Source organism: Quercus robur, chromosome 12, assembly GCF_932294415.1.
Source record: "Quercus robur chromosome 12, dhQueRobu3.1, whole genome shotgun sequence".
In the NCBI taxonomy this organism is placed as follows: Eukaryota; Viridiplantae; Streptophyta; class Magnoliopsida; order Fagales; family Fagaceae; genus Quercus; species Quercus robur.
The window spans coordinates 18,351,733-18,423,821 of NC_065545.1; the positions used below are offsets into that span (position 1 = coordinate 18,351,733).

At 35.3% G+C, this 72,089-nt stretch overlaps 4 protein-coding genes across 7 annotated transcripts in view; 3 read left to right on the top strand and 1 right to left on the bottom strand.

Annotated features, from left to right (window-relative positions):
- Positions 1–1,912, top strand: part of LOC126710250 (probable indole-3-pyruvate monooxygenase YUCCA10) — a 3,655-nt gene extending 1,743 nt beyond the window's left edge. Inside the window, exons 3-4 of one of the 2 annotated variants that reach the window (XM_050410631.1) lie at positions 130–255; positions 1,480–1,912. In XM_050410631.1, coding sequence (XP_050266588.1) covers positions 130–255; positions 1,480–1,647 — 294 coding nt within the window. In that variant the 3' untranslated portion in view covers positions 1,648–1,912. The remainder of the gene's footprint in view (positions 1–129; positions 256–1,479) is intronic. The other variant, XM_050410632.1, reaches the window with a different exon arrangement.
- Positions 1,913–17,442: 15,530 nt separating this feature from the next.
- LOC126710251 (probable indole-3-pyruvate monooxygenase YUCCA10) lies at positions 17,443–21,363 on the top strand. Its single transcript, XM_050410633.1, has 4 exons — positions 17,443–18,142; positions 18,411–18,644; positions 18,841–18,966; positions 20,410–21,363. The coding sequence occupies exons 1-4, from the start codon at positions 17,531–17,533 to the stop codon at positions 20,572–20,574; spliced, it is 1,137 nt and encodes a 378-aa protein (XP_050266590.1). The 5' UTR covers positions 17,443–17,530; the 3' UTR covers positions 20,575–21,363.
- On the bottom strand, positions 21,134–34,249 carry LOC126710248 (protease Do-like 2, chloroplastic). Of its 2 annotated transcripts, none has more exons than XM_050410629.1 (21): positions 33,975–34,249; positions 31,034–31,213; positions 30,569–30,619; positions 29,626–29,699; positions 29,391–29,454; positions 28,604–28,648; positions 27,700–27,807; positions 26,972–27,049; positions 26,803–26,869; positions 26,551–26,609; positions 26,184–26,283; positions 25,357–25,436; positions 23,807–23,863; positions 23,111–23,214; positions 22,829–22,916; positions 22,630–22,715; positions 22,464–22,488; positions 22,276–22,347; positions 21,942–21,992; positions 21,801–21,861; positions 21,134–21,719 (listed from the first exon to the last, which is right to left on the bottom strand). In XM_050410629.1, the coding sequence occupies exons 1-21, from the start codon at positions 34,173–34,175 to the stop codon at positions 21,472–21,474; spliced, it is 1,899 nt and encodes a 632-aa protein (XP_050266586.1). In that variant the 5' UTR covers positions 34,176–34,249; the 3' UTR covers positions 21,134–21,471. The 2 variants fall into 2 exon arrangements, with proteins under 2 accessions (XP_050266586.1, XP_050266587.1); XM_050410630.1 differs by having other exon boundaries at positions 21,134–21,716; positions 33,975–34,248.
- A 16,016-nt stretch (positions 34,250–50,265) lies between these two features.
- On the top strand, positions 50,266–58,660 carry LOC126709921 (auxin response factor 2-like). Of its 2 annotated transcripts, XM_050410290.1 has the most exons (14): positions 50,270–50,920; positions 51,612–51,724; positions 53,167–53,262; positions 53,424–53,480; positions 54,034–54,189; positions 54,756–54,840; positions 55,374–55,464; positions 55,640–55,804; positions 55,941–56,060; positions 56,406–56,481; positions 56,594–56,762; positions 56,940–57,577; positions 58,006–58,196; positions 58,312–58,660. In XM_050410290.1, exons 1-14 carry the CDS (start codon positions 50,848–50,850, stop codon positions 58,403–58,405), a joined length of 2,124 nt encoding a protein of 707 aa, XP_050266247.1. In that variant the 5' UTR covers positions 50,270–50,847; the 3' UTR covers positions 58,406–58,660. The 2 variants fall into 2 exon arrangements, with proteins under 2 accessions (XP_050266248.1, XP_050266247.1); XM_050410291.1 differs by lacking the exon at positions 58,006–58,196 and having other exon boundaries at positions 50,266–50,920; positions 58,312–58,488.
- Positions 58,661–72,089: the final 13,429 nt, after the last annotated feature.

The following is a 72,089-nucleotide window of genomic DNA, read 5'->3' on the forward strand; positions in this document are numbered from 1 at the left end:
GGCTCCTGTTTGTCCTTTTTCATATGCCTTTTTTTCTTTTCTTTTTTTTGTTTTGTTTGTTTTGTTTGTTTTTTTTTTTTTTATGAGAAAAACATGCTTGTTTGTTTTATTGATCCACATGTTACGCAGGTTTTGCCGGCAGAAATAATTAAAGTTCAAGGCAATGACATACTATTCAAGAATGATAAGTTACATCCATTTGACACCATTATTTTTTGTACTGGATTTAAGAGGTCGACAAACTTTTGGCTTAAGGTATTTGATAGAGTACTCTTTGTGTTAGCCCTTTATTTTATTTTGAGATTTTTTTAAATATAATATTATTTCTAATTTATCATTTACTTTTATTTGAAAGGTAATATCCTAATTTTTACTTGTTTTATTTCAGTTTAAATTAAAGTGTAGTTTTGAAAGCTTAGACCTATTTATTTGAAAGAAAATACATAAATGATATTTTTTTAAATTTGAATTTTCTAAACATCAACAATAACATGGAACTAGGAAATATCCTACCGTAATAGTAGGTGATGAAGTTGTCCAATTTTGTCTAGGAAAAAAAAAATATAATAAAGAATATTTTAGTGAAGGAAATAAATTCTCCAATCTTTTTAAAATATTGACTAAAGTACATTTTTGGTCCTTAAAGTTTAAGATTGTTTTCATTTTGACCTTTTAGGTTTCAAAATTTTCATTTTGGCCATGCATGTTTGATTAAGTTTTTTGTTTGGCCCTTTACCTTTCAAAATTTTCATTTCTATGAAGAGTCAAACAGAAAATTGAATCTAACATGAAGGGCTAAACTGAAAATTGAATTTAATATGAATGGTCAAAATGAAAATTTTGAAATGTAAATGGATATGAAAAGAAAATCAAACATGAAAGGTTAAAATGAAAATTTGAAACATAAAGGTTCAAAGTAAAAACAAATCCAAAACTTAAAGGTAAAAAATGTACTCTAATCTAAAATACTCTGTATTGTGTTTTTGGTAGGAGGACTGACTACTGAGGACTCAAGAGAAACCATCAATCAAATGTTTTTATACCTAACGCAAATATAAACATAAACATAAACGTAAATGACAGTAACATAAATTGGGGTTTATTTGGTTTAGGAAATTAGGAGTTGACTCAATTATTTAAGATTTGGTGGATCTATTTTACTGGTAAGGAGGACCATTAGGCAAGTGTGACATGGTCCTTCTAGATGTGTTAATAATTTCTCGTTTGGTGGGGTGAAAAATGTGACTTAATTTGGTTTATTTTCCTTGTTAAATACAACTTATAAAGTTTCTTTTTCCCCCTTAGATATATCTAATATCTTATTCAAATTTCACTTATTAACACAAACTTCACAAGAATTCCACTTTTAAAAATAACACTAAAAAAATTTAACTTGTACCAAATAGATACCATACTAGAACTATTTTTTTTTTTAATTTAAACAAAATGGTTCTTAATTAACTATTTTATTGTTATAAGCAGGGGGTTGAATATCTTTTGAATGAGGATGGACTTGCAAAACCTGCTTATCCTAACCATTGGAAGGGAAAGAATGGCTTATACTGTGTTGGACTATCTAGAAGAGGGTTATATGGAGCTAGTGCCGATGCCCAAAACATAGCCAATGATATCAAGTCCATTACATAATGTCTCAAAAAAGGGAAAAGAGAGAGAGAGAGAGAGAGAATAATAAAATAGGTTATTGTTGTGATATAATCTAGTTTTGTTTGTTGCTTTGGTTAAGCATGAGTATTGTGAGAATTAGAAAGTGATGCAAAGCAAGTGAAAACTGAAAAGGACTTTTTTCAAGAACTTTAGAATAAAAAAAGAGGAACAATAGAGAAGAAGTCTACTCTAAATAATATGATCATTCTATAATGTATTTAGAATTGTTAAATCATATTTACATTAATGATTGTGATAGCTATACATGCTAGAGGGCTGAGTTATCTTAGTAAAATCTACAGCCTTCTTCTTAAAAAAAAAGTCTCTCTCAAAGGATCATACGTAAGTTGCTTAAATTATAAACAACATCTTTAAATGAAACTTCAATCTCTGGCATCAATCATCAAGCTTTTATGAAACTTCAGCAGCTTATTAAAAAAAAAAAAAAAAAACCTGTACCAGAGCGTGTACTATATTACATTTATATAAAATTTAAAAATGTTAGTTACAGTTTGATTATGTACAGAATGTGTAGAAAACAACTTTCGGATTTGGCAAAGCTGAGAAATACCAAACTAATTTGGATGGATAATTAATTACAAAAAATAAAAAATTCCTTTTCAAACTGCAACAACAAAAATACTGCAAGTCATCACATAATATACCCATCTTGTAGTTAACTCCTGTGTACCTCGAGTCCTAATTTGTAATCTTTCAAGGTGATGGACCCTTGGTGATTGATGCCATAAAGGCATAAACAACCAATCCTCAAAAGAATCAGGAGAAATTAGATCTCAAGTGTTTATATTCAGTAAAGCTAGGAACACAATAAAAATTCACTAACATTTTGTAACGTTCCCGAATTTTAGTCTATCTCATCAGAAATGCACCATCATATGCAGTTTAAGTTTATTTGAATGGCCCGTTAGATGGTAGATTAATTTGAAAATATTGTGAAATTATCATACGTTTTGCCGGCACTCTGGATATTTTCTCTATATTTGTTCTCATCCCTTTAGGTTTTTTTGTTTGTAACCTAAGAGATGCTATATTGTTGCCCACAAAATTGAATCTTGGCCTGGCTCTTGTACTGAGTAAAGAACTATAGATGTACATCTCCTCTCTCCCTCCTTGGGTGTTTTTATTTGCTGGTGCAAATGTTGAGGTCCCTCTTTAGGCTGTCTCTTTCCTTCTGAATTGATAAACATATTCATTCAGAAGAAAAGGTTAAAAAGGAAATATTAAAAAAACCGTACATGTTTGGCTCATATACTATTTGTCAAGTAGTACAACAAACTTCAAGAACAATAACATTGACCTCAGCACTGCTACTGGGCATGTCATGCATTAACAAAAAAACAAAACAAAAAAAATTATTGATATGCATAAGCTTGTCATTTTTTACTACTGCTTCGGTAGTTTGGTTCCAAAATAATAGAATCACAAAATGGCACTGTGAGGCTAAAAACACCACGTCAATCTTGGCTATGTTGTTAAAGTTGTAGACTTGTGAGTGATTGAAAAAGAGAGAAGTAAAGAGAACAGAATGAGTGGAAAACCTTAACTTAAGGTCTAGGTTTATAGAATTGGGCTCATAGTTTTTGGCCCAAAATGAAAGATAAGAACATGTAGATTGCATTTACATATGACATTGGGCGTGACCCACATGCATTTATGCTGACCCAACTTTGGCATCACAGGCGAGGCACATGGTTTCGTGAATCATGATAGGATCTAAATGAAAGACTAAAACAACAAGACCCAGGTCCAGTTCTGTGTGTTCCACCCAAACCTCAACGGTCCTAACCTTAGCTTCATTTTGCTCAAAGAGTCAAAGGTTAAATGCTCTGTATGAATGGGGTCACTAAAATGTGCTGAAACATTTTCATCCCCCACTAAGCAAAAAGAACCAAAAAAAAAACCTTGGTCATTTTATAATTTCATGCAAATCCTCAATTCTTGACCTAGGGGCTAGGGCTAGTTTATGGTTGTCAAAATCCCAATCTGGATCCTACAATCCTACGATTTTATGATCTCACCTGCCCAAAACGATCCGGATCTTTCAAGGATCTTTGCGATTGTTCAGGATTTGTAAGATCGTACGATTCTGACGATTCTAAACGACCTTGGTTTCTTGTAATCTTCTTTAACTTGACAAAAGGTTCAATTGGACCTAAATGAAAAATAAAATCCCAATAGACCAAGTTTTTCCACTCTAATGTACAGAGAGTGTCAATTGGACCTAAATAAAAAATATCCCAATAGAGTGTCACATTTTGAGATTTTTGGCCTCTTTAAATGATGCTTACAAATAGATGTAGTGATGTATGATAATTATATCAATAAATGTAAAATTTCTTTGATTATTTAACATACTAAGGTGTATTTTTTGTTTTTTTCTCAAATAATGTAGGATCTTACAATCCACGATCCAATCCTATGATCTACGATCCCACCTACCTCTCACGATCCTACGTTGGATCCTGATTTTGACAACCTTGAGCTAGTTGCAGTTTATTTAAGTAAAATAAAAAGTTATTAGAAGTGTAATCTTTATATAAGTTTGGTGCTTGTCTATTGGTAAAACATACCAGTCGTTTAACTACTTTGTTAACTTGGTCCATGAAGACCAATGAGCTGGCTTTATTGTCTTAAATGGTAAAAGTTTAGAAGACCAAAGATTAGAGCCTCAGAAACCAAGTATATGAGTCACATTCATGTGTAAATCATGTAGTATGATATTATTTAATGTATCTTTTAAGCTCCTGTTTGTTTTTCTTTGAATGCCTATCTTTGATTGATCCACATGTTATGTGGGTCTTGCCGACAGTAATACTAAACGTAAGAGGCAATGACATATTATTCAAGAACGGCAAGTTACATCCATTTGATACAATTGTTTTTTGTACAGGATTCAAGAGGTCAACAAACTTGTGGCTTAAGGTAATGATTCTTCTATGGACACAAACTTCACCACACACTTTACTACAACTTGTATATTTGTCAATCTGTGATTGGATTACATCACTTTTATGCATAGCACTGCCATTGGTACTTGGTGTAAGGTAAATTCAATTACCACTTGACACATATACAAGTTGTGGCAAAGTATGTCGCATAGTTTGTGTCCCTAGACTTTTTGGTCTTTTATTGGAGTGTTTGAAATTTAAATTATTAATACTAAGTTTTTACTAGTTTTATCTCTATTTAAATTAAGGACAACAGTTTAAAAAACCTATACCATTTTATGTAAAAAACAATGTATTAAATGATATTTTTTTAAATGTTTTAAACAAAATTAAAGGAAAAATATAAGATGAATCTAGATAGAATTAACAATATAGAACAGAAAGAAGAAGTATCTTGTAACAATGAAGTTGTCTAATCATGTATTGGAAAGGAAAGAGCTCAATATATTTCCTAGGTGGGGGGGGGGGACCCATAATTTTTTTTTTTTTTTTGGTGTGTTACCTAGTGGAGAATGGAGTAGATCAGTAGACATTGTGGTTTGAAAGGACCCATAGATAGATTCCATCTATGGATGGTTTTAAACCTAAGCCCAAGTTTGAAGGCATTGAGCTTTAACCTTTGATGGTGGCTAACCTGCTTCACCAACATTTTGGGAGTTGGGATGTGCATAAATTGGTCCAGTTATTTGATGCAGAATCTATTACAGCCATTAAGAGTATCCCTATCACAAGAACTCAGAGTTTAGAAAGGAGAGCATGGATTGGTGACAAAACTTGTACCTTTTCTTTATATCTACTTATTAGATTTCAACTCTCAAAGATTTAATTTTGGTGCATAGCAATAGAATTCTTGACGAGGTCCATATACTAGAAAAAGCACTGGAAGAGTAGAATTCTTAAAAGACTAAAGGTCCAATTATGGAGAATTGCAGTAGGAGCACTTCCTCTAAAACATAGATTTGGCCTCAAGATTAAAGATTGAAGAAGAAGACATGTGTTCCCTTTGTGGTCTAGTAGACTAGAACTAGAAACTGAAGCTCGTTTATTTAAAAATTGTATAGTTGCTAAAAAGACTTGTTAGGATGGTACTTGTTGTGGACTAAAATTAAGAGATTTTCATGAACGCACTAAGCATATTGAGATCGACTGCCACATCACTCGCCAGCATCTTAAGAAAGAAAATCACCATTTGAGCTTCTCTATGGTCAAACTCCTGACTACTCCTCTCTTCGGGTTTTTGGTTGTGCTGGCTTTGTCTCTCTTCCTCCTCATGAACGAACAAAGCTCCAACCTCGTACTCGTCTCTGTTGTTTCCTTGGTTATGGTGTGTCTCAAAAAGGGTTTCGCTGCTATGATCCCATTTCTCATCGCCTTCGTGTCTCCCGTCATGTTGAGTTTTGGGAACATCGTCCTTTCACGAGTCTTCAGCAGTTTCCTACATCTTCTTCCTCAGAGTCTCCCATTTTTACTGATCTTTTTCTCCCTCTCTATCCTGAACTTGTGGAGGATTCTTCAGCATCGACTGCCTCTCCAGACGACTCATCTCCGGTTCTGTCTCCGGCATATGACCCGCCTGTCTTGGATCTTGTGGCACCACCCTCTCCTGAGTCTCCTATTGGTCCTGAACTTCGTCGTTCCACTCGGGTAAGCATTCCTCCCCCTTATCTCACTGATTATCATTGCTCTTTTGCTCTTGCCACTCTCTATGAACCTCACACCTATCGTGAGGCTCATACTGACCCTCTTTGGCAGCAAGCTATGAATGAAGAACTAGATGCCCTTCATAAGAATCACACGTGGGATATGGTTGATTTGCCTCCTGGTCAGTCTGTAGTAGGTTGTAGGTGGGTTTACAAGATCAAGACCAAGGCTGATGGATCTGTTGAACGATACAAGGCTCGCCTAGTTGCCAAGGGCTTTACTCAGGAGTATGGTATTGATTATGAGGAAACATTTGCTCCTGTTGCTCGTCTTACATCTGTTAGATGTCTCATTGCTGTGGCTGCTGTTCGCCATTGGCCTCTTTATCAAATGGATGTGAAGAATGCTTTCCTCAATGGCGACCTCCATGAAGAAGTGTACATGCAACCACCCCCTGGCTATCCACACTCAGGCAATCAAGTTTGCCGCCTTCGCTGTGCTCTTTATGGCCTCAAGCAGGCTCCTCGAGCTTGGTTTGAAAAGTTTAGCTCAGTTGTTGCTCAGCAGGGTTTCACTTCGAGTCCTCATGACACTGCTCTCTTTGTTCGGAGATCCTCTGCTGGTATCACTCTTATTCTTCTTTATGTTGATGATATGATTATTACTGGAGATGATTCTGCAGGTATCCGCTCTCTTCAGAGCTTCCTTAGTCAGCATTTTGAGATGAAAGATTTGGGCACTCTCAGCTATTTTCTTGGGCTTGAGGTTACCTCATCCTCTGGTGGATACTATCTTTCCCAGGCTAAATATGCTTCTGATCTTCTCTCCAAAGCCGGTGTCACTGATAACAAGACTGTTTCCACTCCTTTGGAATACAATGCAAAGCTCACACCCTTGGACGGTGAACCTATATCCGATGCTACTCGCTATCGTCAGTTGGTTGGCAGTTTGATCTATCTCACTGTTACTCGTCCGGATATTTCACATGCCGTGGGTATGGTTAGTAAGTTCATGGATGCACCTCGTTCTGTCCACTATGCTGCTGTTCTTCGGATTCTCCGATATGTCAAAGACACACTTTATCATGGTCTGCATTACTCCTCTCGATCTTCTCTCGAGCTTCATGCTTATTCAGATGCTGACTGGGCAGGTGATCCGACTGATCGATGCTCTATCACAGGTTTCTGTTTCCTATTAGGTACTTCTCTGGTCTCGTGGCGCAGCAAGAAGCAGGATGTGGTTTCCCGTTCTAGTACTGAGGCTGAGTATCGTGCCCTTGCCGACACCACTTGTGAGCTTGTTTGGCTTCGCTGGCTCTTGGCTGACATGGATGCTCCACAGCCCACTGCCACTCCTCTTTATTGTGACAATCGTAGTGCTATCTACATTGCTCATAATGATGTCTTCCATGAACGCACTAAGCATATTGAGATCGACTGCCACATCACTCGCCAGCATCTTAAGAAAGGAAATCTCCAGTTATTCTCCATCTCCTCTGCTGACCAGCCTGCTGATATCTTTACCAAGACTCACCCGCCTGGTCGTCTTCGAGATCTTATATCCAAACTCCAGTTGGCTTCCTCCTTGCCACCTCGAGTTTGAGGGGGGATGTTAGTGTATAGCTTAGACTAGTTTAGCCCATTGGGCTTAGCCCAGTATACTGTACTTGTAGTTTACTCCTTTTACTTGTACTGCACACATACCTAGCCTATATAAGGCTCTCTATTGTATATTATTTTTTCCCGTTCTAGTACTGAGGCTGAGTATCGTGCCCTTGCCGACACCACTTGTGAGCTTGTTTGGCTTCGCTAGCTCTTGGCTGACATGGATGCTCCACAGCCCACTGCCACTCCTCTTTATTGTGACAATCGTAGTGCTATCTACATTGCTCATAATGATGTCTTCCATGAACGCACTAAGCATATTGAGATCGACTGCCACATCACTCGCCAGCATCTTAAGAAAGGAAATCTCCAGTTATTCTCCATCTCCTCTGCTGACCAGCCTGCTGATATCTTTACCAAGACTCACCCGCCTGGTCGTCTTCGAGATCTTATATCCAAACTCCAGTTGGCTTCCTCCTTGCCACCTCGAGTTTGAGGGGGGATGTTAGTGTATAGCTTAGACTAGTTTAGCCCATTGGGCTTAGCCCAGTATACTGTACTTGTAGTTTACTCCTTTTACTTGTACTGCACACATACCTAGCCTATATAAGGCTCTCTATTGTATATTATTTCACACACATTAATATACAGACTATTCAGTCTTTCTCACACTTTATATTCTTAACAGCTACATCTAGTATGGACCTTATCAAACTAATGGTAGAACCACCAACCCAGTTGTTAGGAAATCATGTGAATAAGGAGATTGTTGAGGACATCCAATTCATGTTAAGGCACAATCCTTCATCCATGTGCAAATTCAACTGGGTCCAAATAATTGGGAATCAGGCAGCCCATAATAATTGGCTAGTTGGGGTTTTTGTTTCTCACTCAATTTTTGGTTGTTTTTTTTACCATTGAGTCTCCCTAATTCTGTGCTCAGGGTCATTGAGCTTGACTCTACTGTGTAATTTTTATTTTGTGTTTAGTCATTTTTGTTTTAATATATATATCTACATATTTTAGCCAAAAAAAAAAAAAATGTTTTTGTAAAGACTCACTTTTTAATAGAAACTAGTATGTAACCCGTGCAGTATATTATTAATCATGAGTTTATTCATGTTTAAAAGGCTCAGTTAAGTCTAAATTCATAGGATTTCAAGAAAGGGAAAAATAGACCTAACCGTACCCATTCTTCTTGGACTTTGGGTTGCCTCAAAGGCTTGGCCTTTCCACCTACAAACCCAGAAATAAATAAAGAAACATTAACATAGAGTGCAGTCAAGATCTCATAGGGAATCTATACTTGAAATAAATCAATGATAAATGATATTAAAATCAAATCAACAGAGAGTCAAAGGAACCTACCCAATAATGGCTCTGGCGGTGCGACGACAGAAGAAATAAAGTTTCACAAAAGAGGGTAGAAATAGACCTTTGCAAGAGTTCTGCTACATGTATGGAGTGCCTCGTTCTTGTCCCCTGTAGACAAATAGAAAAATAAAATAATACAATTTTACATTCCAAACAACAATCATAATTATAATAAGAAAAGGGTAATACAAATCAAATAGTTGGCGTGCAATACTCAATCCAGTTTGGAGTATTCATTAAAGTAGAAAGTTAACATTTACACCCAAACCAATAGATATGAAAATTTGAAGAAAAAAAAAAGACACCAAAATCAAAAGGAATTAAAAAACAAATGATAAAAAAAAAAAAAAAAAAAAAAAAAAAAAAACTAAATAAAATTCAGAGAATGAATTGAAATAAGAAGAAGAAGAAGAAAAGAACATCACATAGGATGACAACCAAACCACGTTTAAGCAAAGAAAATTCCTTGTTTCTCTGCAATACCTTCAATGGTTGTCAACCCTAAGCTAAATGGGTTTCAAACATCTTTGATCATGCCCTTTATTTCTTCGACATTCAAGCTTAATCAAAACCAATAACTGAAATACCTAAATTAATAAAAAGCAACCCAAAATAAAAAAATAAAAAAAATTAGATAAAAAACCTAAATCATATTTGATACCAATTTTTATTGTTTAAAGATACCTGTATCAATAGTGGTTCAAGCAATATATATTGGTGGCAAGAGGCTGGGTTGAAGGTGGGAGATGGTCTAACATGGTAGTGGTCCTTAATCTCTCCTTCACAGTGCCTTACGACTCTCTCCCTCCCCCTGTCTCTTGTGAAATCAGTGATTTCATTGGGTATAAAAATAGCCTCTTTGGTTTTCACGTTTGACTGTAAAATCAAGAAAAAACTTACTCATCTATACAACATGTGGAGCTAAGCTATGAAAAGAATTTTCAATGCCATTAATCATCAATCATCAGCATGACAACAGTAAACCTTTATTGAAACCTTTTTTTTTTTTTATTGCACCCAGTGGGTCTTGAACCCATGACCTCACCCTCCACTAAGAACTTATAACGGGGGAGGTGCAAGGTGGCTAGAGAAGAATTCAAATATGCCCTTAAAGCAGTTAAAGATTATTCTTCCTTTAAGTTTCTTCATAGCGGACCTTTAGTTGAGGAGGAATCTAGAGATATCAAATCATGACAGAAAAAGTAGGGAAATAGAGCACTCACTTGTACAACATGTGGAGCTAAACTTAGAAAAGAATTTTCTACACCATAATAAACTGCAACAAATAAACGGGGGAAAAGATGTCACATTTAGGCTTAGATGCAACTAAGCCATAAACTTGAAATTATATAATGCAAATAAGAATTTTACCAGTTAGAATATATATAACTCTTAATTCTTTTAATCGTCTAGCAAGTTTCAACCCAATGGTAACTGCTCCATATATGCAGAGAAGGAAATGCTTGCAAATCGTTAAAGAAGCATGTAAAATAAATAGAACCTGAAAAATAATCTTAAAATAAAAATCAGAGAAGAACAAACAAATACAACATATTGCCTTACATCTCAAATAAAGTTACAATAATTGATACAAAAATATAGAAGAAACATCAAGGAAACTTCTCATTGATTGACGATATTTAAAACTTGGAATGAAAGTTAAGAAAATAGTTTGGAACTTCTCCACTACTGTGCCATGAATTTCAAAAGTTTTATATAGCATAGAAAGTATGTCTTCTTTTTCCTAATCACCTCACGATCTTGGACATGAGGATTAAATGGTCAAATTTCCAAATAGAAGAAAATTAAAGCTTTGTTCAAAGGCCCATCTCATAACATTAGCTGTAGAGATAGATTTGCTACCCCTCATTATCAACATCTTCTAAGAAGGAGGCACTAACTAAAATAATGAACTATTTTATGTAGCCAGAGAAGGCTATTTACCATAGCATATATCTAGAATGTATAAACTCTGTTGCAAATTAGATATTACTCACCACAAAAGAAAAGTCATAAAGTAGCCAGTGTTTCTCTCCCCTATACAATTATTCTGCACCAATGAAGAGCTAAGTAGAAATTGAAAGTAATATTTAACAATTAAAAAACAAACCATCTCACTACAAAAGATTAAAACATAATAAACAAAATAGTTTGATATTTTACCATCCATTCACAATGATGGTCAAAGCGAGCAACACAACGATCACAAATGTTGCAGTGCTTGGACCTGCAGGTCTGAACCAAAGCAGGAAACAATCATTATTAAAAGAATTACATGAAAGTTTCCAAAGAAATCTCTACGACTCTCTCCCTCCCCCTGTCTCTTGTGAAATTAGTGATTTCATTAGGTATAAAAATAGCCTCTTTGGTTTTCACGTTTGACTGCAAAATCAAGAAAAAACTTAATTAGCACAGTAACTCATTTGACCCGATACATAGAAGTGGTTTTAATGAGAATGGGCCCACATACATTTAGCCACATGGAGCAAAATTCAACTTCAAATTCATATTCTAATTGAACAATTGGAAGGATAATTATGAACTGATCGCCACATAGATGTAGACACATGGCACAAAATTAGAGTTCTAATTTGGAATTGCAATTTGAGTTTCTCTCTACTTCACCTATTATTATATATATAGACTAGTAGCAGACCCACACAATGCATTAGAATAAATAATTATTTTGTAATGTAATATAAGGTAAAATTTTTTCTCTAAAATTTTTTGAAGATAATTTATTCTCTCTAAAAATTAAACAATTTCTATTCGGTCTAATTTGGTTCACTCGGTCAATTTCGATCCCCCTACCAGTCCATTTTAGACTAATTGGGCTTTAAATTAATTCTTTTTGTAGGTTTTATTTTCAAGTTTAGCTCAAAAATTCTTTTTTTTTTTTCTTCATTTTTGGGTTAAAAAGTATGAGATTTTATTATATTTGGGCTAAACTCTTTAGTTTTGAGTTAAAAAATACAAATAAAAATACTAAAATAGACATTAGAAATTAGAAATATGAGCCCTAAAAATGCAATAAAAATGATAAATATTCAAAAGTCTTATTCGATCCACATTGGTTCTATTCGGTCCATTCTATCCTCTTCGGTCTAATTTGGTCCTATTCAGTCCATTCGGTCCACTTTGGTTCTATTCGGTCCATTATGTCTACTTTGGTTCTATTTGGTCCTATTCAGTCCATTCAGTCCACTTTGATTCATTTCAGTCCTATTCAGGCCATTTGGTTCACTTTGGTTCTATTCAGTCCACTTTAGCCCTATTCTATCCAGTCTATCCACTTCGGTCCTATTTCGTTCAATTTGGTTCCATTCAATCCATTCTGTCTACTTCGGTCCTATTCGATCCACCTTGTTCCTATTCGGTCCATCCAGTCCCAGTCTCTCCATTTCGTCCAATTCAGTCCATTTAGATCACTTCATTTCATTTTGGTCCACTTCAATCTATTTTAAGACATATTTGGGTTGAAATCACCATAATCTAAATCCAAATTTATTAATAATAAAAAAATCTCAAACTCATAATATCTAAAATCTTGAGCATTTATTGTTACTACGCTTTTGTTAAACAACATTAATATAGCATTTCAGTCCACTTCAATATGGCTAAATTGAATTGAAAATTTTTCTAAACATAAAGGCTATGAATATACAAATGTAATATTTAGGGTAGTTATTCATTAGTTTTAATGTTGTTACTTTTTAAATGAATAGTGTGAGGTTGATTATACATTTAAACAAAATAAATAAATATATACATTTGTATGTGTGTATAACTTTTATTTAAATAATTATTCATTCTTTTAAAAGAGACTATCATAACAATGAAAACTCATATCAAACTTATATTGAATATGTATAATTTATTCTCTAAACTTTATTGTAGAGAAAGAGAGAGACTACTTATGATAGGACACTAAAAAATACAACACCAAAACATATGAATCTAAAATAGAGTTTTAAAAATCACAATGATTCATCAGTATAAAGTAGAGTTGTAAGAAAAAATAAAAAATCAAGAGAAAGAGAATAACCACTTTTTCAAGAGAGAATGTGAAAGAGAATAATAAGAAATTTATATAAAATAATATGAGAAGAAAAAAAAAGTAAAAATAAAAAATATTGTAATAAACACCAAATTATCCATGTCATGTTATGTAATAAAATAACATTATATATATATATATATATATATATATATATATCTCTATATAAACCAAATATAACGTTATATTCTTATATACTAGTTAATTTTATAATGCAATACAATGACATCTATGACATTAAAAGGAATAAAAAATATAACAACTTAAAAACACAAAACTTAATCACATCAACCCAAAGTAGAGTTCCAAATAATACAAAAATTAATCAACCTAAAGTAGAGATGCAAGAAAAATATATTAAAAAATTCACCAAAAATGAAGAAAAAAAATGAGAAAGAGAAAGAGAGAAAAATAACCTTTTGTGTGTGGAAAATAAGAGAGAGAAAGAGAGAGAAATAATATTTTGTGTGTGAAAAAACTATGAATAGAATGGAAAAGAGAATTGTAAATTTATAGTAAGAGGAGAGGAATAAGATAAAGGGATAGAAGAAAAATGATATTAAGGTAGATAGTAGTGGGGAGATAAAAAGGTAAAAGGGAGGGGAAAAATTAGAAAAAGTATAACAATAAGTTTGGAAATCAATAAGGGAAAAAAATTAAAAATAAGATAGAGAATGTTGAAAATGGGTGGATGATGTGGCTGTTGATGTGCTCAACAAAAGCGTTGTAACAATAAATGTTACGCTCCAGTTTTTAGATATACTAGTCGCGGACCCTGCGCATTGCGTGTGATAACCTTTTTAAGGTGGTTTCATTAAATTTATTTATTATTTCATTTTAGACTAATTTTTTAAATAGTAATGTAATTTGTAATCATATTTTAATTTATTATAGGGACAATCACAAATGTAATATATATATATATATATATATATATATATATTATTTTTGTCGTAGCAAATCAAAACAATACAATTTTTCTCAAGAATTCAAAAGGTAAGTTAGCGAAAATATTAATCTTTAATAAAATTTATTTATAATATTTTGTGTATCATTAAAAGTTATATAAAATCTAAAAAAATTTCTTTTAGTTTTAAACAAACTTTCTCAAATAAGATCTACCGTACAATCAAAAACAATGAAAAACTTATCTAAAAAATTAATAAAACTCTACAAAACTACAATTCAAAAAATAAAAATAAAAATAATATATTGCAACTCTTTTTCCTTTAATAAAAAAAAAATAATAAAAAAAAAAAAAAACAACAACAACAACAACCAAGAGTACAATTCCAAAGGGAAAAAAGTAAAGAATTTTTTTGAAAAAAGAAATATTGTGTTAATGTTGTCGTAATCTAATCTAACATCTAATCCAACATATGAAAAATGAATAAATAAATAAATAATTCTAAACACAAAATAGAATTTGTTTTCTTAAAAATCTCAAAGAACACACTAACGAAATAAAGAAGATGAAAAATAAAATAAAATATTCGTAAAGACTTAAAACAATTAGTTAAGCATCTAAGAACATCATATAATAAAGACATAACAATTATTCGTTAATATATTAAACATAATATTTACAAACAGTGAAAAGAAACTGCACAAAGACCATTGTTTTCAACTACACTAATTATTCTTCATTAGCTTGTCTAGATTATTTTGTTGTTTTCCAAATAAACTAAAATATAACAACAACACAAAATATGACACATTATAATATGATTTTTCCCCAATTTAGATCAACATCAAACATCATTCATTAAAAGTATTTAGTGTTATAAATAAAATGATAAAAAAAATTATAAAAAAAAAAAAAAAAACATACTTGCATCGAGGAACACATATGGATTAATTAATAATAGGACAATAAGGGAACAAACCTCTAGTAAGATATCCTCCTATGGGAAGTGAATATTTTTTTTATAGAAAATTTTTAAAAAGTAGAATTCTAAAAAACTAATATTCATCAATCTAAGGTAGAGATATAGGGAAAATAATTTTAAAAATCCAACAAAAAATGGAAAAAAAAAAAATTTTGAGAGAGAGAGAGAGAGAGAGAGAAATAACATTTTTTGTATGGGAAAAATATGCATAGAATGGGAGAGAATGACAAATTTATAGTAAGATGATGGGAGTAAGAAGAGCTAAAATAAAGGAAGATGAAGGGGCAAAATAATATGTAAAGTTAAAATTGCCCAAGATGAATATATAAAAACAAATACTTTTGTTTGATTTTCCATTGATTTATTATATAGATTATAACATCAAAATTAAAGTATATGAATCTGTAAAGTTAAAAACGCCTAAGATGAATTTGTAAAGCCAATATATTTATATATTTAATATTGTAAAAAAATTAAAGGTAAAAAATAAATATGAAAAAGACTAATTATATGGCCAATGATGTGGCAATGATCAATGTGGCTCAACAGGAGTGTAGCAATAATAAATGCTACGCTTTAGCTTTTAGATATATAGATTTAGATTATTTATTTAAACCCCACTTCTTTAAACAGATTCCAGAAGAACAATTCACTTTTAAAAAATAAAGCTACAAAATTTAAGAGGTAAAAAACACATACTAAAACCATATGAAAAAGAAAGATTTTTTAGTTCTCAATTAACTTTTTTTTTTTTTTTTTTTTGAGTAGCGGGTGAGTATCTTTTGAATGAGAATGGGCTTTCAAAGCCAAATTATCCTAACCATTAGAAGGGAAAAAATGACTTACACTGTGTTGGACTATTTAGAAGAGGGTTTTATGGCGCTAGCAATGATGCCCAAAACATGGCAATGATATCCAGTCATTGGCTATTGTGATGCAAAGAAAGTGACAAGGACTTTTACAGGCACTTACGAATAAAGAAAGAGAAACAGTGGAGAGAAGTGTAACATTCATAAGCTAGCTTATGTGATCGATCTTGGCTCCTTTATTTGTTATTGTTTTGTGTCTGTACACTCAGTATGTTTCCTGTTTTAGTCTTTTTTTTCAATGTAATTAATATGCTAACTTTTTATTAGTCATGTGATCGTTCCAAAGGAGAAAGTCTTTATCTCTTCCAATCAATTATTAGCTTGGGTCCGTAATTGAAAACCTTTAATGGTTACATTTTATCTATTAAACACTTCAAATTGAATAATAGATTTGGGATCAAGTCTCATCTACACTAAAAAGAAATACACCGGTATCTTGGCCTAATTGTTGGGTTATAAATGAGCTAAACTGAACCAAGAATTAGAAGTTTAGATTGTTTATTTAATTTTACTTCGAACACGAGTCAAGTTGGAGCTCATCACCGAACATGCTTCAACTTGGTTCATTTTCTTGTCAAACAAGCTCGAGCTTGTTCATGAGCTACTTAATTAATTTGTTATTTATTTTTCCCGTATATAGTAAAATCATGACAAAAAATTTTACCCTTTCACAAATCTATGCTAATAATTAAAAAGCAATTAAAGTTGAAATTACTTTATTTGAGCTAATTAGACAAAATTATTTTTGTTTATGAATTTATAAAAGGTAGATTCACCAAACTAGTATTGTTACAAATTATATAAAAATTTTACTACAAATAGTTTGTTTATATTATCAATAAAGTGCAGATAATGATTTGATATCTTAAAAACTTATTTGAAATTTTACACAATACAGTCTCAAGTCTATAAAAGTATATTTTTAGTCAGGTATGCATATAAACATATAATATCATATAAATTTAAATTGAGCTTCATGTTCATAAGTTGTTCATGAACATATTGTTATGTTTGAGCCTAAACTTAATCTTGAACTTAGCTTGCTTACTAAACATAAGCAAGCATTTTCCCAAATTGAGCTTGAGTTGTTCATGAACCGCTCAATTTGTTTATAGTCATACCTAACAGTAAAGAAGACAAATCAATATGAAGGAAATACTATAGTTTCAAACCAAACGTATCATATTTATAACACAAAACACAAAAACAAAGAAAAAGAAGTTATATTTGAATGGATTAGGTAAAATAGTTAAGCGGATTAGTGAACCATAACAAACCACTTGGTCCAATTATAACCCGGTTAAAATCCATTTAAAACCAATGAACCAAGCAATAATATGTGGATAAAAAAAGGCAACCCATTCCATATTATCTAAGCCTTTGCGTTGCTCTTTTTACTTCCTTAGTTATAATAACAAAAGAGAGGACACCAAGCAACCAGTGATTCAAAAGAAAAAAAAAAATGCAGGAACAAGTAGCAATAATAGTTGGAGCAGGCACCTCTGGGCTTGCCATGGCTGCTTGCCTAAGCCAGCAATCAATCCCATACATAATACTTGAGAGAGAAGACTGTATTGCTTCTATATGGAAGAAATACTCCTATGACCGTCTTCACCTCCACCTTGCAAAGGAAATTTGTGAACTCCCTTACATGTCTTTCCCTGCCTCTTATCCCAAATACGTGCCCAAAAACATGTTCACACAATACTTGGATGACTATGTCTCCCATTTCAAGATTAGTCCTATGTACCAAAGGAATGTGGAGTCTTCTGAGTACAATGAAGTTTCCAAGAGATGGTTTGTGAAGGCTAGGAATGCAAGTTCAGGTGAGGTTGAGATATATTGTGCAAAGTTTTTAGTGGTAGCCACTGGGGAAACAACCAACCCTTATATCCCAGAGGTTGAAGGATTAAACACTTTCACTGGTGAGGTTCTTCATTCTACTCAGTTTAAATCAGGGAAGGATTTCAAAAACAAGAATGTTTTGGTTGTTGGGTCTGGAAATTCTGGCATGGAGATTGCTTTAGACCTTGCAAATCATGGTGCCAAAACTTCCATTATTATTCGAAGTCCGGTATGAAATTAATCTCGTCTAACTTGGCTATAATTTTTCTTTCATGGGTCATTGTTATTAAAACAAAAATTAGTTACAGTTCTTTAGGTATTGTACACTTGTACTCCCAGTTAAATTCAATTACATGATTGAATTTAATTGAGGAATACAATTGAGGAATACACTAACTTGAATTTTACCCTTATTATTATTATATAACCAGCTTTGTTATAATATAACCATGCATAATGGTTACAAATACCAAATATTAATTGGATTATATATGCAGATTCATATTCTCTCGCGAGAGATGATGGACTTTGCCAGAATTTTAGTGAAGTATTTAAAGCCTAGTTTGTTGGACTCCTTGGTGGTCATGCTTAGCAAGCTGGTTTATGGGGACTTGACCAAGTATGGGATAAGAAGGCCTGCAGAGGGTCCTTTCTATATGAAAAGAATGTATGGCAAGTATCCTCTTATTGATGTGGGTACCTGTAAAAAGATCAAGTCCGGAGAAATTCAGGTAAAGAGTTTTGAGTGAGAGAATGGTTGGTGCTTAAAAAAGATGCATATGTAGTTCATCTTCATGTGTAAATCATGTAGTATAATATAATTTAATCTTCTATCTTTTAAGCTCCTGTTTTTTTTTTTTTTTTTTTTCTTCTTTCTTTTTTTTGCTTTGAACGCTTGTCTATTTGATTCTTCCACATATTACTCAGGTATTGCCCACAGAAATACTAAACATAAGAGGCAATGACATAATATTCAAGAACGGAAAGTCACATCCATTCGACACAATTGTTTTTTGTACTGGATTCAAGAGGTCAACAAACTTGTGGCTTAAGGTAATGATACTATACTTTCGGTCTCATATAGTCATATTGTTAGTCTTTTATTTTATTTTATTTTGGAGTGTCCCAAAATATAATTATTTTTTAAAAGTCAATAAATATTATATTAATAAGTTTTCTAATTTATCATTTTGCTTATATATCTGAAAGGATAATTCTTTTTTCTTTTTTTCTTTTTTTTTGTTGAGAAATGAAAGGATAATTCTTAGTTTTTAGTTTTTACTAGTTTTATTTTGGTTTAAAAGAACAATAGTTTTAAAATTTTATACCATTTAATTTAAAGACAATGTATCAAATGATGTTCTCTTGAATTTTCTAAATAAAAAATAAAAAAAATATAAGATGAATCTAAAAATGACTAGTAATATAGAAGGAAATAATTATCTTAGAGAAATGCTATGTCCACAACATTTTCACAATAAATCATAAGTGGCAGATTATTACTGGTTGTTATTATTGGGGCAAAAAAGTATTCTCAATGATAAGTTCAAATTTGAACCAATAATAGCACTTCTCATTATCTTATGGTAAGTGGTGAAGTTGTCTAATTCGTATTTTAGAAAGGAAAAGAGCTCGGTCTGCTTCCTAGGTGTGGAGGGGAATTGAAAGTTGCAAAAAAAACCCATAACAAAAGGGTATGTGTTACCTAGTGAGGAATGGAGTAGACATTGAGGTTTGGAAGGACCCATAGATTCCATGTGTGTTTTAAACCTAAAACCAAGTTTAAAGTGATTTGAGGTTCAGCCTCTGATGGTGGCTAACATACTTCATCAACATTTTGGGAGTTGGGATGTGCATAAATTGGTCCAATTATTGATGCAGATTCTATTACAGCCATTAAGAGTATCCCTATCCCAAGCACTTAAAGCTTAGACAAGAGAGTATGGATTGGTGACAAAACTGGTACTTTTTCAGTTTTAAAAATCTGCTAATTAGATTATAAACTCTCAAAGATTTAATCAAGAGCATAGTAGTATATGGAAAATGCTCTTTAGAACTAGCAATTGAAGAAGGGTTTTTTTTCTCAATCCATAATTGAATGAAATACTAGGACAATCATGGAAGCATATGAAGATGATGAAAAGCCTATTAGGTGGGAGGTGACACACTGATGCAGATTGTTGAGGACATCAGAGCCATGTTAAGGCACGGTTCTTCAACCAAGTGCAAATTCAACTGGGTCCAAAGAAATGGGAATCGAGCAGCCCATAATTTGGCTAGTTGGGGTTTTTTTCATTCAATTTTTTGTAAATTTTTTCCGTGGAGTAAAAGTTTAAAACATTTCCCAAAAGAAAATCCACTTTTTAAAAATAAATCTTCAAAATTTATACAATAACAAACACATGCTAAAACTACATGAAAAAAAAAAAAAAAAAAAAAAAAAAAAAAGAAGAGATTTCTTAGTTCTTAATTAACAAATTTTTTTGTTTTGTGCAGGGGGATGATTATCTTCTGAATGAGGACGGGCTTGCAAAGCCCAATAATCCTAACCATTGGAAGGGAAAGAATGGATTGTACTGCGTTGGGCTGCTTCAAAGAGGGTTTTACGGAGCTAGCACTGAAACCCAAAACATAGCCAATGATATCAAGTCTATTATGTAATGTCCTCCAAAAAGGAATTAAAATAGAGGACACAAGAAAAAACGGCTACTGTGATATATTCTTGTTTTGTTTGTTGCTTTCGTGGAGCATTAGTGCCGTGAGAAAGCAATGCAAAGCAAGTGAAACTTTTACAAGCACTTTTAAGAATAAAGGAGGAGGACAATAGAGAAGTCTTAAACATTCATAAGCTAACTTATGTGATCAATCTTGACCCCCTTTATTTATTATTGCTTTGTGTTTGGACACTAAATTTGTTATGACTGTATCTTTTTAGAAACATTTTATGGGAAAAGAAAAAATAATTTACTTTTTTGACAGTTTTTATATTATTTATGAAAGTGATATCAAAATTTTTCTAAAATGGTTTATTAACAAATGCCTTAAAAGACATCCGTTAATCAAACTCTTAAATGAAACTTTAGTCAACATCATGACTTTTGAATGTGATACCCATCGAGATTACACAATCAATGAAACAAACCCCTTTTCATGCTTTATGATACTAATCTAATGCAAGTAATTGCAATACAAAAATAAGAGTTGAGCAAAAGCATAAAACTTGTATCAGAAAAACATCTTATTTCCTTTTACATTGAATAATTAATCATTGAACACTATTGTAAATCATTACATCACTGCTTTCATGGAAAAATGGCAGTAATTTCATACAGACTATGTTCTCCCTAATCGATATAATAGATAAGGAAAATTGTTACAATCGAAGCTAATTAACACCCCCAACCCCAAAAAAAAAAATTAAATAAAAAATAGAAAATAGAAAAAACAAAACATGTAAGCAGGAAAAAAGAGAATATGATCGAGTAACCAATTTGGAGGCATATGCTTCCCAAGTATGGCTGCTGAGAAAAATGAGATTGACCTTTCAACTTACAGTAACTATGCCCAGAGGAGTGCATCGATGCCAATTTGCAAATTTGAAACTGGGCTGTCACCAAAATCCTGATCTATTGCTTGGTTGTCTCCCAATGAATCCACATATGGCTCCAACAGATCGGAAGATCTTTCTGACGGAATCCCATAACCTTTGAGAATACTAGAGGAAGCAGCACTCGCTGTTTCCCTTTCCAAAACAGCAACGTAATTGTCTTCAAATTCAAAAACTAGATATTTATCCTTGCATGCTGCTTAAAGGCAGAGACAACCATAAGAAATTAGAGTAAAAAATAAAAAAAGACAGGAAACAAATGAGGGATGTTGCCGCTTACAATCAACAAGATGCGCTAGGTGACGGATGTTTTTTATTTGAGTTCCATTGAATTTCAAAACCTGCAATTTTTTTGTCTTAGTATACATATGCACGAACTGACATTGCCTGTCAAAGTTGTAAGTGGTAATTGGTAACTTACTTGCTGATTGCTCATATCCTCATATCCAATGTTCACTTCATTTGCCAAGACCTATCAATGTAGACAAAGGTAAGCAAAACTGAACTAAAACACCAGGTCCACAACTGAAATTCCCTAGAAGAATAGCAGTTCAATACAATGCAATTGGATATAATTCTTCCCAAGTAAAACGAAGAAACAGCCAGGATACAGAACCTATGCTTGTCCCTTAAACCAATAAAAGAAGCAAAGCATAAAGAAGCATTAAGTTCTACTTGTACAATGTTGGATATAATTCAACATTGTTTCAACAATCCTGCCTATATTTGGAGAAGAAAGAAAGCATGAAGCTAACCTGTGATAAGACCACAATCTGCTCCCCTTTGAACTTTGCCAAGGAATAATGTGCCTTTGCCAGCAGTTTCAACTAACCACAAGAAAGAACAACTGATTAAACTTCAAACCAATGTTATGCGACTCTGGTCATAAAATATTAGTTGACAGTATAATTGTGGTTAGAAGTGTCCTTTATAAACAACTTACCCCTATAGAGTCTTCACACTCCTCACTGTAGATAAATAAATCCCGAAAAAAGCATTAGTTTGTTCTTAGAATTAATAGTCTTCCAAAAATAAAACATGTAGCCATGAAAAGGGAAAATGCATCTACAAATAGATTTTTGTGATGCCAGGAATGAAAACTAACATACTCTATCAGGGGTTCTGAGAGTGGGGTAAACACAAAACCAGCAATTATTAGATAAGAAGGCTGATCTCCATCAATATGATAGGGAACCTATGTAAGGGCATAAGAAACCCAAATTAATTAGCATCACAACATGATGAAACTTACAAAAGTGACATAAATGCACTCCATCATTACATACATATAAACTTTCTGATGCATACCAAATGAACTCGTGGATTCAAAGCCACTTGCACTTTCATGAAGTTTCCTGCTCTAATAATGCCAAGTTCTGCCACATCACCAGCAAATCTGAACGAAAGAATCATTATTCACAATGACAAATATTATTAGGATGGCCTGAAAATGTCACAGCACTAAAATATGGATATGGAGAAAAAACTGCAGGAAAGAATCACTCTGAATGTCATGGGCATGAAGAGACTGAAAAAAGGGCAAGTACAAGGCTGAGTATAATTCCTCAGTAGAGATTTAGGGCCCTTTACTTTTGACTAATGAGGTAGCGAAATGCAATGCGCTCATTTGTTCTGAACGGCACTGTTCCTTCACATCCTACTCGAACATCATCGAAGCTTACAATCACGTCCCCCTGGAAAAGAGAAAGTACAATTGAAGCTCCTAACATATGAAGACTCACATTGTTTGGTACACTATAGAGAGGAGGCCAAATCAGAAAAACTTATATTAAATTAATTTTTTTCTTCTATTGGTAGGCGAGTTGGTTTTGTCGGGTAGATAAAATTATGAAAAATTTCGAGAATGTTTGATAAAACAAACATATCTAAAAACAAGGATAATGCAGGAAAGATGCCCATAAATAAGAGGGAAATATGAGATGGATTATAAACTAGTGCATGGTGGACCAAACTAAATTAAAATGCCTCTTTATGATTATGCTTTGACACTAGAGCTAGCTTAGGAGCCTCTTTCATGTAACACTGTTTTCCCATTGACTTCTCTCCTAATATTGTTGCTTTTGATTTCACATAGTCCTTTACCCCTTTCCCTGTAACAGCTTTCAGACTATCCAGAAAAATAAGATCAATATGATCAAAGATCTAATAAGCTGTATAAATTAAGAAGCACTAATGAACCAACGGTCCTTTTGAAGTGACTGCTTTAGAATGTAGAACTGCAACTAAAGTGCAGCTAGTTCTGGAAGCTGCATATGACAAGCTTACCTCCTTTAAGACACTATGTGCATCAGAAGTAGGTTCAATTCTCCGTACCAGTACACCCTGCAAAAGCCAGATATCAAGAGGAACTGTGTGAGAAAACTAAACTAATTAGTAGATATAGAGCTACCAAGTTCACATGAGGATAAAAATGAGAATTAGTATCGTGTTTGTGTTTGTGTCATATGTATCATGTGAAAAAAGTAGTTAATTTAATATTCAAACCAAACCTGAAAATCAAATACTAGACAAGGCAATTCATGCATTACATGATCTATACACTTTTTTAGAAGTAAATAACATTACATGATCTATACACAACCGAAACAACTACATGTGAACACCTCAACTCTACTCTTTCATGTCAACAAAATTGCATAGAAAATCCCATTCATCACCTTGGCCATTTGCAATTCTTTGACCACAATGTTTATCAAATCCATTAATTATATATTGGATCTTTTTAACAGACATCGATCCTCTTCCTTTCCTCCTGTTTTGACATCCTCATTGGCATTTTCACTTTTTTTCTTAGCCTCCACTCTTTCCTTCACATATTCAACTCCTTCCATCCTATCATCTCCTGACAGCACCCCCCCCCCCCCCCCCCCTCTCCTCCCTCCCTCCCTCCCTCCCTAAGTATTACCCAACCAACTTTCCTGGGACCACCAGAAATGATCCTAGCCGATGCAAGACAGATTAGAGGATCTGTCAACAGTGTTTGTGGTGTAGTTCTTGTAAAGAGAATTTGAGAATTCAGAAACTTTAGAAAGTAGGGCCGAGGGTCAAGAATGATTAGACTTTTGGAAGAGAAGGAAAGGATTTATCTAAGATTGCAAAAGAGGTGAGAAGAAATTGATTTTGAATTTGTCCATAAGTTATGAACAGTACAAAATAGTGCACGTGAACAGTAACATGAACAACACAGAATAGTTACAGAACACCAAAAACTTGCCTCGGTTTTTCTATGAATCAACTCTTCTCTTATTTGAGCACAATGACACACTCGTATAGATTATAGACTCTACTTTGAATAGTAAACAAGTTCCTAATTAAATTGGACCAAGCCCACACATAGAAACAATATTTAAAGACTTACCTATTGACAAAATTAAACTCAATGCCCAAAATCAACAATCAAAAGTTACAAAAATACCCTTCACCCTAGAAAAACCAAATAAAATATAAGATAAAAATATTAATGACCTAATTAACTATCATGGATACTTATTCTCGGACCAAAAACGGTTCTTGTTTGGCTTTGACTTAGGCTTCTAAAGAGGATACTTCTTCTCTAGCCATGCAATGCTTTGTGCCATCACTACCCCACCAAAAGGAAAGACTTTTAGTAGTAGGTATTAACTTTTCAGAACACAACCCTACAAATTTTTTGGTGTAAAATATTACAAAAACCATAAATAATGCAGACAACTTAAAATGCATACCGAAAGTCTAGCATATTCATAGCAGATGACATATCTACAAAATGTGTACAGATCTTTATATTACTCTTAACAGATTTAAGAAACTCCTCTAAACTAGGTAAAGACACATACCTCATTAGATTGTACTTTTAAGCATGCACGTAGGGCTGGATTCTCCAACTTTTGCAACAAGACGCCAAGACAAGGGAAACCTGGAAATTAAATTTTAAACTTTTTTGGCACATTTTCATGTATTACTTCTTTAAGTCACAAGAATCACACTGAAATGATAATATTTGAAATAAACTTGAGAAAAAAAGAGAGAGGGGTAAAATCAGTAATATGAAATAGATAAATAATAATAATTAACAGCACGTGTTACATGTGGATCACAGATTTTAAAGGCATTCATGCTACTGAGATCTACTACTACCATCACTCAGTTACATTTATCTTTGCTTCTGTCTAGTCTAGCCCAAGCATTTGTGGTAAACATCATAAAGCAAAAATACGCAGACATTTGACTAAGTGTATAATGTCTACAATAAAAATACCTATGAAGAAACAGCTTTACCATAATATGGCAAAGACAAGAAACATCAACTCTTGGGGTGGGGGGTGGGGGGGAGAGAACAGAACACAAGGGCCACTTATAAAGTGTAGAGGCTAAATCAGATTAGGAAGGAAAAATTCTTGTTTAAGGATAAAGTATAAAATTACAATTCATATATTGCTCTTACAACAATTCGATTGTCACTAAAGTTGAGAGGAATTGGAATAATCACTTTGAGGGTCATAAAATAAATTTACATCCCTAAAGTGATATGAGAGAAGTCTACGCTTTTGCTTTCTAGATGCTGTTGCACTATTAATCTTTGTTAAAATCCATACATTGATCTTGCAGAAAAGCACCCCAAATATGCCTCTTATGTATATGCAAGTGAAGAAGAGATTCTCACCAGTGTATTTCCCATGCCTTTCATAGTCATTCAGAAAATGAGACACAACCGTAGTTGGAATTACATATCCAATATTCTCAGCCTCTTCAGATCTGTAAACCTAAAGGAAGTGTCTTGTAAAAAAACAATAGACCAGAAAAATAAGCATCTGGATATAAGAACAAGTGGTCTTTGCATAGACATGAGCAAAAGATATTACGAATTATCAGTCAACATAACTAAGAAAATGACTTGGCATGACAAGCATGTTGCATTCTGCCCAAGGTAGCAAGTGGAAGGAACATTACAATTAGAGATATGTATCCAAGGAATTTAAGCCCAACTAAACAATGAATTATTAACTTTGACAATGTGCCTGCAAATTTACCTGAAAAGCCACCCCAATGCACTCCCCCCGATCATTGAATGCAGGACCACCACTATTACCTAAAATCTAGCAAGTATAAGCAGTTGCTATCACAATGATATGGAATAATGTTTAGAATACCAAAAAGAGAAATGATATTCAGACAAAAAAAGAAGGGGGGAGAAGTTGTAAAAATTGAGCTATTGAAAATACATCAATTGGAATGTTTCAACATGAAAGGATTACAGTTATAAATCTAAGTCTTCTACCAACCAGGATTTATTGCCGCATCAATTTGAATTCCCAACAAATCAGATGATCCATGTGCATATGATGTAACCTGATAATATAAAAATGGTAAGAAACTTGACATATAAACTATGTTCCAAGACAACATGACACTAGCATAATTGATGGCATCAAAAGTGACTAGAAATCAAACCTCTATACGTGATACTACTCCCTTTGTCACTGATATGGTGTCTCCTCCAAGGGGATATCCTACAACAGTTACTGCTTCCTGCTCAGAAAGCGGCATAAAGAGCAGTTTAAAATATTTTCCTAGAAGAGATGTTTACAGCAAGTAGAAAGAAAATTTCCAAACTATGAATTAAAAATCTCAACAAAAAAAATTGCATCTAGCTGGAAATTTTCACATTTTGATAATTTAAGCAAGTTAAATAACCTTGGCATAGGTGGTACAGAACCATGGCTCTAAGCAACTTTCAAATAAGGAATATGGAACTGTATTTAATCCCAGAATATTTTATGTCAATTATGGATTTGGTGGTCAGATATAGCTTCTAAAATCACGGAACGGATGTAACCATTCTATAAGTTCAGAGGGGGCCATGAAGTAGATGCTAAATATTGGTTTTCAAAAAAAATTGTGATGTAATAAAGTTAACAGTTGTTTGGTTATACTACAGGAAATCATCCTTTCAATTAAGGTGAAGAACTCAACCCAATGCCTGTTGATTGATGAAAACTTCTTAATTGTGCAAATATTTATTCCTTAGCCACCTAGATTCATCAAGGTTATTACCACACTGATGGCTTTTGAAATCTTTGACTAAGGCATTGCAAAATCACAGAGTGACCCAAATAGACAAATAAAGAATAAGAAGTACATATGGTAGCGTTCCTACAATAAAAAGGGGTAGTTTGGACCTGAAGACGTGGCAAGTGCCCAAAATTGAGTGGTTCTGCTCCTTCCCAAAATTCCTTACTTTCTACTGAAAGCAGAGCTATGTCACAATCAACACCCCTTGCTAAAACCTGTACATAAGATCATTATGTATCAAGGTGAACAACTGAGGAAGAACTCAGTAAATTCCCAACAGTTATGCAATTGAAAATATCTTTTTATTTCATTTGCCAATGTGACAAGCAAATCACTTAAAGTTACATAAGTTCAAGCACATTTAAGTCCCTCAAAAATCACTAATAAAAAACATAGATCAAGCAACTTAGGAGTATAATACCATCTTACCAAAGTACAATAAGCACCATACCATCTTAAACAGAAAAACTCAAATAAAGCAACTCAGAAGCACTTAGCTTGAAATTTGTGAATTAAAAAGATTGCAAGATTGAGTCAAGCACTAGGACCACAAGTTTGATCTTGAATATGCCAGTCAAAGCACAACCATCTAAAAAAGGTTAATGGCTCTATATTTCCAAATAATTAGCCAAAAGATCAGCTATAAAAAAAATACTCATTGTGTTATTAAAGACAATTTTCATTCAAGAACATTCTACCCAATGTAATTCATTGCTTAGTTCAGCGTTCGTCTTTCATCTTTTCTTTTGACAATAAGCATCAATCCCAATGATTGTGTTTGACTTTAGTGCCTTTTGCTTTGACCCAACAATATAATTTTAAGAACCAAAATCCTTTTGATGAAATTGTAGGCGAGTGACCCATATAACAAGCCACCAACACTCACGTCCCTGGAATCCATTTTACTTCCAAGGAGTCCATTTATGCTCACTGTTGTACCAAACATAAAACACCAATTCACAATGTTTAAGGACGCTAGAAAACATAAAGGTAATTTCTGAAGGAGCATACCTTAGCAACATATTTTGTATCATCTCCCCTTCTCTTCACTTTTACCTAAGATCATTGAAGAAATAGATAATGACATCATTGAATTCAGGAAACTTATACCAGAGCTTACATGGTAAATTAATCGAAAGATTAAAATAAAATAAATAAATGAAAATTGACACAAAGTACTAGAAGTTTAAGATTAACAATGGAACTTGCTGATTTCTCGGCTAGTTGGTAAACTTAAGTATTTCAAGTTCCAAGGATCTAGCTCACAGTGAGAAATTGGGGCTCAGTAGGCAAGGTGCTGCATGTTTAGAATTGAATCCTCTCTACCTATTTCTAATGATAACAGGCAATAGCAGCTCCATATGCAAGGCACTGCATCCATTGTTTTAATATGAATTTTTTAAAGTTTAGACTAGTGATTTTTTAATAAGTAAAATTAATTCATTAAAAAACGCACTACAGGGGCACAACCCATGTACACGAAATTCATTAATTAACAATGACAATTACAAAGATCCAGCATCTCACGTAGATTGAAAAAGGAAAACTTCCCTGAAGCATTCATACTCTAATAGAACTTGGTATATTTGGCGAATCAAATATATGGTCTAATAACAAACCATTCTAATTAGTTGCTGTGGAACGAAAGTTTCAGATCTAAGATTGAGAGGTCACACTGTTCAAAGCATAGCATTTCTCTTACTCCAAATACTCTAAAATGATAGTTAAGGCTAGTGATTTATGTACGACTGGTTTCAGGGCTATCATAATGTCCAGTTTTGACATCTTAGTACAATACCTGTGTATCATGTTCAACACAATGTGCATTTGTCAGAAGTTTCCCATCCCCGATCATAAAAGCACTGCATTTAAAAAATAAAAAATAAAAAAACTTATGAATTAATGAAACATGTTTTAATGATGGGCACAATGAATGCGCCACAAAAGTAACCACCTTCAACTCATTGAAAGTTTTTGAAAGATATTTCTACATTTTTCTGGAACAATTAACAGCTATATATTTTAAAACTTGCCTTCCAGTACTTGTAAACTGTCTTTGTTTTTGCCAAGGAAGGGAATAATCTGGGGCAGTATGGGTGCAGTAAACCTATGCAAATGACATAGAACTAATAAGCAGAAAATAAATAAAACACAATCATGGGCAGATACTTCAAATGTCGAGATATAATTTTTTATTTATTAGCTAACTTACATACGCACCTAGTGGGTCTTGAACCCACAACCTCACCCTCCACCTAGCAGTTGCAAGGGAAGGGAGTGCCAGTTGAGCTAAAGCTCATTGGAAAAACTTACAACTCATGATTAATGAATTTTCACAAATAATAAATTGAGTTTGTCTACACAGAGAGGAATTTGGACATCCATTAATTGCTCCTCTGAAAAGATATAACAGTGAGCCTCTACCCCACCGCAACATACAAAGAGTTAATAATATATCTTGACCAATTTAAAGCAGGAGCAATTTCTCTTAGAAATAGCTCAGGTAACATTCTTCAGTCATATTTGGAACATCATATAGCTGTTTTGACTAGAATGAGCGATGGGCTGTACACTTTTTTTTTTTTTTTTATAAGTAACTGTGCACTATTGGGACTCCTTAGAGCCAAAGAAGTGATGATAGCTTGATTGATTATCCCCAATATCCAATAAGCAATTTTTTTAGAAGAATGTAGAATATAAGTGTCAAAAGTATAGAGACAGGTGCATTTATCACAAGCCATGGGACACCAGATCAGGTTATTATGGTACTCCAAATCCGCATGAGCTTTGCATTAAGCATACACAATGTGAGCAAGGAAGTTACCACAATTAACATGAACTACTCCAAACATAAATATGTGAAGGTACTTTTCATGGAAAGCTGGAAGAGTTCAAGAAAAGTGGGACGTAAGATGTCTAGCTCCATTATCATTTATCAGAGTAAATGAGCTGAAAAAAATTATTGAAAACTTTTACCTTCACAACAGCATTAAGAAAAGCTGCCTCTTGAAGATTCCCAGGTTGAACCTGAAACCAGTGCAATCAACTTGTATGATAAAATAGTGGAAAGATAAGATCAAGAATAAACTTGTTCAAATTGATTCGTAGAGGTTATAAAGTATACAAGAAAAAAATACAATAGAACAAGTGAATTTACAAAGCTTCTAATATATTATATAAGTAGAATCAACAGCTGTAGAAGCTGCAAACTAATAGATCCTGAGAACCAAGTTTTCTTGGTTAAGGCTCTTCACAAGGAAAGGGATGCTTATAACATTAATTTCCTAACACTAGAAAATGCCAGGATGACATTTCATACACAAACAATATCAAACAACATGTCAGGTCATTAAGACAACCTTCTCCTAGAAAACTTTGTAGGAATCCTAAAGCCAAAATATATAACAATCTCCAGTAAAAATCAAGGGCTAGAGACTGTACCTGCTGCTCCTTCATATCAAACAGAATTTCCTTATTGTCTTTTCTTTGCGTGCCAAATGATTTAAAAGCTGATGATTGAAAACGTCCCACATTCCCTTTACCGCTATTTCCATCAGCATATGAACAAGGCCTTTCATCGCTTGATCTTCTCAGTGTCTTCTTTTGGGGAACAGCCTCTTTCTGCGTATAGTAAACCAAGATTCTAAAATTTAAACACAAAGGTGACTTTGAACTAACATTTGAATATATAATCACAACATAAATGACACTAGCACAGAGGTTTCAACAATTCTTCTCTCCCTCATTACCTCTTTACACTCTCTTGCAATAGGCAAAGAGATACAAAGGTCTTCAAGCTTTAAAATTTGGTTCAACCACATATTCTAAACACTTGAACCCTTTTTTATTTTTTTTGATAGGTAATCAGAAAACTATTATTAATGAGAAAAAAAAGGAAAAGTACAAGTTGTTCATGATGATGAACAAGAAGAAATAATAGAACAAACAGCACAGCAAAACAAGTAATCAGGAAACTAAGCTAAGGGAAGACATAAACTTTGAGAAAGAAGAACAATCAGAAAAACCCCAACAATGAGACCACTCCAAAAGACTACATTGGCATAAAACCTTTAACTTATCCAACGTCTTCTCATTATCCTCAAAGGAACGACGATTTCGTTCCAACCACACAATCCACATTAAGCACCCTGGAACCAAATTCCAAATGTCCGAATTATGTTTCCCAAGCCACTGATGCCAACAAGATAACAAACCCGCCATTGATCCTGGCATAACCCAATGAATACTAAAAGCCTGAAGTGTAAAAGTCCAAAGGGAATGAGTAGGACAATAAAGAAGAAGGTGGTCTACCGACTCCCCATCACAACAACACATACAACACCAAGTAGCCAACAGGCGACCCCTAAGCATTAGATTATCCAAAGTGAGGATCCGACCATGTGCAACAGTCCACAAAAAGAACGCCACTCACCTAGGAATCTTTAGTTTCCAAACACCCTTCCAAGGAAACAAAGAATTCGAAACACCCCGAATCGCATGGTAATAAGACCGGGTGTAAAACTTACCATCACCTTTTAACCGCCAACAAAGAGTGTCATTCCTATCACCCCGAGGAATACAAGTTTGGATAAGTTGGAATAGGGAATAAGATGCATCTAGCTCCCAATCTTCAAAAGCTCTATAAAACCTTAAATCTTATACTCTAACAGTACCCCCTTCTGGAATCCACAAAACCTCAGAGATACAAGCATCCTTGGCCACTGAACACACATAGAGCTCAAGGTATTATGACCAATCCACCTATCATGCCAAAAGTGGATACGAGTGCCTTCACCCACTACAAAAGACAGATGCTTAGAGAAGCTCTCCCACCCTCCATTAATGCTTCTCCATAGGCCACACCCATGAGTCCTCCTGCACACTTTAGTACACCACCCCCCTTGACCCTCACCATATTTTGTGGAGATAACTCACCGCCAAAGATGGGTAACTTCATGACCATATCTCCACAACCATTTCCAAATAAAGTTTGATTAAAAGACACCACACTTCTTATCCCCAAACCACCCATCTCAACAGGTAAACACCACGCTTCTTATCCCCTTGACCCTCACCATATTTAAGGTTAAATTCTCTCTCAATGTTATCTTCCTAATGTCAATGTCCAGCGCTTTCTTTTTTTTCTTCTGAAAAACAGTTCTGAATTCCTCAAATGTGCTTTTTAATGGGGTAGCATCTTTAACTTATATATCACCAAGTCATTTTAAAAGAAAATATATTTAACTAACAAGTATTTTAGTATTAATCTAAGGAGAAACTAGGATAGTTGCCTTATCAATCTTGATAGGATCTTGCCCATTTTCTCCTATATAGGTGAAATTTTTAAACAATTTAGGATCTCCATTCTTCAATAGGTTAGAGGTTCTTGTATAAGAGATAAAACAATAAGAACAACAGCAACAACACCTTAGTCCCAACATTTCAAGGTCAACCATGACTCTTCAACTGTCAGTCACATTCTATCCTATTCATAATTATACTCTTATCACTTGTTTTTATTTATTTTTTTAATATTTTTATTTTATTTTATGAACTGGAAAATTTTATTCAAAAGCAAAACTAATTATCACTTGTTTAATTAACATATCAAATTTTTACTACTTCTATTAATGTTATTCAAATAATAATGTTAACATATTTTGTACTAAAAAAATTGGCCTATTTTTGCCCATGATGCACTTCCATCCACCATTCAAATTCAAGTTACTAAAAAAAATGTCATGTCATTTTACTCTAGTAATTTGATCCAAATTTATAGACATTAATGCTCTAGGGACACAACATTTTTCAAAAATGTTAACATGACCTGTCACCAACTAACATCACATTTTTATGGATTTTACTAACGTATGCCCTTAAGGCATCCATTAATAAACTATTGTAGGAAACTTTTTTATGAAAAAGTGACTAACTTTTTTTTATAGCTTTTTCAAATTCACATAAAAAGTTTCTTAAAATAAATTATTAATATATGATGACCCTTTTTTTATACAAGTGCACAGACTTTTTTAATGCATGATCAATCACAAGAAGCCATGTCAGAGTAGTAAAAAAGTTGTGAAAAATGTACCCCTAGTCTTATTGATTTAGAAATTACCTATCTATACTATTTTGTTTTAGAGATATATTTGAACAGCTCCAATCTTCAAGTAGTCTCATCAACATATACAATGTCATACACTCTTTCTACATACCATACACATTGACACTATAAATAAACCAACACAAAATTTGAAAACAACAATAATAAATTAACACTTGCATTACTTCAATAATGTCATTCTACATGGCCTAAGTGCAGAGAAAACAGAGTCATTGACATGAATGTATTGGGAAGAAAGAGAGGGAGGTAGGGTTTTACTTCTCTGTGGGAGCGGGAGCCATTTTTGGGATTCGAAGAAGTGCGGCTGTGGCTGTGGCTGTGATTGGAAGAGATGGAGCCAATGGATGTGCGCGACGTGGAGAAGCGGTGTTGGGAGGCGGCGGCGGCGGCAAGAGAGTAACGGGATTTAACGGTGGAGCTCAGCGCAGAGAAGCAGCAGGTCGCAACTGTAACGGCCATTTTTAACTGAAAAAATATGAAGCTCGGAGCTCCTACAAACTGAAAACAAAGACTGAAACTTTTAAAAGTACTTTCAATTTTTCCTTATCCTCTAGTTGGTTGGTACTGAAAGTGGATTAGGTCACTGCTTTTTGATCAATTGGGCCAAAAAAGAAGCCCATTTGGAATAAACAGGTAGGAGTGGGCTTAGCCCAAGCCCATTAGGTCACTGCTTTTTGATCAATTGGGCCAAAAAAGAAGCCCATTTGGAATAAACGTTTACATTACGTTGTTGTTGTTGTTGTTGTTGTAGTATTAAGTACACAAATAGAGTTTCTAGAAATCGATCAAGAGCCCTCCCTGTTCAATGGGCTAGAACTAGAAGTGCCATTCGAGCTGTGAAGCTTTTCAATGGGACGAAGTCTCTGTTAGTTCAAAGAAAATAAAGCATTGCTATAAGATTGAATGGTGTTTATTGAGTAGAAAACAAAGTTTAAAAGGAGGGAGAGAACTATCTTTTGCTGCAGCCCATAAACCCAACCGGGCTCCTAGTGGTATTGAAATATAAAGCATACATTAATTGGGCCTGAAGTGAGTCCTGTTTAAACAAGTACTAAGCCCTGGTTGAATCCTATGCATATAATTAGCTTTTTGCTTCCGACTACAAAAAAAGAGTTTGTTTTCCTTCTAATTGCCTATTGCCTCACCAAAGAATGAAGACAGCCAGAGAAGAAAATAGAAATTTGGGTTCAATAGCAGGATTAAAACATACTGGTTTAACTAACCTCCAGTATTTTTTTAAAAATAAATCTCTTTTTATTTTATTAAGAGACTATCACATTACCTACTAATTAAATAAAATGTGAAAATTAAAACTCACTACTACTTGTCATTGTATATTAAAAAAAAAAAAAAATATCCACTTAAAAAAGTATTGGAAGTAAACCAAACCCAAAATGCACAACCTTCTCACCTTGAATTGAAGAATAATAAATTATCCTGTTGTACTTAATTACTTGTTTATGCATAATTTACAAATACGAGCAACTGATCATGCATAACTTGTAACTTCTTACATCTTAATATAGGTAATGAGTTGCCAATAGCAGTATGGTTTAATGGCATTGTCCAATTCTTTCAATAAGGTGAACTTGGACTTGAATCTTCCACTCTCACTTATTACAAGAAAAAGGGAAAAACAAAATGTATAATTCTTTTCTTGATTTCATTGACCTTAATTATGCCACGATTCATGAGATCAATTTTACAAGCAAGAATACAAATTTATGAGTTATGACATGTCTGAGCCATCAAATTGACAACCAGTAACCGCTCTTTCATGCATAAACTTTATTGTCTTTTAACAACATATAGAAATCATCTATTTCACCAACTGCAATATGTCATATATCTGATTTAGTTACATTCTAAACTTTATTTATTTTACAAGAAAAGTATAAAGAATATGTAGTAAATTATGATTGGTAGAGTATAAAATGAGATAGATTTTATGCTTTAATAAATAATAATAGTTGTGCCACTTATCAAGACCTCTACTCATCAGTCATAAGAATACAATGGTCGTCTCCATTTAAAGTGAGATAGAAATAGTGTATTCCACGGTTAAAGAGTTGTATTTTTTTATATCCAAATGTGTTTATCATATCACGATGTTATAATATTTAATTTCAATATTGAAATAGATCTATTTAAATTGAGTATTTTAAATTTACCATACTTAATTTTAAATCTTGAAAATATATTTTAAATTAAAATAGAGACTATATATCATTTTCCTCAATCGATCATACTGATATTGGTCCTGAGACATTTATGTTGAAAGGGTTCAAGAACATAAAACTTTTAGGACCATACTAGAGCTATCGAATCATGATGTTGCCCTCTTAATTAATTCATCGAGGAGATCAGAGTTCATAAGAATAGTTGTGCATTGATTATAGGTCATCATATCACATACTGACACCCATAAAATGAACCAAATGGCAACACATACAAACACATATATTGACAATATTGTTAAGATATCTAAATCCAATCTTAGTCAAGGTTCAAATCTGTTATATTATCTTCGGGAATGTCAATAAAAGACTGAAGTTCTTGCAGGAGCGCCTCCATCAGCTTGAGGTACAGAACAAGCTACATGAGATTGCAAAGGAAATTAAAGAAATGAGGAAGGAAATAAATGAGATGTTGGCTACAGAAGAGGTAATGTGGAAGCAAAGATCGAGGGCACTTTGGCTCAAGTTTGGGGACAAAAATACAAAGTTCTTTCATGCGACAGCTTCACAGAGATGGAGAACGAACAAGATTGAAGGGCTTGACGATGAAGGAGTGTGGTTGGACAGCCAAGATGACATTGAGAGGGTGATTCTAGATTACTTCACTAACATTTACAGCTCGGACCATCTGTCTTCTTTTGAAGCAAGCTTAAGGGCAATGAGTCAAAGGGTTACTCCAAAGATGAATGAAGCATTACTGTGTGAGTTTAGAGAGGATGAAGTCAGTTTGGCCTTGAACCAGATGCACCCTACCAAAGCCCTCGGCCCGGACGGTATGTCACAATATTGGGATGTTGTCGGTCCTAGTGTAGTAAACAGTGTGCTTCAGACCCTTAGAATCGGGGTGATGCCTAATGATTTAAACGAGACATTCATTTGTCTCATCCCTAAGGTAAATTGTCTGCAAAAGATTACGGAGTTCCGCCCAATTAGCTTATGTAATGTAGTATACAAAATAGTGTCCAAAGTACTAGCAAATAGGTTGAAGAAAATTCTGCCTAAGGTGATTAGTGAGTCCCAGAGCGCTTTTGTTCCCGGAAGGCAAATTACAAACAATGTATTAGTGGCGTTTGAGACAATGCAGTGCATAGACCAATGACGAAAGGGAAAGAAATTATTAATGGCGATAAAACTTGATATGAGTAAAGCCTACAATAGAGTGGAGTGGGCCTCTTGGAGGTTATGATGAGGAAATTGGGTTTCAGTGAGAGATGGATTGGGCTAATGTTGATGTGTGTAACAACAGTATCCTATTTGGTGCACATAAATGGGGAGCCAAAAGGAAAGATTATACCAACGAGGGGGTTGCACCAAGGCAATCCTATCTCGCCTTACCTCTTCCTATCTTGTGTGGAGGGGTTGACTGCCATGCTTATAAAAGAGGAGAGTGAGGGCTTGATTAGTGGAGTTTCGGTTTGTAGAGGGGTGCCACGAATTTCTCATCTCTTGTTCACCGATGACTGCATCATCTTTGGAGGGGCAAGTGCTGATGAAAGGAATAGAGTGCTCAAGGAGTTAGCTGACTATGAAAAAGAATCAGGGAAAAAATTGAATAAAGAGAAGACATCCCTTTTCTTTAGTAGAAATACCAGCAAGGAGATACAAAGGGAAATCAAAGAGATCTTTGGGGCTCAAATTATCCACAAGCACGAAAGGTATTTGGGGCTGCCTACCCTAGTGGGGAAAGGTAAAAAGAAGGCTTTTAGTCACATCAAAGACCAAGTTGGAAGGAAAATTGTAGGATGGAAAGGAAAACTTTTGTCGAATGCGAGTAGAGAAATCCTGATTAAAGCAGTAGCTCAAGTGACTACAACCTACACTATGAGTTGCTTCAAGCTCCCGGATTCCCTTTGTCATGATCTTAATTCAATGGTGAGCCAATTTTGGTGGGGTAGAAAGATAAGGAGTGAAAAATGGCGTGGACTTCGTGGAAAAATCTATGCCAACCCAAATCGGAAGGGGGAATAGGGTTTAAGGACCTAAAAGCGTTTAACTTGGCTCTTCTCGCAAATCAAGGTTGAAGGATAAGCAAAAATCCAACTTCTCTCACCCATAGAGTGTTTAAAGCAAAGTATTTTGCGGGGTGCTCTTTTATGGAAGCACAAGTGGGGAGGAAGCCCTCTTATGTGTGGCGAAGTATAATGGCAGCAAAGGAAATGATTGAAATGTCATCAAGGTGGTGTGTTGGCAATGGCAAAAAAAGTGGAGATTTGGCATGATAAGTGGATTCCAACCCCAGACACCTTTAAGGTAATCAGCCCCCAAGGACTGAATGTGGAGTTGGTAAAGGTTGCGCAACTCATCGATGGGGATACGGGAATGTGGAAGGTGGATCTAATCAAGGAAACATTCCTTCCCCATGAAGCTGATGTCATTATCGGAATGCCTTTGAGTTCTAGACTTCCGAAGGACTCCCTGCTCTGGGCTTGGTCAAAGAATGGCAATTTTACATTAAGGAATGCGTATGGGCCGGGTGGCCCTTAAGGTACTTAAGAAAGCAAACTCAACTAAAGAAGTAGGAGATTGCTCAGATAAGAAGAAGATTGTTGGGCTATGGAAGTCAATTTGGAAGCTTCAATGTCCAAACAAAATAAAACGTTTTCTATGGAGGGCATGTAAGAACATTATCCCAACAAACTTCTGCTTAGCGAAGAGTGACTTCGAATAGTAACTATAGTTTCTGTGGTGACTATGAATCAACTGGCCATGCAGTATAGGATTGCATTGTAGCTTCGAAAGTATGGAAGAAAGTGGGCCTCAATCTCCCTAAACTGGATCACCCCATGAAGGACTTTATTGATATGGTGTGGTCGCTAAAAGAGAGGGAAGGTGTCTCGGATTAGGAGTTGTTTGCTATCACTGCGTGGATGGTGTGGAACAACCGGAATGTATTCAATCACGAGGGGAGGTGCAAAGATCCTAAGAGAATTGCAATAGAAGCCAGGGAGTATGCGAAGGAAGTGGGCGAGGAGCCACAAGCCCCTGGTAGAAATAAATGGTGTCCACCTAGACATGGGAGGTACAAAGTTAACATTGATGGGGCAGTGTTCACAAGCCAGAGAAGCTACGGAATCGGGGTGGTAATCCGGAATGAGAATGGACAGATTATGGGCACGATGAGTAAGAAATTGCCCCTCCCATTAGGGGCTTTGGAAGTGGAAGTGTAGGCAATGGATGAGGAGATTGTTTTGGCTTGGAACTTAGGATTGTGGGAAGTTGAATTAGAGAGTGATGCTCAGGTTGTAGTAATAGTAGTCACAGGAGCAGACCCAGGGCCAAGCTCAATTCTGAAGGTTGTGGAGGGTATAAAAATGGGACCGAGTTCCTTCAAGTATTGGTTAGTAAGCCATATTCACAAACAGATTAATAATGCTGCACACATTATGGCTAGGGAAGCGATGAGTATTCATGATTGTCAAATTTGGGTGGAAGACACCCCCTATAATAGCAAACCAAATTCAGTTTGATGTAATTTGTGAGGACAGTTTGTCCTAAGTAATGAAAGAAGTTGTGATTTTACCATTAAAAAAAAAAAAAAAAAAAAACTGTTATATTATATAGTTTCTTAATTGTGACCTAATTAATAATATTTGTACGTAGTATAAGTAACTCTAATCCTATTTGTAGAGCAATTAGTACGTGCAACTTTAGGATAATATAGGATTTAGCCTTTTACAATTTACAACTTGCACTCTTTAATTCCTTGAATAAATTTTAACCAATAATAGTTGCCCTTCGATCATAGTAGCCTTATCTTCTAGCTTCAATGTTGGGAACACAACTATCTTGCACGTTTTATTTCATATTAAGTTCAATACATTATAGATCTAGTTCAGTCCTACGTACGTGGTCATGCTTTCTTCCACGTTCTAAACCCAATTTGTACGTCCTCAATTTCCACCTTAATTTAAGAGGCAATGTTAGAGATATACAAGCTATAAATCCTAGTCAATCCCATATTCTCTTAAAAAACCTAGTCTAGGTCTATGATACGACATATTCTCCAAACTAAAGCCTACTATGTAATTAATTTGGAAGTTAATTATGGAAATTCAACCCTTGTGAGGTGTGCGTATGTATGATGTGGTGGTTTGTCCATTGGTTGTTTATATATATATATATATATATATATATATATATATATATATATAATTGTGCATATGTATGATGTGGTGGTTTGCCCATTGGTTGTTTATATATATATATATATATATATATATATATAATTGTGCATATGTATGATGTGGTGGTTTGCCCATTGGTTGTTTATATATATATATATATATATATATATATATATATATATATATATATATATATATATATATATAATTGTTAATGTCTATTTTTGATACTTCAAAAAAAAAAAAAAAAATCCGCCCTACCTCTTATGGTAACTATTGATTTTTTTTTTTTTTTTTTTTTTTTGAGAATCATGAGAATCATGGTAACTATTGAATTATAAATAATAATAATAATAATATAGAAAATTTGAGAATTCAAATTATGTACAAATTTTGCATTTAAATTATATTTACTTGTGGTTACAACTTGACATAAAATAAAATAAAATGAGAACTTAACATGTATGAAGAAGCTAGTATTCATATATTAGTATTAGAAATAGAGTAGTCTCTTGATGTTCACTTTTCATAAAATCCAATACATATTTCATTTGTTGTGGGTTTCAATTAGCTTAATTTGTAAAAAAAAAAAATTATTTTCAAATTTAACGTATATTGAAAATTAATTAGCGTCTAATATAATAATAATCATAATCATGCAACCATGTTAAAAGTCTATGTTATTTATCTTCTTTTTTTTTTTTTTTTTTTTTTGCTAAATGAAAAAAAAGGAGGTCTTCGGTGTGGGCTCATCGAGTTTACACCACATGACGGCAATGGGTAATACCACATGTACCACACAAGCTTTGTTGAGACTATTGCTCGAACCGCTCCTCTTTAGGTGCTAGGATAAAAAACCCTACCATCAAGCCACACCCCGTGTGGTTTATCTTATTTATCTATGTATATAAACATCTTTCGTTTAATAATTAAACCAACTTTTTTTTTAGAGAATTTCAATTTATGGCGTTCGTTGCTGATGATAGTTTTTTATCATTAGACCAAAACATCAATCAGTTTTTGGTGTAGGCAAATATTGAACCCCAGATCTCTTATTAAACCATCAGAAACTTTGCCGTTTAAACTAACTAGAACCCACTAATAATTAAACCAACTTAAATTAACAGTCATGGAAATTTTAGTTCTAAAACTCAAATGATTAAGTCTATAATAATAATTATTAGCAATCAAAGTCAATTAGAGCATCCACATTAGTGATATTAAATAGCTATATTTCTATTTTTAGCACCACCAATACTTAAGAAGTATGCTCCAGTGGTGTTGCCTTCTTGCTATAGTACATAACCATAAATAGCAATGCATTGTAGCAAGAAGCTAAAAAAAAAAAATTAAATTTCTCTCTCTTCTCTCATTAAAAAAAAATATTTTCTCTTTTTCTTTCTTCCTCTCTCTCCAGCTTCTCTCTTTTCTTCTTTTTTTCCTTCTCATTTTTTTTTCTCTCTAGCGCCTCCCTCATCTCCTTTCTACTTTGGCGACGCTAGCCAGCTCGCCAACCCATCTCGCCGACCTACAGACCCATCCCGCTGAGACCCCATCTCCCCAGACCCATCTCGCTAAGACCCCATCTCCCCAAGCCCCATCGTCGATCTGTTACCCAAGCCCCATTGCCACCGAGTTTGTGCTAGATTTGTGTTTGTGAACTGAGTTTGTGTTTGTGTTTGTACTGGGTTTCCGCTAAGTTTGTGTTTGTGTGTTGGGTTTGTGCTGATTTGAGGTTACTGGGTGCTAAGTTTCACATTGGTGGTAAAGGTGGTGCTTGAAGACAGTGAAAAATAAGAAAAAAAATAATAAATAAATAAATTATTTATTGTAATACAGTAGATATATTATTTTATTATCTTAAAAACTAAAATAAAATCAACTATTTTGAATGTTTTGAAAAATAAAAATATAAAATAAATAAAATACTTTTTTATAATACCAAATAACTAAAAAAAATACCCCCACAATGCTCACATGGCCAATTACTTTTATAATCTCGAGTGAAAGGCAAACATTGTCATAAATATATGGTACAAGTATTACTCTTCGAAATAGACAGGCATGTTCGGTAAGGACCCCATGTCCTTCTCTGTACACCTTCTTGCAGTAGAGTTGCAGAGACGGTCGGGCAGCAAGAGAGCAAGAGAAAAGTAACGGCGTTAACCTGTTTACGTTTGGGAAATGGAAACGACGTTTTAGGCTTTTAACAAACCAAAGGAATATTCTTTTGGTTTGTTAAAGTCGCACTGTTCCACTGGCTTCTTCTTTTTTGGGTTAATATTGCAGTTGAACTAATGTTTGTTCAATTTCTAATATTTCACTGCTTTTTTTCTTTTCTTTTTTTTTTTCTTTTTTTCTGTGAGTAGTTTTGCTACATTTTTTTTTTTTGGTTTGTCTAATACACACTATTTTACATTATAATAAAATATTAATACAATTTCAATATATATATATATATATATATTAACACAACAAATTAACACAATATTTTCACAATTGTTGAGGTGTTAATTCTTTATAGGTCAAAATAAAATAATAAAATATCATATTAGAACCAACCACAACTAAAAATAAAGGTATTGTGAAAAAAAGAAATACTACATCCACAATATTTTTCACAACACTTTCATAACAAATCATAGGTGGTAAATTATTATTGGTTCTAATTTAAACTTACTAATGAAACTACTTTTTTGCCCACAATAACAACCTGTAACAGCCTACAACTTATATTTGTTGTGAAAATGTTGTGAACATAACATTTTTCTTGTGAAAAATGTTAAGACATCTTGTTGCATGTCGTTACAATATTTTCAAAACCACTGAACTTTCAATTCTTTACAAGTTAAAATAAAATATAACAAAATTATAAAAATATTATGAAAATGTTGTGTTATTCTGTTATTTTTTTAGAAATTTTTTGTTGGTTTAGTCAACTTTGTTGAGCCAAAATTCATTGTTTCATATACAGTTTTCTTGGGTTAACCTTTTTTTTTTCTTTCTTTCTTTCTTTTTTTCTTTCTTTATACACCATTTTAAGTAAAAACACATAGTTTTACACACAAAAACAAAAAACAAAAACTTAGGTTAAAAACACTTTTCATCCTTTATGTTTAGGTTAGTTTATAATTTTTTCTTAAACTTTAAAATCAAGCAATTTTTCCCTTAATATTTTGAAAAAGAGCAAATATGTCATATTACTATCCTCTTAATTAAACCCTAAAGAAGGCTTATGATCTTAAAATATTTTATTGTATAACGTCTAAAATACTCCTACTAAATTTTAACATCCCAAAATTTTTTTTCACGTATTTTGAGTTTTATATGGTAGTAATTCTTGAAAAGTTGAAATGATAATATAAGGTGTTTAATTTGTTATCTAAAAAACATTGATTTTCTTAGTTTAAATTTTTTTTAACTTATAATTTATCCAATAGAAAATTCGATGACACATACCTTTTGTTATTTTATTTTATTTTATTATTTTCTTAGCAAAACTTAGTTGTTTATTGTTGAAAGATGATAATATTCGTTATCATTCTTAGAAGTTTTTAGTGAGTGGATATATTGCCTTTAGTAAATGGGTACTAAAAAACTATTATAGTAAAATAGATATTTATATGTTAAATAGTTACCCTAACTTTGTATGTGATCAAAATTCTTTTATGAATAAGATTAGCTTTTTATGATATAATTATCAAAATTCTTAAAATTAATATTTCTTTTGATTAATGTAAGTTTCTATGTACTTTAAAAATTAAATGATTTATATTTTTATTTTTATTTTGTGATATAAATAAAATTTAGAATTGACTTTAATCACTACTCTTTTTCTACGGCAAACACATACTACTCTAATTAGTTTTTAAAAAAACAAGAATATAAATGTGGTCATATATTAGTTAATTAATTAAAAAATATATTATATTTATAATATTTTTACAATAAATCATAAATGAATAAGATACTAGCACGTGTCTACATCTTAATGTGTACAGTGCAAAAAAAAGAATTTGACCCAAGTTGAATCTAACTATTTTTTTCCCTACATATGATAATTCGTTTGTTTATGATTCGTTACGACAATATTAACAAAAAAAATTCCTAATTAAAATGCCCCCTTAAACTTAACAGAGCCGCCTTTGCCATTAAATTTGAATGTACCACCCAGCATGCTTGTCGTTTTCACCTTGAAACCCATGCAGCCTCTTCGTCCTTTCCGCTTCAAAAACCAAAAACCTGTCTCTGTCTCTGTCTCTGTCTCTCACTCTCTTACCATAGGAAATATAGCCGAGTCCTACTACTACCAAAGAAAAGGAGGCTCTCTCTCTCTCTCTCTCTACCATAGGAAATATAGCTGAGTCCCACTCCTACCAAAGAAAAAGAGGCTCTCTGTCTCTCTCTCTCATTTGTGGTGGGATGTACCAAATGACCAATGAGATAAGGTTGACATATTTTTGGAATCCAAATAGGCAAATAGTGACGAAAATAGGGTAATTAATAACTTGAAAACTTGAGGCCTGAGGGTCTATATATGATAATCAAATGTTTACTAATTAAACCCCATTTAGGCAATTAATTAAGAAAATTATGCTAAGATAGAGAGCCACAGCCAATAGTTCAATACCTAGCCTGCGGCTCATGATTTATATGAAACAGTTAAAATGTTTTAATGTCTTCAGACTCTTCACTATTAGACTAGGCCCTGATGTAAATGTATCAGTTTGCTATGCATAACCATTGTCCCAAGATGACACTTGGATCGTCATTAAAATCGCTGGGTATAACAAAGTTAATTTGGTTAAATTTTACAACTAAAAATCACTTTTTTTTTTTTTCCGATTTTAACCATCCACATTTTACAATACACATGCATTTTACTCTTCATTTTGGGATATATCCAATTAAAAATTTTAAAAATAATTATATATATTTGTATATATTTACAACTTGTAGCTAATGGATGTAAAACCAATTTTGTCAGTAACTGACTATAATTTGGCTATAAAAAAGAAGAAGAAGATATATTTAAGGGTGGGATATGAATGCATGCTCTATATATCCTTTATGCACATGATTCGCCTAAAAGTTGGGTTAATTAGTCAATTTGTTGCAGCTTAATTTATAAATTAAGAGAGTGTTGGTTTCTTCCCATCAAAAAAAAAAAAAAAGAGTGTTGGTTTCTCTAGGTACACCAGTTTAAAACTTTGTTTTTTCTTATGTATAAGCACAATTTAATCAAGCCTCAAATTTATTTTTATCTCATTAAAACAAGCTATAACCACCTTCTTCTTCTTCTTCTTCTTCTTCTTCTTCTTCTTCTTCTTCTTTATTTATTTATTTATTTATTTTTTTTAATTTAAGGGCTATGTAAGCAATAACAAACATACACTTAGTCCTTTTTTGTTAGGACATTTTGATTTGATTTAAAAGATTTTATCAATTAACTTGCTTGAAAGCTTGAGACAATAACAAAACTCTTACTTTTGGGGGTGGGGGTGGAAGCTCTCCGGTATATATAAGAATTCAATATCTTTTTCTGGTAATTAATATGTTTTTGCTAACAACAACTACATATTTAGAGGTTAACCCAAGTTATAATCTCTATATATAATCATCACATATAGTTGGTACTTGGTACTGCTCCATAGAATATCTATTTTTAATTAATATGTTGGGTTAAAATAGATTGATTCTGGTTAATTAATTCAATTACCCAAATTGATTAATTAGGTCAAATTAAATGCAAATAGTGGAGGCACTAACAAATCACCCAATAAATTAAATGTAACGGAAAATAAATTAATACAGTGATTTGTTGACAAATAATAAAAACCTCTCGCAAGGCAAAAACTCTACTGGGTGAATTTAAGGTTACAATTCCTAAGAATCCACTAATCAATACTCAAGCGATTACAAGTATGAGGAATCTTACCACTATCTTGCCCTATCCCAAAATACCAACATATAGTTGAACATTTGCTTCAATACCCAATTGAACTTGATCTTGTAGTATACTTCTTTATTTTGCACAAATCTCCAATTTGTGACTAACTCCTTTGCATGAATTATAGTACGTGACTAACTCCAGTAACTTGATTGATTGTTGTTGGCTATAAAGTTCTTCACTTCATAAACGATGAAGATCAAAAAGCACTTGGTTACAAAACCTTAAGTCGTACAAACACAATAGCTTTACACAGAGTATATGAGTTCTAGGTCTCTACTTCCGTACTTGATGACTTTTAAAATAAACCTTATATATGACTAGAGTTGTAGAGAGATCGTAATTCTGAAATCATAATTCTTAATAGATTGAGCTTGTGTTGAGTTTTTTCATTAATTCTCAATAGCAGCTAGTGTTGAGTTAGTGTCAAGTTTTAATGAAACAACTTTTTTTCACTTATTTCTTGGATCAAACTTCATATCTTTAATGATACCACTTGATATGTTTAAACAACATACTTCTTTATACATTAAACCCAACTTAAATCTATCCAATTATAAGTAAAGTGTGTTTTGTCAAATGATTAGTCAATTACATAAAAAATAAGACTCTAACACAATGTTATAGGGTGGTCCTATGAGAGCAAATTAGCTTAGAGGTCCATTATCCTATGTTTTTCCTCAAAGTAAAGACAAACAAAGAAGATAATGTTATGATGCATAGAACGCCACATGAGATAGATAAAGAGGGGAATATATCGATTGATTGAATTGAAGAGAATATAATAAAAAGGAATGGAAAAGAAGTAATTCCCTTGTTTTATTTTATTCTTTTATATGCACATTTTTCAAGAATGAAAAAAATATTAATTAATTTACTATTGAAATAAAGATGGAATATTTATTTTGTTTTATTTTGTTTTGAGAATAACAAAAATGAGTAAAATTTTATTAGTGTGAACTGTGTGATTAAGATATACACGATATAACTTTTTGTTAATACTACGCTTAATATTTAACAAATACATTTTGGTTTCATTTACACGTTCTCTTAAATTTGTGTTAATTCGATGTATGTCATTTATATTTGTTTCGTAAAATCATTTTATGTATCACTTTAAAGAACAAAAAAATTATAAGTGAGATAGTTATTAATTGATCATATTTTGCAAGCATGGATGATGTAAAAAGACACAAAATCCAAAAGTTGATTTGTTAAAAAAGAAACTTATGTATTAGATGATACAAACCTAACTCAAACTATATATACGTGTGTGTTTGTTTTTAAAAACTCTCAAATATCCAAGAAAAAACATATATACATCATTGTGGGAGGACTTTCGTCTCTGCCCCCAATCAGGTATTGTTCGTTTTGGGATGGACAAGGATCGACCTACGTCCCACCCGCACGAATTTGGGATTTTTTAGAAAATAACAACAAAACCCAAACAATATCATTAGTTAGGAAACGTTTTAAACTATTTTGGTTTCTAGCAATTCGAGTTAAGGAGGGTCGATTTCTGGGTTTTTAGCTGAGATTGGCGGAGTGGCCACGTAGGCAGAAATCGAGTTTAACTCTGTCGGTTTCTAAGCCTGAAAAACAAGTTTAATGAACTCGGTTTCCAGGCTTGGAAACCGACAGCATTGAACTCGATTTCCAGGCTTGAAAACCGAGTTCACTGAACTTGTTTTTCAGGCTTAGAAACCGACTCCTTTGAACTCGGTTTCTTTGTCTGCAGAACCACTCGTTCCTGACTGAAGAATCAGAAGGTGCAGGTGACAAAACCAGTCGTTCCAACACTCAATAAGAGCAAGAAAAAATGAATTGCAATCAGAAGACTCTAGAACAAGAAAAAATGAAATCAGAAGGTGCAGGGAAGAAAAAATGAAATCAGAAGGTTCAGTACTGCAGTAGCCTAACCAGCGCGGCGACGGCGACGGCGACGGCGACGGAGAGTGAGAGACCGGAGCTGAGACTCTAAGACGGAGCGAGATGGAGTGCGACGGAACGGCGACGGAGCTGAGACCGAGAAGGAATGGATGCACTGTGAGTGTTTTGTTGAGTTCTTCTGTGGCAAAAGAAAATAGAAACCAAGTCCAGGACTTGATTTCTGTGTAGAAAAACCGAGTCTATTAGACTCGGTTTTTGTACATATAAACCGAGTCTAATAGACTCCTTTTTTATACACAGAAATCGAGTCCAACGGACTCGATTTCTATGTGTAAAAACCGAGTGTATTGGACTCGATTTCTGTGCGCCGTTTCCTCACGTCATCTGCTGCAAAAAAGGAAAATCGAGTATACTAAACTCGATTTTACAACCCACAAATCGACTCCACCAAACTCGAATTGTTATAAACCAAAATAGTTTGAAACGTTTGCTAACTAATGATATTGTTTAGATTTTATAGTTATTTTCTAAAAAAATCCCACGAATTTGCTCAATCTGATCACACACACTACGGTACACTCTTCTAATATTGGTGTGGGTGGGATTGAGTAAATTCATGCGGGTGGGATGTAGGTCGATCCTTAGCCATCCCAAAGCGAACAATACCTAATTGGGGGTCGAGATGAAAGTCCTTCCACAATCATTATTTATTTTTTTTCTATTTTTTTCATTCTTGGTTAAGTTACTAATTTGACCCTTCTAATATTGGGCAAAGTTCAATTTGGTCTCTTGACTATTAGTTGTGTCAATCAATCTTTTGAATTTTAATATTAAGTTAACATTATTCTTAGCTATGTGCATTTTTCATTTAAATTTTAACGAAATTAATAACCAATCTTTTGAATTTTAAAATTAAGTTAACATTATTCTTTGCTATGTGCATTTTTCATTTATATTTTAACAAAATTAATAATCAAAATTGACTAGATTTTAATACGTTCACAATTTTCATATCAACCTTAACTAGTGTCATTATTGCGACTAATTCATTAAAAATTGAGTCAAAAGGAGATTCAATGATGCAACTAAATTAATTTTGAAAATTGATAGACTGAATTAACACAATTAACAGGTTAATAATCAAATTAAATTTTTACTTAATAATTAATAACAGGACCATGTTGAATAAAAATTCTTAGTGCTCTACTGTACATTCCATTGATTTTTTTTTTTCTTTTAACTTTAATTACTATATAAGGAATATATATATATATATATATATATATATATATATATATATATATGTGGTAGGCTACAATTAGTAAAATATAAAGTTGAACACTTAGAATGTATTGAGTATTTTTATTCGAACCACATTAGTAATTTAATTTTTTTTTCCACCATCTAGAATACGATGTGCATTTTTTTTTTTTTTTCCATTTCAAACCTTAATTATTCTATAAAGTAAATAAAGGGATGTAGACTACATGATGAAGCATAAATTACAACACTAAGAGTGGGACATAATATTTTTATTTGGTAATTAACATCCATCGTTTTACCTAACCTGCACGCATGGTGCGTGAGGAGAATAAAAACCATATCGCGTGAGGAATAACAACTCATTGTCCCACATTGAGCGTTTCACTTTATTTCTAACCAATCACAGCTTAACACGCCTTCATTTTTGTGTTCTTACAAAGTAACAAAAATTTAAAAGGAAAGAAAAGTAGACATATGGTATAGTCTATAGAGTAGTTGGTCCATTGTTTTACCTATCTTATCTTATGTGCATAGTGTGAGGTGAATAAAAATCATTTGTCACACGCTGAGTATTAGTATAATACACTTTATATTATGCCAATCACAACTTGCAGCAAGTTCATTATTGCTTTCTTATAAAGAAACCGGAGTTTAAAAGACAAGAAAACTAGACATATATAATAAAATAGAATAAATCTTACTATGTTCCCTTTTTTGTATCCGCTTTATGCTTCATCAATTTCTTGTATCCGCTTTATGCTTCATCAATTTTGATATGTCATGTGTACAACTTTTATTTTTCTCCATTCTAAACTTTGGTTGAAGTAGAGTAAGCACAAATTGAAATACTAATAATTCGTTTTTTACTAACAAAAATATTAAAATCTATATCTTTTAATAAACACTATATTATCGAGGTTTCGAAAGGTCGCTAATAAATGCGGGGAAAAAGGTATAGGCTGTGGAGAAGACACGCAGGCGTGACATGCATGCAGGCTTGGCGTACATAGAAGGCATGCACATTGAACTTATCGGACACAAATTAGCAAACATCGCCAGGGGCTAATGGCTATAACACTAGAGAGAGAGAGAGAGCAGAAAAAGCAGTGAAAAAATGTGCAGAAGTTGTACAAACAAAAGCACTACATTTGATTTCCTTACCTTATATCCCCCGCCTCATTATGTACTGTCTTTGCACCACTTGCTGTTCCATACTAAAACAAAAACAAAAACAAAAACATCCTCTCTCTCTCTCTCTCTCACACACACACACACACAGATACACACACAAAAACAAACGTTACAACCAGAACCAAAGGCATCACGCTATACACACACAGAGAGAGGCAGCAAGTACAGACCTTTTAGAGAGAGAGAGAGAGAGAGAGAGGCTGTGTTAGCTCTGGCTTGATAGTGAAGATGACAAAGAAAGAGAGAGGTAGTAGTCTAAGTTGTTGTAACAGTCTCACACATTGAACGATCTGCTGTGGACACGATGTACACACCTGATTCTTAAGCCTTTCTTTCTCTCTCTCTCTCTCTCTCTCCCTCTCACTTGTTGTGTTAGGCTCTTTTAATCTTCTGGGTATTCCTTTATTTTCTCTTCTCTTTCTACTTTCTCAAAGCTTTCGTTTGCTAGCTTGGAAGAGAAACAAAGAAAGAAAAAGATGGGTAGCGTTGCAGAAAGTACTGAGAGAAAAAGACGTATCCACACTGGCTTGCTTCCTCACAGCAACCAAGGTAAGATCTCTCCTTTTTTTTTTTTTTTTTAATAATTTATATTTTTGTTATTTGTGTGTTTTGTGTTGGACTGTTTGGATATGTTTTATTTTGATTTTTGAGTGGTGATATGACTTCTTAAAATAAATAAATAAATCCAATGAACAAATGTATTTTGCATGTTAATGAATCCTATTTTTTAAAGAAAGTTTTCCTGAAAAATGTGATTTTTTGCATTCAATCATGTTTCATATTTTCCTATGTTATTTATTTTGTTAATTTTTTTCCCTTTTTTTACAAATTTTAGCTCCAGAATTTAGATTTTCAAATCTCATTAGAATCCATGAACACGACTGTGTATTTTGATTCTACTTCTGTATTTCCTTTGAGATTCAGACTATTGCAAATGACTGTCTTGGTCTATTAATATCCCATTGACCTTAATCACTAAAATTTTGTCCCAAATCTCTTCAGGCCACTCTTCACTGAAATGGGTTTCTCACTTTCTATTGTGCTAGTCATTACCAGAATGGGAATTGGGTTACCATTGTTTTGCTTAATCATCACTAAATTGAGTTCCAATATGTTATGCTTACTTATCCCAAATATGTGTTCTGGGTTTTCTCTCTCTCTCTCTCTGTATGATTATGATTGGTTTTCTGTTACTATGTTTGGTTGTATGTGGTGGTAATTTTTCTTGTAATGATTCTAGGAGAGAAAGATGAATTGTATGTTGAACTATGGCATGCATGTGCTGGACCTCTTGTTTACATCCCGCGCGCTGGAGAGAAAGTATTCTACTTCCCTCAAGGTCACATGGAACAGGTTCCATTCTTGTTTGTCTCTTTTTTCTCTTCTATAGTCTTATTATTTTATCAGCTCCCCTGCCTCATAAGTCTTAACTCTGTTCTGTTTCCTGAACTGAATTTATTTGAATCCTGATTATAGTTTTGTATCTTCTGTTACATGTTGACTCATTGCCTGAAACCAAAAATCATTGCTAAAGATTGTTTTCATAGATGTACATATGATTTCTTTTTTGGTAAAGGCACAATTTGGAATATGTGACTTGATAATATAGACAAACATTTTGTGCGCATTTGGTATTTGATGATAGTTGCATTGCATTGCCCTATTTCCGTCCTTGTAGGATTTTTTTTTTTTTTTTTTTATAGGTAATAAGAGTATTATTAAAAAAACCATAAAAGAAAAGTAAGCAAATACAAGGTGTTCATGATGGTGAACACAAAAAAATGCAACAAGCAAACAATTAGCATCAAACAACCAGGAAAAACTTAAAGCGCAATACTAAGGGAAGAAATAAACTCCAAGATAGTAGAGCAATCCAAGAAGCCCCAACACCTAGACCAATCAAATAAAGTCTTCTGGCATAGAGCTTGTAATTGAACCAATGATTTCTCAGCATCCTCAAAAGAGTGCCGGTTTCTTTCCGTCCAAACAATCCACATCAAACAGCCAGGGACCATATTCCATATGTCAGAATTAAATATTCCCAGCCAATAGCTCCAACAATACACCAAGTTTTCCACATAGCCTGGCATGACCCATTGGATCCCAAAGATCTGAAACATATATACCCACAATGAGTGAGTTATAGGACAATGGAGGAGGAGATGATCCACAATTTCCTCATTACGATGGCACATACAACACCGATTCACCAAAATACGCCCCCTAAGTATAAAATTATCCAATGTAAGGATCTGCCCATAAGCCGTTGTCCACACAAAAAATGCCACCCTCTTAGGAATCTTAACTTTCCAAACACCCTTCCACGGAAAATTGGATGCAGATGCACCCCGAATATTATTGTAATAGGACCGAGTATCAAACTTGTCATTCCCATTGAGACACCAATGAGAAGTGTCACTCCCAACACCTCTAGGGATCCGAGATTGAATGAACTCAAGGAAAGAGACGGCAGCCTCTAATTTCCATCCTTGTAGGATTTTATGTGTGAATCCATCATCTTTGATGGGGCTATCTTTCAAATCAATGCCACTGGCACTAGATAGTAGAAAATCAAGTTGTGGCAATTAATGAAATCAGTAGATGTTATAAATCTTGGGATGACTTTTGATTTTTCCATTGCTCCCATGTAAGTTTTAATGGATGCGTTCATATACCATGCAGTAACCAATGTGCCCTATATGTTTAATTAAGTGCTTGGCATATTATGATGTAGCAACATTATTGTTCTCCTTGGTTAGTTGAGTTCATACTTGGTTATATGAAATTTGATATAGGTTGAGGCGTACACCTCTGACGATGGTATAATGGAAATGCCAATTTACAATTTGCGTTCTAAGATCCTCTGCAAGGTTGTTTATGTTCAGCTAAAGGTACATCATCTCTATTTTTATTGTTTTTTTACTTAATTTTGATAATGTGTTTGAATTGGGACTTTAGGCTACTTGAAGAAAAATACACACACAAGCATGCACAAGCACACACATACGTATACAAACTTAAGGAGTTCTTTCTAATTGATTTGGTTTTGCAGGCTGAAGCTAACACAGATGAGGTGTTTGCTCAAATTACGTTGCTTCCAGTGGCAGAGGTAAGTTAATGAATGCTGAGATGTTTGGGTCCGACATATCATTTGTGCATATAAATGAATGGTATCTTATCTTATCTAACTTGGGGAGCATTTGGAAATCACATGTACCTGAGATTAATAGATTTTCAAAGCCATTTTTAATTTGTCAACTTGAGAGTTCTGTTCTCTTTACAGGATTTATGGTAAATCCAATGTCTGCATTTGTGTGCAAGGAGATATTTTATCTTTCATCTAGTTTTTGGAAACTGATAAAAACCAATTTCTTGTCTCTGCTGTGTTCCTTTCAACAGTGTGTTTTTACTTATAAAATTGGGGCTCACTAATTGTCAGTAGTTTTATTGAGGTGTCAAAAAATTCGGGGCATCAAGCTTTATTCTGGTCATTTGATAGCATTTTAAAACTTCTGATGTCAATGGCCATTCATGTGACCACTTTGTGCATCTAAATACCGTTAAGAGTTGATCTTAATAATTTCATCTTTAAGTAATATTTCTGTCTTCTCCTGCTACTTCCATTATTAAAAGAATTCCGTTATTGCTTTGGCTACTTGCAGCAAGATGAGCCAAGTTCGGAGGATGAAAATGCTCTATTTTCGCCTCAGAGAATTGGTGTATGCTCCTTTATCAAGACTCTCACTACCTCTGACACAAGCACGCATGGTGGATTCTCTGTTCCCAAGCGCCATGCTACTGAGTTTCTCCCACCTCTGGTTAGTGCCCTTTTTCTTTTTCTTTTTTTATAATTCAATAGTTGGGGGAGGGAGGGGGGGGGGGGTGTTGAACCCTGGATGTCTTTGTTGAAAATACCAAGATGTGCTAGTTGAGCTACAAGGCTCTTAGCAACTATGGTTAGTGTCCTTGTCAAGACTTTGTAACTTAACTATCTCCAACTTATTACAGGCAGCATGTGAGAAAAATAAATAAATAAAAGAATGGACTGGCCACAAAATGTTGGTATGATATTTGAGTTAGGCTCACATGAGTTATTCCCTAAAGAAGCCTTAGAATAGTAGATTTTGGGTTCTCTTCTCTAGGTTTGTAATATTATGAAATCCTAAAATGTAGCCAATCCCGTTCTCTCTTCTTCCTGCTCAGATTATTTGCAAGAAATAAAAAATAAGTATGTGATGTTAGTCCTCTCCGTTTTGCAAGTATTTGTACATACAGAATCTTTTATCACATTCTCTTTCTTATGGAATCATTTGTACATCATTGAGCTCACTTCAAGTATTGGACAAGAAGCCAGTTCATTCTTATATTATCTATGTTATTGCAGGACACAACTCAGCAAACACCTGCACAGGAATTGGTTGCTAAGGACTTGCATGGCTATGAATGGCACTTTCGCCATACTTATCGTGGTATGTTTACGAAGCTCAATTATTCTGAAAGCATATAGGCTTGAAATATTCTAAGCTTCAACTTCATTCCTTCAATGAATCACAAGCTAAACATGAATGTTTGACTATTCTGTATTGGATCAGTTCACTGTTCTTTACTGGTCATTTAAAAACACAAGTTGGAGACATTGCCATGATTACCATCTTAAATTAGAGTAAGGATGTTTCCTTGATTCTACACCCCTACAACAAACCCAATTGATCTAAAGGCTTTGGTTTTCAAATTTAGGATTGGGTTGGCTTGGTTTGATAATTTCCCGAACTGATGGGGTTGGGTTGGGTTGGGTTGAAAAGATCCTATAACCAACCCAACCCATGCAAACACCTTAATTCACAATGGACCAATGTTTGAAGAACCACAGTTTTGGTCATTTTATATTTGAGGTTATATCCCTATTAAGTTGTTTACGATTTGGAGAATATTTCTCATGAATTTTTTCATACCTACAAAACCTTAGATTTAAGCTGCTAATGCTTAAACCACATTGATTCAGGTCAGCCGAAGCGGCACTTGCTCACTAGCGGTTGGAGTACCTTTGTGACTGCAAAGAAGCTTGTTGCTGGAGATGAATTTATCTTCCTTAGGTTCTCTCTCTCTCTCTCTTGTCCGTGGGTATATGTTCTAGGATTTTTGGGGTTGGTATATGTGTATTAAAAAAGAGGGTTGGGGTGGGGGGGGGGGGGGGGGGTGGTATTTCTTGGCACTTCTTGAATCTATGTCGACATTACTATTACTGTTATTGTTATTGTTGCTTGACAGAGGGGAAAATGGACAACTTCGTGTTGGGGTCCGCCGTGCTATGAAACAACTAAATAGTCCATCAGTATCTGTAATATCTGGATACAGCATGCAACATGGCATACTTGCTGGTGCTTTCCATGCCGTTTCTACTGGAACCATGTTTACTGTATACTACCGCCCTTGGTACGCTGTAATCATCTTATGCAAAGAATCATTGAGTGCAATACTTTTATCAGGGGTTAACTTTGTATCTCTGTATCATTGGTGACAAAAGATTTTTAGGTAATAAACAAGAAACCATTTAATTCATGTTCTGCAGGACAAGTCCTTCAGAATTTATCATACCTTTTGATCAGTACATGAAGTCAACTGAAAATTACTATTCAATTGGAACAAGATTCAGAATGCGGTTTGAAGGTGAAGAATGTTCAGAAAAGAGGTAATGAGACAAGCCTTTGTGAACCACTTGGCTCTATCTTTCACAATTAATCTTCTTGTTATTCTTGCTTATTTCAAATTATATTGAAGACATATCACTCCAACCCCACTCCCCCTCTCCAATGAAAAGAAGAAAAAGAAACTAGATATATACAACATTGTTAGTGCTTATGTCCCTGCAGTTGAGAAAATGAATGAAGAGGCTTTAATTGCAGCATGGCACGCTATGATTTTTATCCAACGATTGTTTGATGAAAATAGTGATTGCAGCTTATCTTCCCGCATTGAAGCACATATATATGCCCTCTGCATTCTCTTGACTGAATGTTATTACTGTGCCAATCAGGTATATGGGTACTATAGTTGGTAACAAAGATATTGATTGCATTAGGTGGCCTGGTTCAGAATGGAGATGTCTTGAGGTACCAAGCTGTTTTCATGACTTTAAGATGCCTTTTGGCCCTTCAACAGTATTTTGTAGTTATAGTATCCTTCTACTCTGATAATTATTTCACAAGCTATTTCTCCTTTCAGGTGCAATGGGATGCCACACCGGACACATTTTTGCATCCTGAAAGGGTTTCACCTTGGAACATTGAGCTGATAGAATCTACTTACAAGAGGTCCACTTCTATCATATCCGAACAAAATAGGAAACGACCAGTTAATCCATCGTCTGAGTGTTCTTGCTTGAGTAGAGATGGTTTGTATCCCTCATCTATCTTGTGTTCTGAATTTCAAACTCTTATTGGAAGATTTCTCTGTATATCAGAAAGCTGGGAGATATTTTTGCATTAATCTCAATGCCTATATCATCAAATGCAGTTTATTTTCTGACTAATCAAATTCTCTTTTCTATTATGTTTGGTTCAATATCCAGCTGAATATACATGTCCAAAACACCTAAGGGTCTTTCAAGGTCAAGATAAAAGGAACACTGGTGCTCAAGAACTGGGTGCACAAACCCCTGATGTATTACCACATCTGGTAGCCCCATCAAATTCTAATTGGGGCCATAGACATTTGGGATTAGAGAATCAGCTATGCAGTCCAATGCATGAACGATTGTCTCAATGTAACAGCAACAAAATATCATATTTAAGTAAGAATATAGCGGCTCCTTGCCCCACGCACCAATGGAATCCAAGATATGGAGTCTGTGACAATGTTGCAGCTAGCAGAAACACTTCAGTTTCAAATGTCACCTCTAGCAATTCTGGGTACCAGGAATGCAGGGCTTCTGAATCAAGGGGTGAGAATGAAGCTCTGCTTGCCCCACCAACTGGCTGTTACAGATACAGGCTTTTTGGTGTCAATCTATTTAATAGTTACCCGGAGCTCCCTTCACCACAAGTAGCCACTTATTGTGAGCTTTCAAGTCCTTGTTCGGTTCCTCCAACATCTCAGTCAAGTGTTTGTCAAACTATCCAGGTTTCAGAGCCCTCTAAGAGTAGCTCGGACGTTCTTCTGGACAAACAATGCAACAATTGTTCTATCACTAATAGGAGTTGCACAAAGGTAATTTATTTAATTTTAATTTCTTTTACAACTTAGAGGGCAAATAGTACTAATTGAATTGCAATTACTGAACTTGAATAACAAGTCATCAGAGGGTGGCAACATCACAGAGATTAAGGTTCCTGCACTTAAAATATAAGCAAGTAATCACGTAATTTCTAGATATGTTGATTGGGACCCTTGTGGAGTTTAAAATGATAGTGCTTAATTGAAGCTACGCAGCTGGGTGCATCTTTTATATATCATTTAGGTTTGATTTGTTTTATAGCGCATATGAAGTAGGCATTTAAGGTCATTCTTCTTTGAAAGTTGCCTTAGAAGCATAATGGTGCAGGCATGGAATCTAGTTGTTTCCTCTCACATCCTTGTTATGGTTGAGTTGATTGGAGAAGCTAATCTTGAGTAACTGTAAACTGCAACTCTTCTAGGTGCGCAAGTATGGAAATGCTCTTGGAAGATCAGTTGACCTAATGCGATTTGATGGGTATGATGAACTGATTTCAGAGCTTGACCATATGTTTGATTTCAAAGGAAGTTTGATCAATGGAAGCAGTGGGTGGCATGTAACCTTTACAGATGATGAAGGGGACATGATGCCAATAGGAGATTACCCATGGCAGTTAAGGACCAAAACCCATATTACAGTCTCAAAAAAAGTGTTTGGTGGTGTTTTGGAGTTCGATTTGATATTTTTATAACTGGGCTAATCTGGTGATATTGCTTTATATATGCAGGGAATTTTGCCTCAAGGTGCGAAAGATGCTTATCTATCCAAAGGAAGAGATTGACAGGCAGAATCCAGGCTCACCAGATCCAACTCCCCTCTAATTGCTCTTTGCCGAGGTTACTTATGTCTTATTTTGCATCTGATTATATACTTCAATAATACATATGAGAGAGAGAGAGAGAGAGAGAGAGATGGGATCACTTGTCAGTACATTATGTGAACATAGCTATGCACAATATGTTATGCTGTTAGTTGTATTGGGATGAAAACCTATGCACTTTAAATATGTATATGCAGCAATGCTTGCTACATGAATGCTGCTATTTATTTTATCTACTGGCAAGGTGGTGGTGGTGGTGGTTTTTTTTTTTTTTTTCCCTGATGATAATCAATCAGGAACTTTTAGTAGAACACACTACCAAACTCAGTTATAGATGTCATAGCCCAATGGCTTATCTGTACACAATCTCAGTTATGGATATATATAAAATAATAATAAAAAAAGAACAAGGCTACAACCACAATTCAATCAGCTCTAGTATACAGAACAGTCACAGGATACCCTGGTAACACCATAAAGCTCTATTTAAATCAGGACCACTGAACCTTCCTTTAGCAGCTACACGCACTTTTATCTCCCATTTGATGGATTGGACAATACTTTCTTCAGATTTAACTTGTTCACTATGGACATTTTTGTTTCTTTGAATCCAAATATGTAGACTACTAGATTGTAGTTCCCCATGACAGCTTACTACGGGTAGTTTGTACACCACTCCCTTTCCACTTGTACCTATACCCCAATCCACCACCTTCTCCCGTTCAGTATGTGGGTTAGAGTTCAAATAAAGATCCATCTTTTTACCAAACTCTCTTTGTGAAACCACACTCTAAGAACATATGATCTCTGCATTCCCAACTGTTTTTACAGAAAACACAGCTTAGAAGGCCAATTGAGCATAGTTAGTTACATAAAAGTATAAAAGCATGTTTTGGTAGAGCTCAAGGAAACCATGCCAGAGTTTTAACTTCTTCCTTCCTTGATCTAATGGCATTCCAAGTATATGAGGTTGACTTTGAGAACATGTTGGATTTAGAAGGAACCCACAATGGCTTGTCATGACTTTTGAGCTCCACAAGAAAAAGTTTAATCTGAACTTCCACTAAAGCATTAGACCAAGCCGGCAACCTATATAAATGGTAGAAACCTTGGCCTCAATAGTAACTCCCAGGCTCCCAGCATCTATACTATCCTTGGGTTATATTTAGTATATAAATTATTAAACTACATCCAAGTGCCGCCAATCCAACCAAAGATTCATAAAACTACCTGATAGAATTATAGTTAAATGATTAAAACTACAATTTTTTAACAATTTAAATTTTTGGGACAATCTGTAATTTATTTATTAGTACCAATACCAATTTCAATTTTTATAAACTTTCTAGCTTCACTCCTCGAGTTCAGGATTTTCCTCCATCCCAAATACATTCTTGGGAATTTATTGCTATCCAAAGGCACCAGCAAGGTTGTTTCTGTTGCTTGTAGAATATGGTGTTGTATTTGAGGGCATGCCTAAGATTGTTCCAAAAATTCCAACTAACCGACTAGTTCTAATTCATTTCATTGAATTATTGTGTAATTAGGGGGTGTCAAATGGGTGAGTTTGGGGGGACATAATTAGATTGGGTACATAAAATTCATTTACCCATTCATTGCCCATTTAACTAATTATTTCTAACCCAAACCTAACTCAACCCAGTTATTATGGGTAAACCTCAACCCACCCAATTACCCAATAATCAAAATTAGAAAATGACCAAAATGTCACTAAAACTTGAAAATGAGCAAAGTACTCATAAAATCCTTTAAATTTACCAAAATACTCCCTAAACCTAAAAAAAGACCAAAAAAACCACTAAAAATAATCAAAATACCCCCAAAACCTAAAAAATGACCGAAATATCCTTGAAACTTAAAATTGACAAAAATACCCCCGAAACCTAAAAAATGACTAAAATACCTCCGAAACTAAAAAAATGACCAAAATACCCCTGAAACCCAAAAATTACCAAAATACCCCCTAAGATTAAAAAAATGACCAAAGTACTCCAAAAACCTAAAAAATGACCAAAATACCCCCGAAACGTAAAAAATGACCAAAATACCCACTAAACTTAAAAATTGATCGAAATACTCCGGAAACCTAAAAATAAACAAAATACCCTAAACCTAATAAAATGACCAAATACCCCCTAAAACCTAAAAAATGACCAAAATACCCCCAAAACCTAAAAATTAACCAAAATACCACCTGATGGGGATCAACTAAGTATAGCCTGTCCTTGGTTGTCGTCCACAACTTGATCACATCCAAGGAAAACCACAATAGAATGACAAAATGCATGAACAAGACCTTTCATTAAGAATAACAGGATCCGCCAAAAAGAACTCGTCCTTGGACAACCATGTTATAGACGACCATACCCATGGATGATCAAACTGTACTTGGTAAATTCTACAAGAAATTCTCCAAAGGTTCTATATAAGCAAAATATGACTCGTTGCTTGACACATGGAAGAAATTCCATACACTTCGTTCCACATACCCCATTTTCTTCATTAACCACCAACATCACCCATGATGGTGATGGATCCCAAACAAGTAGACCCACGTCAAACTCTCTATGAAAGGAGCAGGTCCCATCTATCAAAGGTAAGTTCAAACCATTCACTATTTTCCATCCTTGTGTCCTAAAGAGAAAACTGACTTAACCGTCAAAGGGTCCTTGGCCGGGTCACACCAGTCACCTTTGATAGTTCTTTTTTTCTTTTTAGGATTCATAGCCATCACCATAGTCTGAAACATTCCGGCCTACTGATTTTCAAGTATCATCACCACCTGCTAAGCCTAAAAAATGACCAAAATACCCCTAAAATATAAAAAATGACCAAAATAACCCCGAAGCCTAAAAATTGACCAAAATACCTCCGAAACCTAAAAATGACCAAAATACCCCCTAAAACTATAAAATGACCAAAATACCCTTGAAACCTAAAAAATGACCAAAATACCCTCAAACCTATAAAATGAAGAAAACACCCATAAACCTTTAAAATGACCCAAATAAAGCCCAAAACCTCTAAAATGACCACTGTTGAGGCCCATTTTAGCAAAGAAAGAAGAAAAGGGCCAATGGCAAGAAAAAGCCCAACAATATAACAAAGAGTGAAGAAAAAAGAATTAGCAAAGTGAGAAAAAAAACCATTAAACCCGAGTGGCAGGAATAATGGTCCACAAGCCTATAAAATAATAAAAATGCCCCAAAGAAAGCAAACGGGCCCAAGGGAGCCAAGAGAAGGAAGTAGTAAGCTCGTGGGAATTATAAGAAATGGAAAGCAATCAAAATGGGTCGAAGGAGCTCAAAGAAAGGAATTAGTAAATAGGGTTGGTGCAAAAGCCAACAAACCCCCGAAAGTAAAGGATATGGTAATTGAACCGGGGAAGCCCAAAAGATGTAGCAAAGGCCCATGGGAATGCAAGAATGGAATGAGCCAAGGATGCCCAAAGGAATGAAGCGGGCCGAGGATGCCCAAAAGAATGATATGGGCTAAGGGAGCCCAAGATGGCATGAGAATTAACCCAGTAGAAATACTGGGTAACGTGAATTGAATAAAGGAAAAGTACATGGCAGGCCCAAAGGAGGCTCAGCAAGTACAAGTCAAGTGGTAACATGGCAAAAGTAATGGAGTGGCGTGGCAGGAATACTAGTTGGCCCATAAACTAGCAATAAAGAGAAATAAGGGTCGAATTGAAGAAGAAAGGGCCTTTGCCGAAGCAAGACCCAGCCCAGGAAGGAAACGAAATGTAAAGAATAGAGACCCAGACTCACCCTCGCCATAAAAGGTTAAAAATAAGCAGTAGAAATGCGTAGCAAGACCAAACAAACTCATAAGCAATGGTAAATGCATGAACAACAGACAAACCATGGGCTTACATGGCAATGGAGCACGTACAAGGCTCAGGCACCACCCACTTGTACCTAGCCAATATAGGCGCAATAGGCCATGGGCTAGAGGTAAGAGATGGTATGGTTTGGTGGTGGGGAGAAGGGGAAAGTCTATTTTAGGATTCCCGCTTAAGATCTTTTAGGAAAAATGTCCTGCTGTGATGACATACCACCCAAAAGAGGGAAAGATGAGCTGGAATCATTAGGTGCATGTCATAGGAGTTAGGAAGAGAGAATACCCAACCCTTATTCGGATGGGGATGCTACGGAAAGCAAGACAAAACAAAACTCTTTTGTCTGGGAATGGAACGTGGCACGGCTAACACAAGTTAGTGGTGATGGCTGAGCAGCTGACAGACCAGCGAATGGTCTGGGAAGGACACCCACACTAGGCCAAAAGTAGTGGAGGGGTAAAACAGTAAAACTCTTCACGGCAGGTAGCATAAAAAGGCCTTAGCTGTGTACAGTGAAAAACAACAAGAACAATGAGAGGCAAGCGAAGAGTAAGGAAAAACAAGTAAGGAAAATAGCAAGAAAGAAAAATAAAGAAGAATAGAGGGAATATAGGAATAAGAAAGGAAATGGAGAGTAAAGGAAAACAGAGTGGATAAAAAGGGAAGTGAGGAAGCAAGAGTGTGATAAGGCATGCACCAATAGGCTACTCTCTTCTCTCCCTCTCAACAGCCTACTCTCTAGCAAGATTAAAGGATCTGTGGATAAGCTATTTAGGCCCATTCTTTCAAAATAGGCAATTTTTATGGCAGGATTTTCCTATGAGATTGCCCACATTGAAAAGTGGTTCCCTTCCTGAACTTAAACCTGCTAAGAAACCAAGCACAGTAGACTAATCCCCCTTTCCCCCTTTTTCTTTTTACTAATTGATCAAGCATTGACATTATTCCTTCTTTTCTTTTATTATTGTCACTAACCTATTTCTACCGTACTCATATCGCTGTGTTTTCCTTACTAAGAGAGTGGTTTAATTATTGTCTTTGGTTGGCAGCTAATATATTCTTCTTATCTTATTATATTATGCCCTCCTGCTATAACATTTTTGTGACAACATCTTCTGTTGTGGGCACATGACCAAGATCTCAGCAAAGGGGCCCTAGTTTGTGCACAAGCTGGCTTGAGGTGAGTTTCAATCAAGTCAGTCTCGACTCTCCTACCCTAGAACTTTTTTTTTTAGAAAGTCCTACCCTAGAACTATTGGGCCACAACACGGCAGAAAGCAATCCAGCCCAAAAGTACAGAAAGGCCCACCACAACCACAAATAACCCAAAACCTCTAAAATTACCAAAAATACCTTGAAACCTCTAAAACGACCAAAATAATTCTAAACCTATAAAACGGCCAGAATACCCCTCAAAATATCTAAAATGACCAAAATACACCTGAAGCCTCTAAAATTACCAAAATAGGGGTTTGGGGTATTTTGAATGTGTCGAGGGCATTTTCCTCAAATTAAAGGTTCTAAGAGTATTTTAGTCGTTTTGTAGGTTTCGAGGGAATATCACTAGTTTTTTAGGTTTTAGGGGTGTTTCATTAATTTTTAGATTTTGGGGCTATTTCGGTAATTTTCTAGGTTTTGGAGGTCTTTTAGTCATTTTTTAGGTTTTGGGATATTTTGGTCATTCCTTAGGTTTCGGGGGTATTTTAGTCATTTTTTAGGTTTAGGGGGTATTTTGGTCGTTTTTTATGTTTAGGAAGTATTTTGGTCATTTTTTTAGTTTTAGGGGGGATTTTGGTCATTTTTTACGTTTAGGGTGTATTTTTATCATCTTACAAGTTTAAGGGGCATTTTTGTCATTTTATAGGTTTTAGGGTATTTTGGTCACTTTTTAGGTTTCGAGGATATTTTGGTTAGTTTTTAGGTTTAGGGGTTATTTTGGTCATATTTAGGTTTCGGGGGTATTTCGGTCATATTTTAGGTTTCTGGGGTATTCCGGTTAGTTTTTAGATTTCGAGGGTATTTCAATCATTTTGTAGGTTTAGGGGGTATTTTGTTCAATTTTTAGGTTAAGGGGGTATTTCGGTCATATTTAGGTTTAGAGGGTATTTTGGTCTCTTTTTAGGTTTTAGGGGTATTTTAGTCAATTTTTAGATTTAGGGGGTATTTTGGTCATTTTAAGGCTTCGGAGTTATTTTGGTCATTTTTAGGTTTTGAGGGTATTTCTTTCATTTTTTAGATTTAGGTGGCATTTCGGTTTTGGGGGTATTTCAGTCATTTTTTAGGTTTAGGGGATATTTTGGTAATTTTTAAGTTTCGGGGGTATTTTGGTCAATTTTAGGTTTTGGGGGGTATTTTGGTAATTTTTAGGTTTCAAGGGTATTTCAATCATTTTTTAGGTTTAGGAGGGAATTTTGGTCAATTTTTAGGTTTATGGGGGGCATTTTGGTCTTTTTTTAGGTTTTATGGGTATTTTGGTCAATTTTTAGATTTATGGGGTTTTTTTTTAATCAATTTTTAGGCTTCAAGATTATTTTGGTCAATTTTTAGGCTTCGGGGTTATTTTGGTCATTTTTAGGTTTTTGAGGTATTTCATTCATTTTTTAGGTTTAAGTGGTATTTCAGTTTCAAGAGTATTTAGGTCATTTTTTAGATTTAGGGGGTATTTTGGTAATTTTTAGGTTTTGGGGGTATTTCTGTCATTTTTTAGGTTTAGGGGGTATTTTTGTAATCTTTAGGTTTCGAGGGTATTTTGGTCATTTTTTAGGTTTAGGGGTATTTTGGTCAATTTTTAGGTTTCAGGGTATTTCAGTCATTTTTTAGGTTTCAGAGGTATTTTGGTATTTTTTTTAGGTTTAGGGGATATTTTGGTCATTTTTTAGGTTTTAGTGGTATTTTGGTCATTTTTAGGTTTAGGGAGTATTTTGGTCATTTTTTAGGTTTAGGAGGGTATTTTGGTTTTTTTTTAGTAGTTTTTGGGGTATTTTAGAATTTGGTGAATTGTAGAAATGATACTTGGATCATAATTGGGTCTAATTGGGTACTCAGTTAAAAACCAATAAACATGAATGTTAATTGGGTTTAATTGGGTTAATACTCATTTAACCCAATTAATAATTAGGTGGGTTTGGGTGGGCAAATGAGTTTAGGTTGATTTTGCCACATGTATAATGAGTCCTTGAAGAACAAATTTTGAGTTAGTATACTCCTACCTAAGATGTGAATAGGATGTGGTTCATTCATTTTTAAGTGAATCAATGTCTCACTAGGCTCTTGAAAATTAATAAAGGGCCACTGTAAAAATGTATGCAATTTCAGAGCTTTTACTTATACTAGTCGTAGACCCACACAATGCGTGAGAATAAATAATTATTTTGTAATTGTGGTATAATGTATAAATTATTCTTTAAATTTTGTGGAAGATAAGTTGTTCTTCCTATAAATTACACAATTTCTAAAATTATTTTCCATCTATCCATCTCTTCAAATATATCCTTTTAATGTTTTTGATATGATTGATTTATATTATTCCTTTTAGAGGTAGTCCATATTTTTCTAAATTATGTTATGGTATATTATATATATATTTTTTCATTTTTTTTACAACTAAACTCTATAAGTTTCAAATACATTATTCAAATTTCTCATTATTTTAAAGGAGATTATTATGATAATCAAAACTTATCATAAAATCACACTTGATAGTACTCAAATAGTTAATAGGCATAATGAAATACATAGCAAGATTGTATTTTGATATAAACTTAAATTCTCGCTTTCAAAATAATTATGTCAAATAAAAATAAAAAAATGCACAGAGAGAGAGAGAGAGAGAGAGAGAGAGAGAGAGAGAGAGAAATTCATTATTTAACAATCAAAATATTATCTCTCTCTTCTTTTTAACTCTGTGGGGCTAGGGAACTTATGATCCGGCCCACGCTCTATTAGGGTTTGGGCCCATGCCGAGGAGGGTGCGTGCCGAGGACGAATGGGGAAAGGCCGAAGTGTCAAGGGGAACAGTCGAGGACGACCCTGTCCTCGGCACTCGAGGACTTCAGGGGGAAGAGCAACGTCTCGATGAAGGGTGCCCCCAAAAAGCCCCCTGAAGGAAGTGCGAGTAGAATGGGATCCACGTGGGGGTACAGTGCAAAACTGGTTCAGGGTAAATACGTCCCCTCCACATTAAATGCACCCGCCAGCGTCTTGACCATGTTAATGAGAAAAGACGCCTGGACAGGGTGACTTTGATCATCGCAACTAACAGAAAGCAAGGAGGGACAGCTGATGGGACGTGTACAGAAATGGGCACCTGCCTGACTAACAAGTGGAGGGCTAAGATCAACCAAGAAGGGCTATATAATGTAAAGATTAGTGCACCGAGAAAGAGGCTGGGAAAAATGGCCAAAAACCAGAGCCTCCCAGCCCGCCTCCAGGAGAAAGACTCCCAGGGCGAACGCGATTTAACTATGTATGAATGCCACGAAAAACCTACCGTCTGGTGACTAAGGCCTAGCCTTTCAAACCCACGCTCTATAAATGATATTGTTTGGGCCTTTTTATGTGCGAACCCAACACTACTATGGGTCGTCCCAAATCGAGTCCTTACAATTGGCGCCGTTTGTGGGAAGGCTTGTGTCTTGGCACTGGTGGTGGGTTGATACCATCCTTCACATCATTTTCAGTAACCGGATATAGTGTTTTAGAGTAAAGTCCCACTAAGGGCTAAATTTCTTCGCTAGGGGCTACACTTCGTAGCATCAATAGCACGGATGGTTCTAGGGGCTTGGCCGAGGAGCTAATCCCCTTAAACCAAGGTCCCACGCCATAGCTGAGGGGATAATTCCCCCAACTACTTATCAAAATCAAGTTTTGGACAGAACCAAGGTATTGCATGGTCCTCGGACTCAAACCTATGGGGAAACCAACTACTTATCAAAATCAAGTTTTGGACAGAACCAAGGTATTGCATGGTTCTCGGACTCAAACCTATGGGAAAGCCAACTACTTATAAATATCAAGTTTTGGACAGAACCAAGGTATTGCATGGGCCTCGGACTCAAACCTATGGGGAAACCAACTACTTTAAAGAAACCTGGATACTAAGCAGGGCCTAACACTACATGTGACATCTCTGATAATGCCTATATCTTCATTGAATGAGGGTCAGACATGAATTCGAGGCTCTACAAGTGCAGGTAAGCTAACGTTCTGAAGCATGATTCTAGATATATCGCATGCAGAGCTGCTCATACATGTTAAAACAATTAGTTCAAAATTCGTAAACAATAGTAAGTATCGGCAAGGGCAACTAACAAGTACCCAAAAGGAAAAAGGAAGAAAAGAATTTCATATACGTGTTCAATAGGTTCAATCTACTAGCAGATTACAAAGTTTTCAAAGTGAAAAAGAAATAAGTTAATCGTTAAACTAAAAACAAATACAAAGCTTGGCCAGGGTTTCTACTTCTTTAATTTTGCGTCAGCCACATCCTGGGAAGGCGAAACGGGATCAGTTTCGACGCCCTGGAGGATAGTCCCTTCTAGGGAAGGCTGAACAGGGTCAGTGTCGGTACTCTTGGGGACCACAGTAAGGGGAATTGCCTGTAGGGGCTGGGCAAGTATGGCTGGCTCCTCAGTATTAGGCATTTGAGTTCCAACCGCGGGCTCAGCAACCACTTTGGGTACCTCGGGATCCGTACGCTAAGATGTTTCTATCACATCCTGAAGTTCTCCCTCTTTGAGCGTCTCGCCAGGAGAGGCGCCGACCTGTACGGTTTCCGATTGAGTGACCCCTTCCTCGGGTTGGTCGCTCACAGCCACGGAGCTGGTGGAGGTGGCCTCACGAATGGCTACAGGGTAGAATATGTTCTCCGCTTTCCACAAATCGAATGAAGCATTCACCCCAGCTTGCTTCAAGGCCTCTTCCCAAACCTGGGAGCAGTAAAGCCTGCACACTCCAGGAATCTGGGCTTTAAGGATGGCTTGGGTTTCAGCTACCCCCGCATTATAACCATCATCCTCGGCTGTTTCCTTGGCAGCCTCAGCCTCGTTTCTGGCAAACTCAGCCTCCCGCTTGGCCCTTATGGCTTCGTCACGGGCATACTCCGCCACACCTTTGTCATGCTCTGCCGTGACCAGTTTTTTATTTAAATCCTTGATCAGCTCTTTAGCTATTTGCAACTGATCCTCGGCTTCTAGCAGACGTTTTGTTTGGTCCTCGGCCTGTTTTTGGGCGCTAGCTAAACCCGCTGAGGCGCTATCCCTTTCTCGGATAGCGTCTGTTAGGTCAGCCTTAGCCTTGGCGAGGTCCTCCTCAGAAGCTTGGAGAGTCCTCGCGGCCACTAAGCGCTTGGAGCGTTCATTCTCGGCCGCCTTACTCTTATTGTTCACCTTTTCCTCCATCCTATAGGTGGCCTGGAGAGCCTGGCAAGGGAGATAAATATATCGTTAATGACAAATCGGGAGTGAGAGTTAATAAAGTTTTAGGTTTCAAGAAGCCTTACCATGCCCAAGTACCTCTTAGTACTGAGGAAGACCTCCTGCATCCTCATTTTCCTCAGTCCATCCACGTCAGTGGGAAGTAGCATGGTTCTCCCTAGTGCGTCTGCCACGTAGCCACCCTCGCCATCTCCAAGGTCCCTCATGGATGCAGTTTCCAGCAGTGGACCCCCGTGAAGCATTGGGGCAGGAATCCAGGCGCTTGGCGAGGACTGGGCCTCGATCCCCTTTCCCTTGCATTGGGAGGATTGGACTTCAGTCTCTTTACCCTTACTTTGGTGCCCAATCTTCAGTTGTTTTGTACGCGGAGCCTCCTCCTTCTCCTTAGAAGGTTGGGATTTTCCCCCATCCATGGTTTCCTTGCCCTTGGGGCTCCTCTTTCTCTTTGAATCAGTGCCTTCTGGCTAAGGAGGCAAAGTTGGTTGGGAGGGAGCAAGAAGTTTGGGGCGGGGGGATTGTGGCTGTGACTTGGTGGAAGATGACCTAGTCTGGACAGTCTGGGGCTGAGGTGGTGGGGAAGGAGCATTGGGTTGTGGCGTTCCTTGCGCATCCTTCTCTGGTTAACCCTCGAGGAGTTCGAATAGGGGGGTCGGGGGCTTTCTCTTGAGTCCCATCTCGGCTTGGGAAGAGGTGCCTACTGACGACAATTCTGCCTCGGACAAGGCTGAGTCACCTATATCACCAGAAGGATCCTCGGATTGGTTGGCTAGGTCAAACACCCCAAACCCTTCCTCGGGCTGATCTAACTCGCCTTCGTCCTCCGCTACTTGATGAGATGAGGAGGAGCCCACCAGTGGGATGCTCTTTGGGACAAATGGTACCTTGGAGATTAAAAATCCTGTCTCGACCACGGTAATTTTTAGAAGCCGAGGACGGTTGGCGCTGATCACGTGCCTTGCGTCCGCAAATGACTTCTGAACAGGAGGGTATCCTAATATTTTGTGAGCGGCTCGGAATTGACCATCTCCGTCATTTACGAAAACTGCCGCTTGTAGAACAGTCTCCAAGTCCACCCGGTTGACTAAGTGAAAATGCCGTTGATAGGCGTGTGGATCTATAAAAGAAAAACATATATGCATGGTTAGTTACTGAACAACATCAGATTTGGATGGCGTAAAGGGTCAGCGCCCTTCCATTCCCAATACCCCACCTGGTTCTCCTTCTACTATGGGGCACGGATCGCCATCGTGCCATTCACCAGAGACGATAAGGAAATCCTTGTTTAATCCCTTGTTGGAATCAGAGAGGCATTGGATTAGTCGAACCCTCTCGTCTCTCGTCTTCATGTAGTAGGATTTCCCCTTCAAATTTTGGAGATTATAGCACCAATTCACGTCATGGTGGGTCAGTCTTAGCCCCATCTTTTCGTTTAAAGCATCCACGCAACCCAGAATCCTAAACATGTTGCCGGCACACTGGGTAGGGGCTAATCGGAAGTGCTTGAGGTAACCCCTCGTTATCGGCCCCATAGGGATTCTCATACCCCCCTCTACGAAGGCGAGGACGGGAATTACTACCTCGCCTGTTTCCCTCTTATAGTGCCACTCCCCCATCTTACAATTCCTCAGACTTACGTTGGGAGGAATCCTGTAATCGGCGATGAACAAGTTCATCGCCTCTTCCGTGTCGACTAATTTCCTCAGTCTCGATTTAGCCATTTCTATGATTCACTAAACAAACTCAACCAGCAACGGGAGAAAAAAGAGAACCAGAGAAAAATAAACCTAGAAAAGAAAAAGCACGAGTTAATGGAGGTAGGGAACTTACATAAAAGAGGAAAGACGCTTCGGATAGGCTTTTTGTGCTGGAGATAGACTTGAGTTTGGACGAAAGTTCAGATGAACCCAGGGTGTACGCGCTAGAACTCTTAAGTGCAAAACTGAAGAGGCGGATCCGTTCCAAAAAGTCATTTATACTTTCTAGGGTAACTGCACAAATTTTCCCGCCCATAAAGACCAAGGAATCACCACTGTTTGATCTTCATCATGCCGTAGAACGTGGGAAACACAGAGCCGCCCGTATTTAATGAGGCCACGTTTTACCTTCTAGGGACTCCAGGAACATGTCTCGGGCAGATGAAAAGTCTCGGGAACCGGTAGGTGACAAGAATTGACAGGCATTGACAGATGTCTGATGTCATCAAAACCCTCCTATCCGTCCGAGGAGCCGGATAGTAGGATTTTGAGGGGCTATTGCGGAGCCAGGGAACTTATGATCCGGCCCACGCTCTATTAGGGCTCGGGCCCATGCCGAGGAGGGTGCGTGCCGAAGACGAATGGGGAAAGGCCCAAGTGTCAAGGGGAACAGCCGAGGACGACCCTGTCCTCGGCACTCCAGGACTTCAGGGGGAAGAGCAACGTCTCGATGAAGGCTGCCCCCAAAAAGCCCCCTGAAGGAAGTGCGAGTAGAATGGGACCCATATGGGGGTATGGTGCAAAACTGGTTCAAGGTAAATACGTCCCCTCCGCATTAAATGCACCCGCTAGCGTCCTGACCATGTTAATGAGAAAAGACGCCTGGACAGGGTGACTTCGATCATCGCAACTAACAGAAAGCAAGGAGGGACAGCTGATGGGACGTGTACAGAAGTGGGCACCTGCCTGACTAACAAGTGGAGGGCTAAGATCAACCAAAAAGGGCTATATAATGTAAAGATAAAGAAGGGCTATATAATGTAAAGATTAGTGCACCAAGAAAGAGGCTGGGAAAAATGGCCAAAAACCAGAGCCTCCCAGCCCGCCTCCAGGAGAAAGACTCCTAGGGCGAACGCGATTTAACTATGTATGAACGCCACGAAAAACCCACCGTCTGGTGACTAAGGCCTAGCCTTTCAAACTCACGCTCTATAAATGATATTGTTTGGGCCTTTTTATGTGCGAACCCAACACTACTATGGGTCGTCCCAAATCGTGTCCTTACAAACTCTTTTTTATATTATTAATTCTCCAACTTATTGTTACACTTTCTCTAACTTTAATTTCTCCCTACATTTTACATTTTACATTTTCATCTCCCCACTAATATCTACCTTAATAGTACTATTCCTCTATCCATTTATCTTCCTTCATTTTGGCTCTTCTTATTCTTATCCTCTTACTATAAATCTAACATTCTTTATTCCATTTTATGCATAGTTTTCTCACACAAAAAATAAAGTTATTTTTCTATCTCTCTACATTTACCACTTTTGAATTTACATGTTAGTTTGCTTTCTTGACATTAGAGCATCAGCCAACACCTTTTGCTCTTGTGACTTTTACACATTGGCTATTAGATATCTTTCTTGGCATTTACACGCCTAAATCTAAGTGGTTCCCATTAAGTTT

Bases quoted from the DNA above. Each gene is read 5' to 3' on its own strand.
- LOC126710251 (XM_050410633.1), top strand. From the start codon at position 17,531: ATGCAGGAACAAGTAGCAATAATAGTTGGAGCAGGCACCTCTGGGCTT. The intron at 18,143-18,410 runs GTATGAAATTAA...TTATATATGCAG, and splicing joins CCATTATTATTCGAAGTCCG to ATTCATATTCTCTCGCGAGA. The intron at 18,967-20,409 runs GTAATGATACTA...TGTTTTGTGCAG, and splicing joins CAACAAACTTGTGGCTTAAG to GGGGATGATTATCTTCTGAA.
- LOC126710248 (XM_050410629.1), bottom strand. From the start codon at position 34,175: ATGGCCGTTACAGTTGCGACCTGCTGCTTCTCTGCGCTGAGCTCCACC. The intron at 28,649-29,390 runs GTATTGTACTAA...CAATGATCTTAG, and splicing joins GTGTTGAACATGATACACAG to GTAAAAGTGAAGAGAAGGGG. The intron at 27,808-28,603 runs GTATGCTCCTTC...TCTTATGTACAG, and splicing joins ATACAAAATATGTTGCTAAG to GTTTTAGCAAGGGGTGTTGA.
- LOC126709921 (XM_050410290.1), top strand. From the start codon at position 50,848: ATGGGTAGCGTTGCAGAAAGTACTGAGAGAAAAAGACGTATCCACACT. The intron at 56,061-56,405 runs GTAATGAGACAA...TGTGCCAATCAG, and splicing joins GAAGAATGTTCAGAAAAGAG to GTATATGGGTACTATAGTTG. The intron at 58,197-58,311 runs GTTAAGGACCAA...TTATATATGCAG, and splicing joins ATAGGAGATTACCCATGGCA to GGAATTTTGCCTCAAGGTGC.